This window comes from Strix uralensis, chromosome 10 (assembly GCF_047716275.1).
Source record: "Strix uralensis isolate ZFMK-TIS-50842 chromosome 10, bStrUra1, whole genome shotgun sequence".
NCBI classification, from domain to species: Eukaryota; Metazoa; Chordata; class Aves; order Strigiformes; family Strigidae; genus Strix; species Strix uralensis.
Window position 1 is genome coordinate 12,079,367 of NC_133981.1, and position 72,089 is coordinate 12,151,455.

The window sequence follows — 72,089 nt, forward strand, 5'->3', positions numbered from 1 at the left end:
TCTTGGCTTACCTTCTCCAAGGAAGATGGCGTCCTCAAGAACACTAGCAAAGCACGCCACCACACACATAGTCCAAAGGAGAGGATGGCAAGAGTGGCAAACTTTCTATTAAAAGTGTGGGTCCTCTTACTTAACTTTTCTCTAAGTATACTACACCTGCTGAACCTTCATTGGAATTCTCCATTTTCTCTAGACCAGTCATTTTTCAACCCGCACTCTAAAGTGACTTAGAGCTACAGCACGCAGTACGCTTTCACATTTTCCTTCAAACACTAGAAAATTACCTTTTCTTTCCTTCTGAAAGGCTTTGAGTTCAGCAAACCTCCTACTGCGAGAGGCCGGCGCTTCCTGGCCGTCCGAGGGAATTACCACAGGCAAGCATGAAGCATTCCTCGCATGCTAAGTGCTGGCCCATAAAACAAGGGCTGTGCCATGGCTAACGAGCACTCGCAATCAAAGCAAGGTTAATGCTTTCATTAAGATCCAGACTTGTTAATTTCAACAATATACTTTTATTGTCTTTAGGCAGGGGTTTTTAAAATGAGATTCTGCAGTCATGGTTTCTAAATATTGATGCATTTCCTAACTATCTTTCCTAATAGCCTGTGTTAGCCACGCTTCATAGAGCATCCTTGAAGAAACTGTTTGCTGCTGTTAAACCAACTGCAGGTTTAAAGTTCCTGGCTTCCTCATATATCAGAATGAGTTTTTCTCTATTTTTCAAAAAACTGAATTTAATTAAATATTGAGTAAAGTGCCACAGCAATCCATTCTGCTCTTTGGAAGGAGAAATTCAGTGATGCACAATTATTTTGTTCACTGAGACAAGGAAGAGTCAATATTTAATGTGCCATAAAGGATTTATAAAGAATGTATCTTGCAGGAGAAATAAATACAAGTAGACATCTTTATCTCTCTGGGTTGATTTGATGTCCATCTTTGCAGATTTCAACTCCTTTAATTATGTAGATAGAACAGAAAGAGCAGAGAAAGAGCTAAAAGTATTTTAAAGCTCTGTATGACTATGTCATACCAGGATGAACATAAGTGCCTCCAGTAACTCCAACTAACACAAAGATGCACAAACTGTCTCTGAGACCAAGACAGAACTGAAGGAGTTAAGGCAGAAGAATGGTGATGAATTTGTTGTGAACCCTATGCGTGTGGTTAAATGGTAATATTATACAAGAATCAGGAAAGGGAAAGGAAGGGTTGGTTTTCTCAACATAAGTGAAATTAGACCCACCCAGAACCACTACCAGAATTGAAGTTAATTAGCACCGTTTAATTCCCTCTCTCTCTATATATATATTGAAGCGTTTTTATAATAAAACAGAGTGAATAACAACTGTGTGCTTATATAGGAAATTAGAGGGAATTAATGCAAATCTGTAATTTGCTCAAGGGGCTCTAAATACATCATAAGCTTGGAGAGTACAATTCAAAAGATTTACGGACGCTGCAAAGCCTCGTGAGGGAGTTTAGCTGCAGGTTCCCCCGTCATCTCTCATGCTGGTAATTTACACAATAAACTGTAATATTAAAGAGTATTTCTGTGGGTGGTAAGAAAACATGCTAACTTTCAAGTTTCTGATGATTTTCTCTCCCTTTGAACACACAGAAATAAATGCGGGAAAATACCCTTTGCATTTTTAGCGCGTTTCCCAGTGGTTTGGCAGGCCTGGTAAAGCTCTCTGGAAGTCAGTTCCTGACCAGAAATAGCCTTTGTCCATCAAAAACTTCCCTACCTCCTGATGAGTAAATCTGCTCTGGACAGAGAACAAACAGGCTTCCTCTAGACTAGAGCTGAATCAGCATCATCAAATTGTCAGGAGAAATCCTCTATGCTAATAAAGATACAGCAATTGGAAAGATGCAGTTGTAAGCTGCAAGTTAAGCGGTACCCAGTGCCCGAGGTGACACGCTATAGCCTGCAGTGGAGCAGAGCGCCGTGTCTTACGGGACCGACACACGGGCAGATGCTTGTCACCCGGCAGTGCTGAGGAAGGACGGTATCACCAGCAGGACGTATGCCCCAACCCCAGCAGAGGTGGGAACCTCTGTTCTGCAACCTGCAGCTGATGCTCATTTATTGCTGCCTTCACACACTGCTGTCATGATTCCTCCCCCTCCCTTTCGGTGCTCAGGCTGCCCCCTCCAGCCCACCATTACCTTCCCGCCATCCCTCCACCGCTCTGTGGCGTACAGCATTCACAAGTGCTGCCACACAGACATTTCAATGACACTATGAACTTGGCAATGACAGAAAGCCATTTCTAACCACATTAGGTGTGTGGGTACGCACAAGCACATACACAATTAACAGCCACTTTATCACCCCAAACTGCCATTCCTGCCTCTCCAGACCATCCTGGCCCTTGGAGGGGACCCAGTTTACAGACAGAAGAGCTGGAGGTGAAGTGTTTGCCGAAGTCACAACCCAAACAAGACTCCTGTGCCACATTCACCTCCAGCACACCTCAGACTTGAGCCCCTTGGCTATTAAGGCCTGTGTCAAAGTCCTGCAGAAATGCTACCAGCAGTTCCCATTTCAGACTCTTATGATCAAAAAGCTGCTTTCCAGATGACCATATGCTGGTATAAATCTGCACTCTCCTCAAGGAGCAGGCAGAATGCACTACATATGGAAAATTGCTCTATAAAGTCAGGAGGTTTTGAACCATTAGTAGCTTTCAGCTGGTGTTGGCAGGACATGATTATCAATGATGTTTACTACAGACTTGCAGTTTAATAAATTGGGTCTTATAGCTCTAACCAGAATGGAGAAATAGGAGAGATGGGTAAGGAAGACAGCTCAGAGCTGACAGATGAACAATAATGGCAGAATTTTAACAGCTACTATTTTTCTTTTTATTAGTCTTTCATCATCAAATCACAGAATGATTTGGGTCAGAAGGGACCTTAAAGATCATCCAGTCCCACCCCCCTGCCATGGGCAGGGACATCTTCCACTAGACCAGGTTGCCCAAAGCCCCGTCCAACCTGGCCTTGAACCCTTCCAGGGAGGGGGCAGCCACAGCTTCTCTGGGCAATGTGTGTCAGGGCCTCACCACTCTCACAGGGAAGAATTTCCTCCTTATATCTAATCTAAATCTGCCCTCTGTCAGTTTAAAACTGTTACCCCTCATCCTATCCCTACACCCCTGATAAAGAGTCCCTCCCCACCTTTCCTGTAGCCCCTTTAAGTACTGGGAGGCCGCTCTAAGGTCTCCCCGGAGCCTTCTCTTCTCCAGGCTGAACACCCCCAACTCTCTCAGCCTGTCCTCACAGGGGAGGTGCTCCAGACCCCCCCATCATCTTCATGGCCTCCTCTGGACCCACTCGAGCAGGTCAATGTCCTTCTGATGTTGGTGGCCCCAGAGCTGGACACAGCACTGCGGGGGGGGGGGTGGGGGTGGGGGGTGGGGTGGGTCTCACAAAAGTGGAGTAGAGGGGGAGAATCCCCTCCCTCGACCTGCTGGCCACACTTCTCTTGATGCAGCCCAGGACACAGTTGGCTGTAGCAGACCCCCACTACAACATCTCCTTTCCCTGCCCTGCCTTTAATCCTGACCCACAAGCTCTTGGTTGGCTCCTCACCCATCCCCAGGCAGAGCTCCACACTCTCCAGCTGGTCACTGACATAGAGGACAATTCCCCACCTGTCCCTCCCTAAAGAGCCTGTGTCCTTTCATCCCAACACTCCAGTCACAGAAGCCATCCTACCACATCTCCATGATGCCAGTAAGATTGCAGCCCTGCAGGTGTGCGCAGGTCTCCCACACTACGTGCATTTGCACAGAGACATTTAAGTTGGGCCCTGATGAAGCTGACTTACTAGCTGAAATTCCTTTCTGCTGCTCTTCAGATGCTCTCCTGCTGCCCTGTGATCCCTTGCCAGGCTCTGGGCATCTATTGCTGGCACCAGCATCAAACTTTTAAAAAAATTATTATTATTTTTGCCATGATAAAAATTAGCCCAGCTCTTACAATTATTGTGGCATGGAACCTCATTAGCAGGGCATTACTGAGAGGAGCTGATCCACATCCTCACAGAACAAGGAAGGCTGATGGGGCTGGATTCTGCTCTCCATGTTCATACAAGTCTGATATTAAAAACTGGATTATTTTTTTTCTGAATAAGCCCAGAAACGCAGAACCTCCAGCATGTAACAATGATAGCTTTGACACTGACTTTATATAGGTCATGTTATAAAGGAAGGCATGTACCACTCCGTATGCTATGAAAAAATAGTGCTTTTTTTGACACACTGCAATAACTTCTGAAGAAATGAATGGCATCCCCCTCTTTGCTCCTATCAGCCTGCAAGGTGCTGATTCCAGATCAGCTGTCAGAAGGAAACCCACTTTCTTAAAACTAACGATGCTTTCTTGTACTGTCTATGTAGGTAAGCACCTCTGAAATGTAGGTTTGTAAAACCATAACCAAAAATTACCAGCCTAAGCACAAAAACTATTTATCAGACTACAGAATACCATTTAGTTGCATTTTATTTCTACTCCCTTCTCTCAACAATTAAAACTAACAAAAAGTATCTGTTGATTACAGTAAGAGGGTCAGGAGAGGTTTGCAGGGGCTGTGTAACAGGGGGCCCTGGACTGTTCTGTGCATGAAAAACCTGCTTTTGCCCAAGATGAAATGCGCAGTATCCTGAGCATTTCCATTAATGAGAAGGTAGGTCACCACAAGGGACTGTAGGTATTAACACACCTACAGTGCCCTACAAAATTAGGGAACCCAGTTACATTGATCACTGACTTTTTAAATTTCCATTTTTCTGCCGAGTAGTTTTAACTACCTGTAAAGGCAGCTTCTCAAAACAGCAGAAATCAAGTGTGATCTGAGCAGCTTACAGTCACACCACACGAAAGCTATTTCAGGTAATTCTAGCCTTAAGCATGCCTTGCGTTTAAATGAATGTGTAACCTTACCCACCACTAGTTAAAGCCTAGCTAAGATACTAAAACCAAAAATCAGAACTAAACAAACACCCCAAAACCTGACCCAAACCCCAGCACAGCAGCCACATGCTTCACAATATAATGCTCAGTACAAAACTGCAGTCTCTGAAATTAGATATATATGTATTATTAAATAAATATATCACCTACAGACCAGTCCAGGCTCTGTTGTCTCACACTTCAAATAATTTCACGGCACTCTGCAGACAGCTACATGGCTTTCTGAAGTGAAAAACAGAAAAATAGCCAAGTATAAATTTTAAAAAAAAAGAAACAACCAACACTGGAAGCTTGCCTTGGTACAGCTCTGTTGAAACCCAACCTAAAACCCACCCATGCCCCCGAGGAGACGGTTCCTGTTGCTGCTCATGCTTGTTGAGGGCAACCACGAGGCCCTTGGGCAATCGCTGGCAAGCTCAGTGGTCTCATCCGAGAGAGTCAACAGGGGCCTCACTGTAAATGTTTGGGACCAGCAGAAAAATGCCTGTAGAAAAGTAACCACCAGATCATCTGCAAAGTAGGATTTGAACCTCGCAAAGCGCCGCAGGATGCAGCTTTAATAGGGCAAGCTTAAAATCAGACCCATGCGTAAGGGTTGTACTGGATCAGGATGTGAATCTCGGTGTTAAATGCCACACCCTGCAATCCTCTGCGCTTCTCCTGGTGCTTCAACCATGTGTTTCAGGGAAGTTTTAAGAGCAATACAGCACCATGGTGATTTATTGCCCAAGAGTTCACTGATAGTTAAACTTTTATAAGCCATAATATGGCAGGTCCCAAGCTCCAGTGAAATTATCAGCTACAAAAGTAATGACTAAGCTTGCAAATAATTTAGACAAGGAAATCAATCAGTTCTGCCCTACATAATAATACTCAGACCTCAGTTGGCAGCACCAAGACCGTGTGTTCATTGCTACTCCAAATCACCCATCACTGGAAACCCACCAGCAAAAAGCAGTTCATTAATTTTACTGGCGCTTACTAGATACTTCCTTAAGCAAAGCTGGGATGCTACCAGAAGAAAGTGTTCTTGGACTTCTCAAAAACCATACAGGCTATGATATCTTGCCTTGCATTTTCTATTAGCCTGGGATACAGGCTTCAGGAGACTGTCACCTAGGGCATGTCCGGCTCCGAAGCGGTGCGGCTGGAAGCCCTGCTCGCAGCCTGGGAGAAGCTGTCAGACCAGAAGGTTTTCACATTTCATATGCAATTTCAGCCACGGCTGAGCAGGAACAGTGTTTCAGTCTGTATTTTCATTGGCATCTGTGTGGTTTGGGAAGGCCTGGGAGGCTGGCAGCAGACTGCAGGATGGCACCGCTGCCATGCTGCAGCCGAGACCTCAACGACAGCAAAGCGCCTGCTGCATTACCCAGGTAAGAAAATCCTAAAAAGTATTTCTGTCCCACTGCATTCCTCATTAGCACATGAGAGAACTGCACATGAAAAGAGAGATGCTATTTTGTGCATTTTAGCCATGAAAAATAGAGGCACAAGTCTCAGCAACTTGCTCAAAGTCTCACTGGGACCTGGAGAAGAGCTGTGAGTTAAGCCCAGCTCTGCAGCCCAGGAGCAGCTCTTGTCCTGGTCCTCCTCACCCCACCAGCAATGCCTTGGGCTACTCAGAAACATCTGTCCTTGTCTCCAATTAGCATTCAAGCGATTTCAAAGCATGAGAGCTTGCATTACCCAGACCAAAACACGTATCCTGCTAGACACAGGGAATGAGGAACACAAAACTCAACAAAATTCCAGCTTTATAGGCTGAAGATGTAACATCCGAGCATTCCAATGACTGCTCTATGGGAAAGTGGACGCCTCTGATGCTACCTCTCAGTGGGGCCTCTCAGTCATACGGTATTGCTTCTGCACACAGCCTGTATGCTAGGCAGTGCTGATAAGGGGACCTATTTTCAAATCTTGGGAGAATATCAATATCTGTCCTTCATGAAAAAAAAGTGAATGATAACTCAATGCCTGTATGATGAATTTGCAATGGAAGAGGCCCTCCGAGTAGAAGAATTGGCCTCAAGTGAGCCATTAATATCAGAGCGTTGCAGCTATGTCAGATGTTACAATATTTAAATGAATAGAATATTACTTCCTCTACTTAACCAAAATGATTACATACACACAGACCAAGAACAGCGCAGCACAGCGTACGCTGTGATTTTACACTCAGGGACAGCTTGCCGAGACATCTCCAGAAGGATTGCTGCAGACTGTGAAAGCGCAGCCTGGCAGGGCACAACCCCACCTTTCCCAACGGCAGTTTGTTGGCTTGGGGTGCAAACACAGCCCAAAGAAGAACAGGCACCTGTAACACACAGCTTTCACCCAAAATTTATCTTGGGATTTTAAAGCCCCCTTAAGGAGTTATTAAACCAGAAAATTGTAATGATCTGACAGTGTTACAGCAGAATAACCCTTCATTTGCATGGTAGAAACATACTTATCTGTTGTCATATAAATATGCAGGTCCCTATTAAGGCTTTGCAGGGCAGCACAGGTTTGCTAACACTGGGTTATCTATTGGTTCTTGGCACCTGCTAGAGCAGGGAGTGGAAGCTCTATGGATGTCTGAAGCACATTATTAATAGCATAACAATACAGAAGCTGCAAGGAGCACAGCAGATTCCCTGTAGCTATTTTTAATACTATGCTCTTGTTTTTCTAGGCAGCCCTTTCGGTGTCAAAAAAAAAACCCAAACTTGTTTTGCTTATTATCAGCAAGATCACACAGTGAAAATACAGTAACCTTCAGCTGCTTTAAGTCTTACCTAAGCTGCAATATCAGCTGGCTGCTTTTGAAGAGACAGCACCTCAGCATGCAAGAAGAAGGACAAAGGGGCTCCACAACATCTCTCGACTGCATCATCACTTGGCCAGACAGCAGAAGATATTGAAGTCAAGCACCCTCCAACATCCAGCAGAAGCTGAAGATAAAGCTGCAGGGGTTATAACTCACACCAGCTGAGGGTCTGCTCTGCCGGGTCTCAGAGCTGTCCTGCAAGCTGTAAGGGTGCAGGCACCCTTAATTGCTTAAGGGTTTGCTTAATATGCACCAGGTGTTAGAGGTGAAGAATTCAGCCCAGGCCGCAGATCATTTGGGGTTTCAGGATAAAGCATCCACCATCAGGTCTGCAGCATGAGCACGTGGGAGGAAACTTCACAGGTGTCATACATGTAGATGCTAGCAGGACCATTTTTACAAATAGCATTTAAACACACCTAGGCTTCCCATCATCTAAAAATCACTTGGGAACAGTCAGAAAAAAAGTTACTTTTCACAAGAAATGTGGCTATTGAAAAACCCCTGAGAATCCTGTGTGTCTGACTTCTCAGGGATGCTGTCAGCATCGCTCCCATGCTCTTGCCACACACGAGTTGTTTCCATGGGCAGCCAAAGGAGAGGCAGAGTTACAGGCAGAAGAGGATGCCAGCGGTTCAGCTGAGGGACACTCACCCTGCGAAGTTGTGTCATGGAGAATCAGATACGTCTCAGAAACAAATGCAAATGCATAATCCTTTTAACTATGTGACTGGCTGCAATGCCAGCTGCCAGGTGTGATGTTGCCCATGTAGTCTTCAGGTAGAAAAATAGAAAATATGCAAGTGTGACTGGCCACCAGCCTCCCCACCAGACGCAGGCATGTCACCTACCCAGTACAGAGGGAAAGCCCTGGGGACTCTCAGACTGACAGGGACTTTGGGGGCAGGAGGTGGGTCTGGTTCTGCAGGAACATGGACGCTGCCTGGGTTGAAGAAGTGCGTGAGCTGTGTCAGACTTACAACAAACAGCTGGGATTTAATGCCACACTAAAAAGGACACTCTAGCACACACACTGCATCGAAGTGCTGAATCAATACCTTTAGGACTCGGCACGGCATCGGGGTTTCTGCAGGTATGGCAGTCTGTCCCTGGGGATTACAGGGTAATCCTGGGTAACACTCACGTTGGTGATACTCTTACTCGTGATGGAAAAGTACTTAATGACATGTTACAGTAGAATTTCTTGAAAAACTTTGAAGCATCAAATACCCCATTCTGAACTGTACAGCAAAAGGTATGAGCCTTTATTTACTTTCTAAAAGAGAGGATGATTTTTAACGGGCTGGTAATCTTTAAATCTTTTTATTTAAAGGACAGAATATAAGAGATGTTTTGCTGCTCTATAATAATCACTGGTATTAACCATTACATAAAGAACAGTGATACAAACTACATGATTTCCCATGATGATTTCCTTTGAAGCAGAACTCAGGATATGAACTCAGCTCTGCTCGAACACTGGCACTGGAGTGTATACTTTTAATTAAGTGAGATGCTATGTTACGCTTGATGAAAGGCAGTATGCAAAGCAGGCCTTGAGCAAGCCCGGCCAAAATGAACATCATAGTCCTTGGGCAAGCTGGAACAAGCTGTTGTGGAGGAAGCCATAGTACTTCATGAAGTTATTAGAATGCAAGTTTCAGATCCTAGAATGAGAATACAAGAAAAGTTCTTCTGGATTGGACCAGTAGCCCATCCAGCACACTATTCTGCCTTTGATGGTGGCAACAGAAGAGGCTAGTTAAGGACAGCATGTAAGCCAGGCCTTTTTTTATCATCTATACCTGACACACAAACCAACTGTCAAGATTATTAAAACATCAACCCCCTCAAAAAAAAATTTGGTGAGAGTATTTGGCTTTGAACCAAACCAAACTGGCATGGGATAAACCAAATGAATGACAGTTAGTGCTTTCTGGGTAAAAAATCCTGTTTACTTTAAAAGATGCTTTAAAAGAGTGACTGCCTCCCGGTCATCCTGCCTGTGTCCCAGCACGTACCCCCAAAGCACTGGCCTGCAGGCAGTGATCCCCCTCCGGCTGCAGCGCCGGCACACTCTCCACGGTTCTCCTATCCGTGTGTTTCAAAACAAATGAGAAAACTGGGGAAAGTGTGGAAATACAGCACAAGGTGGCCACCGTGGCTGGAGAGAACATCTTCCAGGTGAGGAGAGAAAAGCCTGGGTGTGGGTAGTCTGGCTCGGCGTGGAGAGAAGGAGAGGTCTCCATTACTGAAGTTAGTGTTTTCCTGGAGAAAACACCAAATGAAGGAGTAACAGGAAACAGTATCTGAAATGCCAGAAGATGGATAAACTCAAACCACAAATAAAGCATAAATACTTGTCAATGCTAGTAATTAGCAAATCACTTTGGAAAGTAGAGCATTGTCCATCCTTTGCAGACTCCAAATGGAAGCCAGATGCCTTCACTTAAGATTTGTTTTAGCCAAATTCAAGCTATGGCAGTCAATACAAGGGCAGAAGGCAGAAATGTACAACCTGTGACAGAGGTGAGCTCAGAACAGACCATCAGATGGTCCTGTCTAGACTTAAGCTCTACGACTGCATATGTAAACCCAGTTCTCATGTTTGGTTATGAGTGAAAGAAAATGGATATGCCATTCAGTTATTTGTTATTCCTGAAGACATAGATACTCAAGGAAAATGTGTAAAAACCTATTATAACTTGGTGAAGAGACACAGGGTCAAGGAAGCAACACAAGAATGCAATAAGATAGAGTAAGAATTAAATTACTGAAAGTAATTTCTACTTCTCAAGAACTGATGTAATGACAAAATCATAGGCATGCACCAATACTACACAGAAGCTAAAGACTCTGATAATACATCTTCATCTTTAATTTCTGTTACATTTACTAATCTAAATTAGTAAACGCTTGGAATTTGGCCCAGATCAGAATTTCAAGCCAAGAAAACCTCAGACTGCGAAGATCAGTGGCTCTCAGCTGTGAAGTCTGCATCTTCAAGGAGATGTGGAGCACCACAGGAGGTTGGGAAACATGAGAAATCCCCCAGAAATTCCTTCCAGCCTTTGTTCTCACACTTCTCCTGTTTCCTTCCTCTTTCTTCTTCTCTCCCCCATTTCCTGCACCCAACTGCCTCTCCTCGAACAAATGCAAAGCGTGTCATTACTGTGAGGCACCAAGGATGAGCAGGAGCAAAGCTGCAGCACAGGAGAATGTGGGGAGTGGGCAGAAGGACATTCCTGGTGGGGAGCTTGGCAGGCTTGAACTGCAGGGACTTTGGGCTTGGCTTAGGGCTCCACTTCAGAAAGGGGCAATACGGGCAGGATTATCATCCAGCCAGACAAGGCTCCTGGGGCTAGGATGTCTTCCAGAAGGAGAAAAGGTATAGGGTGAACTCTAAGGAGAAAGCAGACTTAAAATTGGGTTTGGGGTTTCCACTTCAAAGAGTGGACTAGCTTGTTTTATTGGGTAATATCTGAAAGCCTGCAGGGCTGTAGGGCTAAAATATGTGCTGCTACTTTCCTTGACAAATGGTTCATATTTCCTTCCGAGTTGAGTTTATGCCAACAGTTCACATACCATAGGGTTAGGCTTCAAAACAGAGAGCAGGAAAAAATGGTTTTCTGGTGGTTCCTTGAAGACCTATAAAATGTGGGCCAAGATCCACTCATGAATCAAGTTCTTGAGCACTTTGTTCCTCTGAAAATTCACCTAACATCTGCACCAAACCTGGGCTTAAAAACAGCTGAGGGAGCCAGCACTATCATTTGATAACTAACTATAAGCCTTTTATCCCCAGCAGGGATTTAGAGGATCAAGAGTAAAATGGGTTCCTGTGAATGCTCGTCTGAACCCTAACCCGAAACCTAACCTTAGCCCTAACGATAGCCCAGTGATTTACAGCTCACATAAAATTCAGTATAAGCTTTTGGCTCTAGGGACACAAGATTTAATCTTAACTGAAGGCTTCCCATGGTCAGCCAAGAAACTGGTTTCTAAGCCTGGAGCTGTGATGATCGTATAGTCCCTAACACAGCCTCCCCCCTGCCCCGAACTGAGCATAACCCCCTCGCCCACATGGGTACCAACCCTCGACCTACATCGCTGAATCCCCACCCAAAACCCTCTGTCTCCAGTTGTCCGATTTCATAAGCAGAATCTCGGTCCCCACTGAACTGCAGGATTCCCTTACAGCAGAGGATTGTCCGTCAGTAGTCGGGGGGTGCCGTCTCGCCATGCCCCCCAGCCCTGCCAGGGCTCACTGGGAGCTGAAGTCATCCACCTCCTCTGGTAGCTCACACCGACTCCCTCCACTGCTGCCACCGCTGCCCAGCGAGCCCTGAAGGACTTAGAACTGACTTAAGACCTTCCTCCTTTGGACAGCCCAAGCTTATTTAGCCCAGCTCTGTGGTCCCTGGGGAATCAAGGTTTCCTGCTCCCCATTTTCTGAACCCAGACCCCACTGATCAAAGCTGTAATGCTCTGACCCACAACCATGCCAGAACCAGCTACCAGCAACCGCTGGCCTCGTGGCCATTCCCCAGTTAATTCCTGTGGCCCTGGAAAGAAGCAATAATAAATATTACCCGTCTATATGTGATCTTGTCTAAAAGAAATGCAGACGAATTCACAGAGCACTCTTCCAACAAATGTTTTCTGTGCCTTTGTGGTATTTTTATAACCTGTATCTCAAGTGCCTTTCTAGTGCACCATCCCATATATAATGAAGAAATACCAGACGAGGATAAAATACTGAAACAGATGCTTCTACTAACCAAATGAGTAATTTCAGCATTAATTCAAAAATCTGTAAAGCAGTCATGAGACTAACATGCAGAGTCAGTCAAGGGAAGAGAAATTTAATGTATGCAGAAAAAAGCAATTTTTTTTTGCATGAACACTACATACTAAACTGAGTTTCTATAGGTCTAATACATATAGAAGGTATTTCATATTACAGGCATGGTGGAGATCATATGTCATACTTAGATTTTGATATCTAAAGCTAGTTCATGTAAATGTCATTAGTTTTGGTGCCCCAACTAAATTAATCTGAGTTCAAATTCAGTAATCAAACCTTTTTCATCAGATGCTGAAACCTAAATCAGTAATCAAGTGTTATAACTAACTTAAGTCATAGAGACTGCAAAACATGAAAGATCAAGCCCTTGCAGCCAGCCCTGTGGCTTACTGAGGAGCTCCGTTGGTTTCTCCTGAAATCTCTCAGCCAAGGTGTCCGGGAAGCCCAGGACTGATCTCCTTCCAGCAGTCTGCTTCCACCCCACTCAGATTTTCAAGATTATCACGCTCAAATTTCACTGAAGTCATCGCTTTTTCATTCCCCAGGTCTGATAAAAAGCTTAAACAGAGATCCTGGATACCTGTGTGCTGCTTCTCCAAAGGATGGTTTTTTCCCCTCTCCTTATCACCTTTCCCCAGCCAAGTACAAAACGATCATTAAGGGCCTATTATCCCAATAAAACTCAGGGGAAGAATTACTGCCAGGTGCTTCACTGGGCTCCTGTTCACTTCTAGGCAGAAAGGATTTCATTAAAACCAAAGGGATAGTTTTATCAGCAGAGAAGGAGTCTTGGACAAAGGCAATGCTCTACCACAGCAGAGCCCTTCCATCGCCACCCCAGCTGCATCCCCACTCAATGCCAAGCAAGTTTCTTCATCAACAGCTCTGAGGAATCATCTAAGCGCCAGAGCAGAGCATTAGGCACAAGGACACTCCCTGCCCTCTGTATTTTGATGAGGGATCAGAATGACAAAAATGCTTTTGATTATTGGCTGCTGTCAATCAACCACAGACACAATGATAATGATACCAAAGATAGCATGTGGTCACCAATAAAAATTGCAAGGATTGATTTTTACATACCAGCACAGCAATAAATATAATACGGACCTCCTATTCAAGGATACCTTATTAACTAGCTGGTCTATGCAGCAGTAAAACATGAAATTGCACTGAAATAGAAATGTAATCTCCACAGATCTTCTCCTTCCCCACAAAATTCTCGTTCAACATTGATTTTTTCATGTTGAACAAACATATCATGAAGCTGAAATGAGATAGATGGATTCATTTTGAGCCTTTTTCTGATTAAAAAAAAATCCAGAAATAAGGTGGGGGAGCCCTACAATTACAGACCCAAGATCAAGCCAGACCTTTTGCAGGAGTTTCATCCGTTGCAGCGCAGCTCCCTCCTGCCCTAGGCGGTCAGAGGCACACTACAGTAAGGGGTTTAGTTCCTCTGTCTCTGATGGGGCAGCAACTTTCAACACAGGCATGAACTGGAACTTGAGAACCTGCTTTTTTTTGTTTTTTCTCATGTTACCTGTAAGCCATCACATGAGCATGAGGACATGGTTTTGCTCAGAACCTCTTGCTTGCCCTCCTGTCCTCACCATCATGCCATCATCATGGTGCAGGGAACAGCCCTTGGTACAGCGGGAGAGGGAGTTGGATGAAGCAAAGGGCCCTGGTTTCCTCCCACAAAATCCTGCGCAAAAGATCTAATACCACATTTATGTGGTACGTAACCTATGATGTAACCTCACGGCTACTGCTGACACAGGAAGGACAATGCACCAACGTATGCTTGCACAAAGCTAGTTCTCAGTGACTAGAAGATACATGCAGTTACAGCTTACTGCTCGGTTCCCCTTTGGCTTTTGCACTGCCCAAATATCAGCGGTTACTGAAGGAAGGAGGCAGGGGAGAACGAGGCCCAAAGAGTCACGAATAGTATCCCCAACACTGCAGCTCCAGCTGCTGTAAATCTTCCACCAGCCAGAAGCAATCACAGACTAATTTCAGTGAGATAGGTCCCGAGGCTTTTTGTATTATTTTTTATACTCCAGTGAGTAAATTCATCAGGAAAAAAAAAAAAAAACAAACCAGCAGCAAACCCTAGAAGGCACCACACATTTCTAACCTGAAGAATGAAAAAGGTTGAGTGCTGTGAAGACTGGAACACAACCAGTGAGAAAAGGGAGTGAGGACAAAACGCAGACGAGCTGGTGGCCTGGGAGCAGCCTTAATGTCACTGACGGGTCTTCTTGCTAGATCAAAACTGGCCAGATTTCCAACAATATTTACCTAATATTGCAGTTTCAATTACTGCAAATTCTAGAGCAGGCAAAGCCCTTATTATTCATCCACAAACATACATCCAGCTCTCTGATATACTGTACTTACAGTTGAACCAACAAAACCAGCTGGGAAGGAAACCCCGCCAGGCGTTTGCTCTCGGTCTCCCAGCCAGGTTTCAACCACTGACCAAGACTCGATGAGCCCATCCTGCCACAAAGCCCCCGCACCATCACATCATCCTGCCTGTTTTAATCGTAAAGGCTCCAGCAGAGGCACTTTCCACAGGCTCTGGGGGTGCACAACAGCCTGCTTGGGGGGGCAGGTGGGAATTGTTCCCCCTCTCAAGAAAATGACCTGCAAAATGCAGCCAGGCCACATACCCTTCAGAACATAGCTGTGTGGCATCCCTCAGGTTTTATTTTAAGTAGAGCAGTCCTCTCTTTTGTCATTGGAACTTTGACGCATCTCTCTTGTAAATGTGCCAAAAATAAGAGCATAATTTATTAATTTCTTCTATGTGCATTTTGTTCCCAGTTATCTTTCCAACTATTTGACTGCTGTGAAAAGTTAAAAAGGCAAAAAAAGGAAAAAGCATTTCTAAAGGTTAAAACTTTGAGTCAATTTCAGCCTCAACATACATTAGAGTAGTGTATTTTTCATTCATTCCTCCTGGTGACATTTCAAGCTTTGTTACAAATCAATCAGCATTTCCAAAAGCATTTGGCGAAGCAGGAAACTATACTGGATACAAATCCTACAACATCTATTATTCTTGCTATTTCTCTCATTTTGATGAAAAACTTTTCAAAGGTTATTTTAAAAGAAGAAAAGATTTATTTGAAGTTTCAGGACAGTTAAAGGATTTCTGTTCAATGGTTCACCAGCAGAATAAACTTCAGCAATACACATGGAATTTATTTCAAAATGAATTTGGTCAAGCATTTAAAAGGACAGAGCTTGTAGTAAGCCGGTAAGAGACACACTTAATGCTGTCTGACACTATTCAGTATATGTAGAAATACTGGAAAATATGTGAAGTACGTAAAAGTCATAAAAGACAGATTTAAGGTGGTGGTTCCCAGAAGCTTCCTCCAGTATCATATTTATCACACAAGGCCATGATGTTCTGTCGAGGTGAGTTAAAAACCTAAATGGGCTACTGTTTTGATGGGAGGCAGGTGCTTTGATTTGAGTGCCAGGAGAATCACAGCTGCCTCTGGACCCACGCGAACATACAGCCCGTACATCTCAGGCATTGTAACCTCAAGGTGATGGATCAAACTGGGAGAACAACTAACTGGGGCTCACTGGTGCCTGGCCAACCTGGCCAACACTGTGGCCTTCTCAGCTGCTGTGGCACAGAGCATAGTCCTCTACAAGATCTCAGAAGGTGTGAAGAAGTGGAGGAGTCCGTCAGACATTCAATCTGTCCTGCCCAGAGGCTCAGCAGCTGCACCACTTCTCCAGCCACAGGGAAGATGAAAGCAGCAAGCACAACCCTGCCCTCCGCCACACAGATGAGCACTGCACTGCCCTCAGGACCAGGTATCGGCAGCACATTCCCTGCTGGGTTCCTGCTGCAAGCCCCAACGCACACCTCCAAGAGCCTCACTTGAGAACAGATGGGTTTCGTATTCTGATCCATTCAGTCTTGCACTTTATGCTAATCAAGGACATCCTTCCCAAGGCATGTTAAGTATATATATATGAAGTATATAGGCGAGTTACACAATACACACTACCTTCCAAACAGCCTCGCAGGGCCAGAGGAGAGCAGCATTTTTTAAGGGTGACACTGAAGATATTTTTCTTCTAGCCAAGTGCACTTGCTAATTTATTTTAGTGCCCAAGGAAGGATAGCAGTGTTGATAGCCCCAGCAGTATTGTGTTGAGAGCGCTCCCCTTGAAATAAACCACATCTATCTGGTTTACCTTGCCAGGGTGATCTGGAGCCGTGGCAGGTGCCCTGTGGGGTGGGACATAGGGAAGGGCAGCCTCCCACCTGGGCTGCCCTCAGCCTGAAGCCTCAGAGAGCAATGGTCACTCTGGCTGTCACTGTCAACCTATGCCCTGCAAAAACACATCATGTGCAAGGGATGGGCCAGCGCCGCAGCTCTCCCTCCCCAGCCTCAAGCCCTTATCACGCCTGGCAGACCCACAGCCATCCCCTGCCCCTGCCACCCCCTCGCCCCCTCTCGCCATCCCACGCTGCAATTGCAGCAAAAGCAAATATTTCTGCAACCTGAATGGAGGCTGAGTCTAAGCCCCCGTGGGCAGAGAGGGAAGAGTGCAGATAAATGGTTATCTTGATTTGCACACACCATGCTGCCCAGGCTTTTTAATCAGAGACTGTAATTGCTCTTCTTTGTTTGGGAAACTCACAGGAATCAAGTACCAGTCAAACTCGGAGAGGAAACCATGCCAGGGAGATGACAGGAAGGAGAAAGAAACCCTCAAACCTGTGCACCACCAGCCTGGCAAAGTGGCACTTGCTGCCATGTAGCCATCACGTAGCCACCACGTAGCCACCACGTAGCCACCACGTACCACCACGCAACCACCACATGGCCACCACGTAGACACCACGTACCCCCCACTGCCGCACAGGCACTGAGAGCTGCTCCGCAGCCAGGCTGACACTGGGTGGGCAGAGCAAACCCAACAGTCCCAGAGAATGGGCGAGCCCCTCCAAAATGACATATCTCCTGATTTTCCTTGTTTCAGTGCAAGCAGAAACCAGCACTGCAGCAACTGGAATCACTTTGGGCCCAGACTAACCAGCGGTGCACTGGGAAGAGGACGGAGATGCCATATGATGGATAATTTCCACCTCGCAGCATGTCACTCCTGGTTACCATTATTCCAAATGACGAGGAAAATATGCACCTCTGAGTAATATTATTCTCTCTCTAAGCTAACGCACAGAGTCTGGAGAGCACAGCAGAGGTTTCAAAGGAGAGCATTTCCCACGAAGGATAAGCAACCGTTTCTCATTTTCCATTTACTGCCATTCTTCACAACCTAGGCTGCAGATAAAGCTTTCCTCAGGCCTCACATGATGATTGATAATGAAGCATAAAGTGACACGAGGTCATACATAATGATGCTTTAAGTTGGAAAATGGGAAAGCTAAAGCTATGTTCGTATTATTTTACAGGGCCTTCCTAGCCCTGTGGCAGCTCCTTCAACCACTGCCCTGTGAATGGTTTTTAAAAATGGCATCAGAAGGGAATGCAGATAGATATTACTGTGGGAATTGAAAAGATCCAGTTCTGCTGTAAGCTTTCTTTAACCTGTCTAAATCCACGCTCTCATTTCCTAAGCTGCCTTTTCCCCTTACTCAAACTCAAATGAGAAAGAATTTCAGAGTTCAGGCAGGGAAGCTCCCATTAATCTTCTTGGCAATGCCAGACCACTTAGAATTGGTATGATGTTAATATGGAATGAATTGGATATTTAAATTGTTTTGTAAATATATCTTTCAGAAGGAATGTAAAACTATAGTCTTTAAAGAACCTATATGGTCCTTAAGGAATCCATAAATGCCTTTCAGCAGGGTAGGTACATTAAAGCTACTACCCGAGCCTCATTTGCCTAATTACATACCTCCCTAAAATTCTCTTTATAGTTTCAACTGCCTATGATAATTTCTTCCTATCCGCTCCTAAAAATGCTGTTAATTGTCCTTATATGATGTTAATCAGCTGCGGCATCGAAGCCCAGACCTAATTTCTAGCAATCGTTTACTTATCTGAGAGAGGTGTTAACACTGCTAGATTGAGAATTTAAGATGAAATCCAAATTTTTAATGTAAATTAAGTACATAGCAGAGATGAAAACGCTCAATAATTATTAAAAGCTCATTTTAGAAAAACCCAATACCTGAATTCAGCAATTTGAAATTTAGATTCAGTGACATCATACATTTGGTTAAACGAGATGTAGAACAAATCTCACATATTGTATTTTGAACACTTTGTCTGGTTCCACTTTCAATAAATATGGAAAGGAAGCGAGACTCTCTGCTCCCATAAGGAGGCTGCTCTTCAGTCAGCAACGAGAAGGGCAGGGATGGGGCTCCAGCTTTCAAAGGCTGCATCTCAGAATAACCCAGCACTCTTCTGGCAGGGCAGGCTCAAGGTACGGGCGCATGTGCGAGCAGCTCCACCACCAGCAACAGGTAATTTATATTTTGGGGTTAAGCAGATTTCTGGGCTCTTTGCTAGGAGTGAACCCAAATGTAAAAACTCTGCACAGATGCCTCTAGCAAGTTCCTGTTTGTCTTTATGGTTTCATCAGAGCTATTTTTGTTCCAGGATGTTATGCACATAATAATTTTTTTATTATGTAGGAAACAGCTTATTTGATCAATTTGCCCTATTTTTCTGTTCATGAATTTAGTGAGAGGTTTATCATTTTCCTGAGTTTACTAGAAATTACCTGCCAGATATAATTGCAGTAAATAAAACTTGCTCTGGAGCTCAGGCTTGTATGGTTCAAAACAAATGCTTGCAATTACGGCATTTGTGGAGCATGAACTCAAAAGAGCAAGAACACAGTGAAGGAAATTAGTCTGGGGTCGTAAAAGGCACCTAAGGGCTGTAAGTGCCTCTGTTTTCTGGGAGCTGGCCACCAAATTCCCTAAGGGCGTTTTGATAAATGCTGCCTTCCTTTACCCTGTTCTGCCCCGGAGAGAAAGCGGTGGCTGGTGGCTGCGATGTGCAAAGGGGTATCTCAGCTGGCCTGGGCCTTCCCCCTGCAGAGCCCAGGCTGCTGCAGGGAGCCGGGATGTCAGGCCCCAGAGCTGCGTAAAGTGCTCGACACTTGGTTCCTTGCTTAATGCCCTTTGATGCTTTCCCCATACAGCAAAGCTCTGATATTTATGTTAAATTTACTATTTTCTGTAGTAGCTTGAACTGTCTTTGGCATGTTGTTAAACGGGTACCTTCTCCTGAAAGCCTAATGCCTTTTCTACCTGGTGACAGTTCTGTCTCAGATAGATAGGCCTGAAAATTATTCAAGCTGTGCACAAAACTTGTGTGCGACCTGACCCGTGGGGCTGCGTGGCAGAGGCCAGGCTCACAGCACGGCCAGCATCAGCAAAGCAGCCAGGAGTGAGAGGAGAGAGGCAAATTTGTGTTTGAAGAACACCTGGGCAGAGGCTACAGGGGATAAGTGGAGAAAGACAGAATTTGTGAGAGTCCCCGTTGCCCAGGTGGGTGCCAATGGGCGGGCAGGCGATCCCAGAGCACACCCTGGCTCTCTGCCTGACCCAGAGCTAGCCAGGAGCCAACATGTCGAGCTGGGCACACCTGGAAGGCAGAAGTAAACCCAGGAAGCTCATGTGCTATTTCTCCAGTTATCCTGTGAACTGCTGCGAGAACATTAACTACTAACAAGGTATTTTAAATAAGGACCATATGAGCATGCAAAACCAAGGTATAGTTTCTGTATAGTAATAAGCAGCAGTGAAAATCCAGCTTTTCCGGTTAATAACCATGTCCAAACTGTCTTCCCTCTTCAACCTCCTCACTTCTGCCCATTTCTGTATTTGTTTTGCAGCACTATTTTAATGTAGCAGATGGAAATACTGAAGGGGACTACACAGAGGGGGCACAGAGGAGCGTGGACACTTAGGGGTGTATTTGAGCTGCCCTCCACCAACAATTCTCTGTACAACTCCATGTGTTGACCCTGCTTCGAAGTAACCTACGCAGTGACCCCAAGAATTGGAGAGGATCCCATCTGCAGGATGTAACGACAACGGCACTGGCAGTATAAATGTCCCATGGGGAGGAGGAGCAGGCAGGCACAGGACAGGCACTGGTCCCGCCATCACTAGAGGGAGCAACCCACAGCTTTGGTGCCAGGCAAACACCAAAGGCACAGCCAACAGGTTTCCTTCTGGCATTGCTTATTGTAACTGTGTGAGCAGTAAGCAGATTTAATGTCTTTTTTGCAGCTCTCTCACTGCTTGGTTTTCCTCCTGAGATATTGTGCCCCATGTCCCCGATCAGAGACTCCCAGGCACCAGACACACACACAATGACCTTCATCGGCAGAACCACCAAAGTGCCTGTCACTGTTAGAGCAGGCCCACGGCTTGATACCCAATAACATGATCCTATAAAGTAAATCCTAATTTACTGGGGGAAAAATTAACAAGGGATTACTTGATTATCAGACTTTGCTCTCCCTTAGGACCAGGAGACCAACTCTTGTGCCTGGAGACAGGAGTGGGTAATAATGAATCTTCTCTTATTAAGGAGAAGCTTTATTTTGAAAACATGCCTCTGCATTTATCTCAACGTTGTAAAGTAAAATGCACACAAAGAGGAGGGCAAGTCCCTACAAGTCATGGTCTGCAATTAAAAAAAAAATCCCCTTTAGTGTTATTTCTAATAAATACTGCTTCTCTATGCTGAACAGAATGACTAGAAAATACTGTGTGTACTTTACCGGCTTCCTAAAGCAAAAGCCTCAATATATATCCCACAGCAAGACACATATCTGAGGTTACATATCCCTGCACTAAGATCGCAATAATCCTTTTTGCATTAAAAAATAATGAGCTTCATCTCATTTGCAGATTCTTAAGAGCACAGAATCCTATGGTCACTTGGCAATATGAATGCACATCTCATAAATAGTAAATGAAAACAGAGCTCTCTTACCTTCCCACAGAAGCAGGACTGAAAGCTGGGTAGTCCCACAGGGAAATATATTTCTTTCAGGAAGCTTTCATTTCAGAACAGCTAAAAATCCTGCCCCCATATAGGCTTGTCTGGGGGAAGAGAGAGGATTAAACTGGACATTTAAAATGTTTGTTTCACTACTCCCATCTTGATAAATCTCTCTAAAAATGTAATCCTTTCTTATAATGGAGAAGTGCCAGATATCTTGGTAAAACCCAAATCAGTCATTTTTATGGGGAACCTGCACAAACGCCTGTTTCACCGAAGAGCAAATTTGGGAAGCGTCTACAGTTAAGCATAATATAGCAGCTCACTGAAATAGGTGCCTAAAGGCAGCTGCAACCAGAGAAATGAGATCTGTAATATAAAGCTTTGCCAAAAAAGCAGTCTCCTCTATTTTCCCCCTTTCTTCCTAACATACTTGTTCATTTTCTTTTGTAATAAAAACTCCACAGAACACGTAGTCCCTCATTATGGATGTATGTGTTCTGCCAAAGTTGTGGTCCAAGGATGAGGTTACTGCAATAATGTGCCCAAGACATCAAGAATAAATCTATTATTTGATTTTTTAAAAACCCCCACAATTTTAAAGAAAGGCCTTTAGAATTTAATAGATATGAAACCAATTAGATTTTATAGGAGCAGGGTCTACAGAAGCCGCTCTTACAGACATCTTATCATTTCTTAGCGAAAGAGATAATGCTCTATTAAGTTCTATTAAATGCTTAAAAAATCCACAGGAAAGTCAGCCTTTTCACTCATATTTTACTATTCTATTGGATTTCACCTTGGCCTGTGCTCCAGCACTCCTCATGGGCAAACAGGTCTCCAGGAGGCTGTCAGGGTCCTTGTGTGGATTTTCAAAGCAAAGGTATGGGGTTTTGGTACAGCAGTTGGCTAGATTTTGTCAAGTCACAGGTACCTGATGTGGGGGTACCTGCTGACTCTCCCAGGGACAACAGGCAGTCCCACCCCCGCAGCACCGCACACAAATCCAGCCGTTGGCTTTGGTCAGCAGCCGTCTCTCCTGGGCTTGTAAGAGCTCTGTGTGGAAGCCACGGACAGGTCAGTCTAGAGGGAGGAAGGTCTGTTCATCTGTCACCACCAGCATTAGCAGCACGTTTCCACAGTACCATCTTAGAACTAAAAAAACTTTAAACATATCTTGAAGACTAGCAGGGCTGTGTGATTAACCAGTCCTGACTGGCAACTCAAAAACTTTGGGTCCATCTCTCAGCCCTGCCACAAACTCTTATCTGAGGTTGGCCAAAGGCAGGCTCTGCTCTGGAGGTGTTTGTTCTCCATAAGCAAAACAGAGGTAATATCAGATCCTCTGCCTCTAACACGCATGGTGGGATGCTAAAATGCAAACATCAAAGTCACTGATGGAGTGTAAACTGTCTCCCTTTAAAGAAAAAAATAAAAATAAAACTTTAAGGACTGCAGCAGCTGGAGGGGCCACAGGATGCTGCTGGAGCCACGACTGGCCAGGGGGCAGGGTGAGAGCCAGGGCCCATCACCACACGCTGAGGGGTCCTCCTGCTCCGGGTTGCAGCATTGCAGCTCTTCAGCTCTGCTCTTTGTGTGTATTCCTGGAATATTTACCTAAAAGCAACACATTCTCTTTGAGTGTACCTTATGGAAAAATATCTTCTAAGAGTAGCAGCTGTTTTTACAGAATACTTGTATTTATTTAGTAAAATAATTGGAAAACTGCTCATAGGTTAGGTACAAAGTCATTTCCTAAGGCAGATGTTTTTAAATTTGGATGAGAACAGCCCGAGAACCTGTCACTCTCCCGCAATTTCTACTGAATGTCAGAAACAGCAGAAAAATGAACCATTGTTTTAAATTATTATGGCTGAAAGAACCCATATTTTTGTTGTCAGAATCTTAAATTGACTCTGCTTTGATGGTCCATATGTTCTCTTGGCCTAGATTAAAAGATCAGATATATTCTAATTTATCCATCTGGGGTTATGTCCCTGCAGCCGGCATTTTGGAAGACCTGTGCTCCAGCCTGTGCTCCAGCCTGTGAGCTGCTCTGGCAAAGCTGCCATGAGAATCATACAGCATTTTAACAGGGCAAGAAAGGAAGAATAAGGTTCAGAAGGCTTTGTTCCTCCATGGTTAATAACACGGGGAAGAGGTTGTGCATGCATTTATTAGCTAAAATTTGCAGCCCTCAACTGCATAAATAAATAGCAACAACCTCATTGTAAGAAAGCAGAGTGGGGGGAGCAGGAGGGCCGGGCGTGCTGGTGTCCTGCAGCGGAGAAGGGGATGGACCAGGGGGATGTGGGGCCAGTGGGCAAGGACCAGGCTGTGCCGCTGCAAATGTCATGGGCCATCAGGTACCACGGCGATCAGAGCTCCGGCCCCGTGGTACTTGTATTGAGTATACCATAAAACTTGTGATTCCAACAGGAATCGAATTACACTCAGCATGTTGGAAAACCCCATCAGCCCAATGTCCTCCCTTGTGAGAGGGCAGGAGAGAAACACACGAATTTTGATCTTTATAATTCAAAGGATTGGGGGCATTCTCATCAGTGTGCTCTACATATGTCCTAAAGCAACGAGAAGGTGGTTGGGTGTTCCACAGAGGTTCTGTCCTTGCTGGGTACCAGCCAGAAGAGATGTCCTGAAATCAGTATGATTTACTTTGAGAGAAAACTGCTGCTGTTACTACTCACACAAATCTTTCACAGACAGCACTGCACCTACTGCCAAGTTCATCTTTAAATGTTCCTTTTCAAAATTCTTATAAAGTATTCCCCCTTTCCCAACCTCTAGGCACACTGCAACACTGCAAGCCTTTCTCCTGCACTTTAACTAAATCCATTCTCACCCTTGTAGTACAAACAGTCTCAAACGGTGCTATGACCAGCCAACTTCCAGGGGTCCTGGACCTCGCAGCGTTAGAGGACGGAGCTCAGCTGATTAAATCTGTACTACAGACAGGAGGATGCTTTAATAGGAAGATCAAGGAAGCAATCATGCACCTGAATATTTCTGGATGCCCTCTGGACATTTGAGCTCAATTCCACTGTCTAAGCATGTTTTCAGTATTTATGCAGGGAATAAATATTGCAAAAAATAAAACAAAATTAAAGGCTTGGGATGAGGTGCTCTATAGCAGGCAGTACACAACTCACTTTTATACCCAAGTAGCCACTTGGGTGGTACCTGCTTTTCATAAACTAGTCCCGTTCAAGTCTTTTGGCTAACTCTAATTAGAAGATTTGCCATTGATACCAAGACAGCACATATAATGAGGTCATCCCTAAGATGTATAATACTTGGTTGAATATTGATAAGTTATTTTTATTTATGTGGGACATATAGCACTAACATTGACATTTATAATGTGTTTGGAGTCTTATACAAACAGAAGGATTTTTGCCTGCTTAGCATTACATATTATGCATCTGTCCTACACTGTGCCAGCTTCCCCTGCCACTGGATTTTCACAGTGGTAAGAAATAACAGGGATAAAGGGATTAAAAAGCAATGATTTTCTGTAAAGCCTTATAGGACATGTCTGCTATGATCTCAGCTTACTTGCCTCATCTACACCAGTAAAACACTATTGTAGTAGACAGATTTATGGATTAAATGCAGACAAGTGTGTAAAATAAATATTTTGCTTATTGCTTCTACACACTTTAAAATATTCTCTGTGATTATAATAGCTTCTGAAGTCTCTTTCCAAAGGAGTGATTTGCAGTTCAGAAGTTAAAATCAGGGACCTCCTCTGGCTCCGGTGCAATCCGAAGGTCATGATTGAAGTATGGTGTTTAGCAATTCCAAATAATTGCATCCAGACCTCAGACATGCCATGCTTTGTCACAGCTGCCACTTAAGGTCAAACTGAATTTAAATTATATTTATCTCAGTATTAATAGAGCTACAGTTCAGCTAAGGCATGCAAAATACAGTTAGACTGCTCTCGGTGCCTCCTCCCTGTCTGTGGGGACTACAACCACAACAGGCAAGAGAGGGAAATTCAGAGCCTGCGAATCCCCGTTGCACAGAGAGGAATAGTTTAACGGCTTGGCCGAGGCCATGCCCATGTCTGTAATAGACTCAGCAACTGAACTGACACCTTCTGAATCATAACTCTAGAGGAAAAGTGCAAGGTCACTTCTCTGTCATCTTCCTCTGTGTTCACCCTTTGCCCAGTTACCAAACCCAGGAGCCCGAGACACTGGGTACTGCTTTGTCTGCACCCGAGGCGGGCGTGTGTGACCCGTGGTGCAGCATCCATCGCCGCTCTCCCGTGAGGCGCTGTCACCCAGCCGTACTCACAAAGGAGAAACTCTCCGCCGCAGAGATGAAGCAGCACAGACACAGCAAGAGGTATCTATCACCTACACAGAGACAGCAGGTTTTCTATGAAATGCTGTTACTGGCCTTTGTTATATCTTATATGCTTTGTACTTCATCCCTATAGGCCTTTCAGAGTAGTGATGCAACCACAGCACCTTTGCCAGCACCATCTCAGGAGCACTCTTTTCCTTTTGACATGCAAGGTTGAAACATAAGAGATCTTCTCTGCAGACACCTCAGAATCACAGTCTGGCTCTGGGGGAAGCTGAATCTCCAGGATTTAGTTAGTTTAGTCAACATATGCTCAACCAAAAATGATGCAGCATCTTTATTTCTACCTATCTTTCTCCTCTTCTTTTGTCATAAAGAACATATCATCTTACACCACAGTTGTATGAAGTCTTTTAACACTAAAACTAGACATTTGAATTTAAAATTAAGATTATTTCATTTAAAAATAGTGATATCACTGTACCTGCTATAAAAGAATGCTGCCCAGCCCCCCAACACACACACACAAGATCGTAATTCATTAATACAGTGTATAGGTCCCAAAATTGGCATTTGTATTGGGTGACGAGTACAAGATTTTTGTTGTGGATCACGGATTCATTGAGTAAAATGCAGCCTGTAATTTACAGCAGCCTCAGCTCCTTCCCCACACGTGGGAAGGATAAAGCGACCTGCTTTACCTTCACGCTTTCCAAGCAGACTGAGTGCTCAGTCTTACTAACAAGCGCCAGACAGACACGCACAACTTCTCCCCGCAGGATGCGAAGGCGGCACCGGGTTCAGTCTTCTCCACACAACCTGCACAGACCCAGCTCCTCCCACGGGCACCAGCCCTCACACCAGCGCAAACCTCTGCCCAGGGCTCCAGCCTGGGCACCAACCCCAAATACCTGCTTCCTGCTGAGCAGAAACCTTTGTCTCCGAGCTAGACGGAAAGCAATAAAGGATGCATTTGGTCTTTGAGTTTTTTTAAACATGCTGTTATACAGCAAACATACAGTCAAGATTTTGTATCGCTACCCATTTGAAAGTTAAAGGGTTCCCCTACAGTTTACATACTGCAGAGTATTTTCATTTATTTCACACTAATCGGGAAAAAGAGCCCAAACAGCAATAATTAAGATGCTATATTCAGATGTTAATACACAGAAATATTGAGCAAAAAAATGATCTTAGTTTTGGCCAAGTAACATCCCATTGGGGATTTCTCTCTAATAGAGAGAGAATCTACAGATCTCTTCAGATCTACAGATGTCAGCTCAATATCTCATCAGGTCCATGAATTTCAAAGTTAATTTCACTAAGAAGGTTTTTAACAAACAAGCCACAGGAATAAAATACACTTACAAAGAAATATTGAATTCTTTGACATGGCCAAAATATTCTCAGTAGAGAACTAAGGGGGAGAAGAGGGGGTAGAAGGATGGTTTTAAGCTGGGCATACCAAAAGCAGCAGCTGAACTAGGTGGGATGGAATACTTAATTACGTTATTTGGAATGCAGGCGACTCTGAAATGAGCCCAAGAGCTATTTCTGTTGGGGGAGGGGGCTGCAGACAGACCTGGCAAACCCAAGTCAGTGGCATTAACAGGAGCGAGAAGGAGCGCAGGGGCCGCATTCCTTCTCATGCCTGGAAACCAGAAGGAACTCAGACTCCATTGCAGTAACAGGAGTCAATGAATAACACCAGTCCTTGTGTGTATTTACAGCATGGGTTGTGTTACCAGTCCTTTAACGCCTCAGCTACTAGTCTGGGATTCCAACGTAGTGTCCCTCCACCCAGAGCCTGGTCACTGCCACATTCAGAGAGGATGGTCACCTGCCCCGGTAGCAGCAGAGTTGCGCAGGACACATCCCCAGGGCACTCCTCTGTCACACCACTCCTCTGCTGCGTGTAAAATCTAAGGCAGCCCTTCATTTTGGTATTTCTGCTGAGTGTTGTAACAGGTTTTTCTATGCAAATCACTTTATTATCCTGGTAAAGGAGAAGCATATCTCAAACATGTTTGAGACAGCATAAAATGAAATGTCGGCTGATTCAGCTCCTTGAATTAGACGAGACTCCAACCTTTCTTCCAGAGACAGAAACAATTAGTTCACATCCTGTTCATACGGAAATGTAAACTCGACTCTTCAAACCTGAGTCAGGCCTACCTCCGTGAGACCTGCACACTCAGCCCTGTCTATGTATGACCTCTACACCGGGAGAGCTGAGAGCAGCAGGTCTTTGACTGACTGAATACAGTGTGTCACTTTGCGTATCAGAAGATGCAAAGAAGTGTTTTCACGGATGTTCATCCATTAACACTTGACAGGGATCCAGTGGACAGGGCTTTCGTGTTCTGCATGTTATCACTTTTACTCTTGGAGCAAATACAAATTATATGCTTGCAATGAAACTCTTCAATTGTTTTTAAGGTGCTCTGGCTTTCTAAGAAGCTTCGGAGGGTTCCTAGTAAAATAATGAAATGAGATTAGAGTCCCTCTTCATGAAACATTCACACGACAGATCATTTGGGAAAAGATACATTAACCAAAAGGAAAAGCTTCACAATTAATAATACATAAGAGAAGTGAGATGGAATAGCGTGTGAAATGACTGACCTGCTTTAAAACCATTGCCTGGTGTCATTTTAGCTCCTTATTACAGAATTCCCAACATAAAGACATCCAGATGTTCTCATTTGTCAACATATAGACAATTCTCAATAAAAGGAAGGGTGAACCACAACAATCCTTCCTACTGAAGAGATGGTTTATTTCTTGTGAAAAAAAAATGCAATTCCAATTAGCAGGTAGAAGGATCCTTCTAGGCCAAAACAAAGACTTAAATTCTCAGGTTTTGTATAGCAGCACCATGGTGACTGGTGCGATTGCTGTTCCCACCGAGTTGCTTTTTGTAGTCCGTATACACATGATCGCATCCACACTTTTGCACCTGCAATCACTTACACCATTTGTGCATGCAATTATTATATCTGCATGCATAATTGGGGATGCATTATGCAAATAACCAGTTATTGATGTAATTGGTCATTGGCTTACACAGTTACTCACTGGTAATTTGCATGTGCAGTGCTGGTACCTTTCTGAATAAATCCAGCACACTCATGCAATTTTGAAAATAAATGCACAGCATCTGAAATGCTGGGTGAAAAGAAAGCCTAGCAGTGTTTCATCTTGCTAACAAAAAGTGTCATCTAAGCTAAGAAACCTGTTGGCACAAAATGCAAACTATAATACCTCTTTTTCCACTTAACTCACAAATAAGTCTTCAGCAATAATCATACTTCTCTCCCCAAAATGCCAACTAATATTTATGGTCTTATTTCAGTCTCATATCGATTAGGAGCTATTACTGTCAGGACATAGGGCAACAGATTTTTCACGTGCCCCGTAGCAATTCTCTTTTCTTTTTGGTGGTGTCCCTTCTACCTGCCATTCCCACTTGATCCCACTTCCCAGCCTGTACCTCTTTAGAGAACACATTAGCGTCCTACAGCATAGTTCAGGGCAATGGATTATGCCTGCGCTCAGGATGTTAAGCAGCTTAATGGTAGGATGTCTGCTTCAGAGAAAAAAGGCAGTGACGTGTGTGACAGGTCACCAAGGGCTGTGGGGTTTTATTATTATTATGCAAGGTAAGTTATTTAGATCCTTTTAAAGGTTTAAAGGTCTGGTCCCTGAAATGCCCAGCCCTATCCAGATACTAATCAGCAGACGGGTCTCTGTCCCAGAGCTGCTGGCGCAAACAGGCGTGGGGCAGTAAACAGGGGGAATGAACACGGTGATGGCAGCAAACGCCACACTCGTTTCACAACACTTTTGGAGATGGAGATGAACCAGGAAAGCAGCTGAATGCAAAGAGAACAGAGGAATAAGGGGCTGAAGCCAGAGGGCACGGAAGTAGAGAAGATGAGAACAAAGAGGCAATCAAGGACCGTGTTCAGCCCAAATGGTGGGAAATCTCATTTTTTTCCTGGGAGCTTCTTTCTAAGGCCACTTGAGCAGGAGTGTTTGAGAGAGTACTCAGTTCTGCCTGACTATTGCTGATGGGAAAGCATTTGCAGAGATTGTACCTCGAGTAGTTCATGGGAGATGATGCAAAGGGGAAAATCTGCTTCCCTTCTCCTTCAGCATAAACCTTCCCCTTAGTCCAAGAGGTCCTGCAGCAGCTACTCCTGGAGCTGTTGCTACCTGACATATACCAGGCTGGGAAAAAAAACCAACTTCTGCTATCTTTACAGCACAAAAATATTCATTTGTAGTCTGTAGGAGTGAAAGATTTTTTAATTTCCATCTCAACATTATTCTCATTCCTAACGTTTTAATGTTGTGAAAACTGCTTAGAAACAAAGACAGCTTAAGATTGTAAAATTTTAATGCTTACTATCTTTTGCCTCCTTTTTGTCTGCACATAGGTTTTAGGTCCATCAGGTTTATGCCGTAGCTTTTCTACGTGATCAGAAGGAATGAAACTTTTTTCTTTTTTTAAATGAAGCTGACGTTTTCTTACTATCATTTTAGAAGCTTGAATTTTAAGACAGGAACTACCAATCAGTATCCCTACAAAATGATGAAGTTTTGCAGCACTCCCAAAATCCTGACCCTGTCAGGCAGCCTGATGAGGTGGGAGTTAATTATATGGATGTGCAGGGCCTCCTGTAACCTCACCACCCCAAAGCAGCCTCACGGCCAGATGAGCGCACTGCAGGAGACAAACTGTGTGCACTTCGGGACCACACAGTCCCCCACAGCCTCCACAAATCCTGCCTTGCTTCTCTATGCACGGCAAGCGTCCCAGCTGCACTGCAAGAAAAACCTTCGAGGTCAAAGATGGGTAATGGGATTTATCTACTAATGAACAACTTCTGTAACAAAACAAACTTCACAGGACCCAGTATCTGAGCTCAGCATACAGCTTGTGTGTCGATCGGATAATTGTACCTGCTAGTCCTCAGGCCAGGTGCTCTTCCAACCCAGGTAATTTTGTGGATATTTGGCTTTGACTAATGTCCAGGTGCAACTGTACATCCCTGGTTGCTGTGGGGTTGCACCTCTGCTCCCTGGCTGCATCTGACACCCCGCAGCAAAGTACCAGGAGTTAAAGAGGTGACAGTGGGGAACAGGGCCCTGATACTCGGCCCAGTTCCATGCAGGATGGATGCTCCACACCGAGCCAGGGGGACTGTTTGCCACCGCACAGCAGTAACAACTTTTCAGCGCTTTAAATCTACCTACAGAACTTGTCTCACTTATTAAAAAATGAGTATTTCGAGAGCATAACTCTCTTAAGAGAGAATTTCCCCTCAACTGCTCATCACACCTTCTCTCCCTCATACATTACAGCCACCATCAGCCACGCCAGGGCTCAATCCTGCCCCTGCCCCCAAACCCCATCTCCTTGACTCTGCGCTTCACCAGACAGGTCAGCAACTCCAGCCCCCCCGATTTCCCCAGCAGGAACACCCCAAATCCCCTGCCCAAGGTTTCCCTTCCATGGCCGCGATGAGTTTCAAGAGCTTGGCCAGCAGCGCTGGAGCCGCTGCAGCTGCCGGAGTGATGCGTGCATGGCCACGCAGGCAGAGAGGGCTGGCAGCTCAGCAGCCTGGCAACTATGGCTCCACACGCGCCAGCCAGCGGCTGTGGCGAGGGCTGAGCTCTCCGCATGGCGCCCACCTCTCCCCTTTGCTCCCCAGCCGCAGCAGCCCCATCCCTGCCCCACAGAGGGGAGGTGGCGCGGGGTGACGCTTGTCCCTGTAGCCCTGGAGAAGAGGGCCCACAAGGGCTCCGCAACCAGCGAGCGCAAGCCCATGGCAACCACTCTGGCTTGTTTTGGGGTTCAAAGGTGTGGGCTCTGGTTTAAAAGCTTATTTGTGATCGTTCCACCAGTTCCTTATGAATCTTGGCAGAGAGAGGGGCCTGTTTGTGTGTGTAATTTAAAATAGTGAAAGCCTGGAACGGAGACAGCATCATTTAAATGACATGAAAATTAAATATGAAAACACTTTTCCCCTAACAAACTTCTTCTTACTACAGCTCTCTTCTGCGGCTGTACGCATACAGGACGAGTTCAGCACCCCTCCCAAAAACCTAGACAAGCCTCACAATCCACAACATTGTCAGCGCGTGTGAAAAATAAAGCACAGACCACTCCCTCAAAACACTAACACCCGTTAAAAGGCCACGAGAGACACGGCTGTGTAGGGGCTGCCGATCCTTTCTCCCTCGGTGTGGCAAAAGAAATATTTGCAGAGAGGAGCATGATGATTGCATGTAACTAATACTATGTGAAAGGACGGATCTGCTCCACTGAGAAGGTGAAAATAAATTTCCTGCCCTGGAACAGCAAAGAACTGAAGCCATTCACAGCACAGCAGATTTTCCAAGAAGCATCCGCTATTACATTACTTCCACATCAGGAATAAGAGATAGATGGAAAAGTAACATCCGGACTGATGAGAACAGACTCTGTGGAAGAAAAGTGGCTTTTGGATGACATTCATGAGTTCCTTCTGAAAATTCAATTTCCTTAAATATGAAAGACTCCACTTTTAATGTTATCCAAATGACCTTTTGGACTTTCAGAAAAAAATTCATTGCCTCAAGAGGAAATCTGAAGCCTTAACTAAAGAGCATATTTGTAACGTATTTAACTTATTGTTAACTCATCTTAAGGGTCTTCCTCACTAAAAATTGTTAAACCCATTTTTAAAACCATTTCCTGAGAAGGTATCACTTTGCTATATGCAGGAGGAGGTGCTGCGCTCAGCCTGCCTCGGACACCAGCACCTTTCCACCCAGACTGTGCTCAGCAAACTCTGCCTACGTGACTGCGACGGCTTCGTGCAGGGCACAAGGGTGAAAATGATCCTGTGTCCTCGTAGGCTGCTTGATTTGTTGGGGTGATTGTCGATAGAAGCATGAGGGCTGCCTGTGGAGGTGTGGGAATTCCCGTTATGGTAATGAAGGGCACAAGGGAGGAGGCAGTACAGCATCCTCCTGCGACAGCTTTCCCTTCCGTTGGTTAAACAAATTAAAAAAATAGGGAATAAAGATTTAAAGGTATGACGAAAATACCACTGACTTTTACACCGCTGCCAAAACTTCAGCTGGCCTTTGGCGTCGAGTCCAGCCAGGAACTCCTTGTCTAACACAGACTAATTGTTCTTAACATCTGACGCGAGGCGTCAGGCAGAGGACACATACTCAGAGCGCCTGTACTTCCGTGGGCAGTGCGCCCTTCCCTGTCGGTGTGTGCTGGGCTGTGGTTCCCCGGGGGAAGCCCCTGATGACAGCCCCCCTTGAGGGCTTCACCGTAGAGAGACCCTCCGACAGCTGGCTCAGAAACACCCCAGGGCCCGCGGGGAACTCCCCCAGCTGAGTGAGTAGGGACTGAGGTTAGGATGGGAAAACATAGGGCAGGGTGCAAGTCAGCAACTCCAGATAACTGGGAAAAGAGATAAGATGGAAAACCGGTAGTGAACGGGAAGCTGAACACACCTGAGAGCTTACACAGACACCTTTAAATCCTTGAATTTCAGGCTCAAATGACTCTTCGGATTGAAGTTGTAGCCTCTCTTAGGGTTGAAGTTGTAGCCTGTTCTCCTCCGAGCTAATTCATCAATCTCTTATTCAAGCAGCCATAGAGGATATGCGAATGTAATCTCAGCAAATAATTCTGATTTATGTACCAATAATTTCCCTGGGTTGGCCATGCCCCACACTCAGCTGTGGGCACAGCACGCAGCCACAGGCCAGCAGTTGCCCTTGCGAGCAGCACTGCACTGCCCCATCTCTGCAGCCGGAGGTTTGCCTCTCTACAGAGGACAGAAAATCAAACATTTGAGTCCCGGGAGGCCCATAAAACACCACAGTGCTTTGGAGTTACACCTTGATCCTTCATGTCAGTTTTACTGAAACATGGAAAAAATTTAGAAACAGGATTCAAAGAGTAGGGGGAATGTTACCTGGCAGCGTTCCCCGTCAGGTCCACGCTCTGCCTTAGGATACGGTGGTACGTGTCACGACGGTGACATTTTTCTTTGTTAGGTTAGCCAAATGGTGGCAGTGATGACCCCCCCCCCCCCGCCCTTTTTAGTGCGCATAACTTTCAATAGCTTCTTTTCCAGGAGCTGTTAACTCTGAAACCTAATGATGAAGAAATTAGCAACACGGGAGCCTACACTGAGGCGAGGAAACAGGACTCCCCCCCAAACCGGCACCGCGGGACCTGCGCTGTCTTCCGCGGGGCGGGGCGGGGGGGCGGGGCGCGGGAGGGCGGGGCCCCGCCCCCCCGCCCCGCCCCGCGCAGATGGTGCCGAACCGACCAATGGGAGCGCAGCCCGTCAGCTGACCGCCGGCGCCTACCCAGGTGCGCGCCGGCGGCGGCACAGAGCGGGCGGCGGGCACCGGCACCGCATCCCCCCCCACCCCCTCCCTTTCCCCCCCCTTTTTCAAGCCGCCTCACTCCGCACCTCGGCGCGGTAGAACCGCGGTAGCAGCAGCAGCGAATGTGCTGCTTCCCGCATAGCGGCCGCCGCGGGCGAGAGCTTCCCGGTTGCCGGTAAGTGCCTCCGCCGGGGGGGGTGGTCCCTGGGGGTCCGGTGCGGTCTTCACGGGGCTGGAAAGAAGGAAAGTTTACGGTAGCAGCCGTGCCACCCTCCCCTCGCTCCGCGGGACAGTCCCAACGCGCAGCGAGGTTTTGGGGGGCGGGCGGCGGTTTCGTACCGCACCGTGGGGTGCGGGGGGGGGAGGGGGGCGGCTTTCGGCTCGCACCTCCGGGCGAGACGCGGTGTTTGCGCGGAGCAGTGGGGGCTGCAGCATCACACATTTCCCCCCCCTTTTCTGTTTCTCTCTGCTCCTCCCCGGTTTAGTTCTACCGTTAATCGCCGCTTTTTTGCGGAGCGCCCGGTGCGGGTACCCGGCCGCGTACCTGCGCGGGGGGGCGCGGAGCCGGTGCCGGCTGCGCGGCGGAGCTGCCAGCGGCCCGAGCCGGGGATTTGCATGCGAATGGGGAGCGATTCCCGGCAGCTGTCTCGCCTCCCCCATTCACCCGGAGGGATTGGAAAAGACAAGGAGGCTTCAGGGTAACAATAGCCCTTCAGAAAGCGGCATAAAGGCGCAGTGTGCGCGGGGCTGCGCGGGGCCGGCGGCTCCGCCACCCTCTGCTGGGGGCCAAACGCCCCTCGGGGGCGGCCCGGCCACTGCCCACCTGTGTCACCGCGGCTCGGGGACATTTAGCACCCGGCGGGGCCGCGGAGCCCCCGCGGAGCCCTCGCGTTCCTTCCTGGGGTTGGTGAGATTTTTTTTTTTTTTTTTTTTTTGAGGGGGGGGAACCCGTTGCTTAAAAGATACGCGGAGGGGGTCCTGCGTAAAAGATACGCAGCCTGGCGCCCTCCCTGCGCGGCCGCGGAGCGGGACAAAGGGCCCCGCGGGGGCTCCCCGCCCCTCCCCCCAAGCCCTGCGCGGCCCGTCGGGGCGGGGGCGCGGCCGGGCCGGCAGGAGCCCTGCAGATGCTGACCCGCTATTTTACAGCTTTCCCCGAGTTATTTAGTGCCGGTTCGGTGCGTTTTTCCCACCAGGCGGTGGAAGGAAAAGTAGCGGAATCCAACTCAAAGTAGAAAATAACGTTGGCCAGAGGCGAGAGATCACGCACTGGGTGATTATATTTTTGTCCTGGAGCTGTGCGACGGTTCCCAAGTAATGAATCTCTTCGCTAAAAACTAGTTTGTGAGCCTTTAAGCCTTTTCCTAACGTACTTAAAGGATCCCTAGAAAACGAACTAGACATTTCTAGACTATAAACCCTTCACGGAGCCGCATGTACGTGTGGTGATCCCAGAGACGCTTTAAGTGCCCGAAGCCACGGAGACTGTTGGTTGAGGGCTCCTACCAAAGTACACCCCAAAGTCTTGCAAGCTGGCATTTAAATGAATTGAAAGGACAGACTCATGGAGAGAAAGGAAGAACCATCACACGAAGCTTCCCAGATGACACACAGTTACGAGTAGGGGTTTGTGATGTTGGGCTCCTGCCCCTGGTGCGCCCCGAGGCCGGGCAAGCTTCCCCCCTGCCCTGCTCTGTCGTGCCATGGCCCCGAAAGATGAAGCCCAGGCTTCATAAGAGCTACAGCTTAACTTGTGCCTTGATAGGTGAAAAGTTACCTGAATAAAATTTTATGTGGTCCCTATAAAATTAAATATCCTAGTAGGCATTTGGGACTTTAACAGACCAGTTACTGTGGTGATTATTGAGTATTTTCTGTTTACCTAGAACAGACATACTGATTATTAAAGGAGTGTTTTTGTATGAAGTTGTAGAGATTATAAAAGGATAAAAACTTTTCAACGTTAACTGTGAAACTGTGGGGGTTTTATTGCCATGAATAATGCCGAGCGCACCCAAACTTACGCTGCGAAAAGAAACTTCTGTTCAGTCTCATTTACCAGGGCTCAGACAACTGTGTAGGCGCGGATCCAGCCTGCAGGCTAGGAAGCCCTGGTTTAAAACCACTCATCTGTGCGTTTGATTCCAACTCGTGGAAGGAGTGCTATCACTTAAATAAGCATTAGGTAAAGTTTTCATCGCGGTATCGTGAACAGACACGAAGTCCCCCTCGGTGTTGGAAGAAGGGCTGGCTGCTGCCGGGATGGGACGCTCGGTGGCGGAGGCGGCAGCCCCCGCGGAGGTAATGCTGCAGCCTTTTGTTATACTCCGATACAGTATCGTGGCACTGCAGAAGCCAGGGAAAACTTTTGCTAATCGGTGTGCTGTATTCCTGCTGCATCCGTCTGTCAGCAGGCTGCTGCTGCTGCCAAGGCAGGCGGCAGCTACCAGCTCTTGATTGTTGGTGTGTGGTTTTTTTTTTTTTTTGTAGGGACACTTAGAGCACCTTGGATGAATCATAACCCCAGTCAAGTATTACTGGTACTGCAGCTTGCATAGTTTAATATTTACTGAAAAGGTAATTTATTTGCATTATCAAGTCTATAGAGGAGTTGTTGTTGTTGCGAGAGATGATATAAACTCCAAGTTCATTTAAGCAATAGTTTTTGATTATTTTTTAAAATTTCTTGTGTGAATTGTTTTGAAGCTTTTATTTCTGTTAATGATATCAACGAGTATAAGAAGGTTTTTTCACTTTGGTACATGGGTTAGAGCTCTATGCCACGTTATTTCTGTCTCTCTTGCAACTGCTGCTTCCCCAGGCGAATGGCTTGGAGCATGCCTGGTCCCAGGTCGGGCTTTTGTGTCAGTCTCGGACTAGGCTCAGGCATCAGAAAAAAACAAAATCAAAGAAAAAAAAAAAAGTTAAGTGACGTTCATAGAAGAGCACTGGTTGTTAATGGCATTTATTTTATTTTTTTTTCAACCAGCAAAGTAGCAAGATGCTGAAGATGTTTACTGAAGAGCCAAACATTTTCAGAAATAAAAATCACTTTCTTTTACTGCACACTTTGTAACTATGGAGGTGACTGTTCTTTGAAGCCCTGATTAATATAAATGAGTTGTAATTTTCTGACCAAGCCATCCTAGTTCACATATATTATTCCATTGGCAGACATGTGGTCTCCACAGCTGTCCCCTCATTTGTGTATGAAATGGAAACACTGGTGGCATTTGTAGGTTACCATAGTTACACGAACAATACACGTGTGAGGCTTCATCCTGCCAAGCTCCAGATTTTTTTCCTGGCAGACATTTTGTAGACAGAGAACTGAAGAAAATCTATGTAAAGTTTTTGGAAGCGCATAAATCCATTTCTCCTCCTATCTGTTTATATAATGCTAATTGAGGGGGAACCTGCATTTCAGCCTCATGACAGCTGATTTTTGCATCTTCTCCCTGTTAGAAGGGCCGTTGTGGGAGATGGCATGATGCTCCCAGGAATCGTAAATTCCAGGCTCCAGTCAGGAGCAGTTAAGTGATTAGCAGGATCAGGCCTTAACTGCTATGGCAAATACAAAACATGTCTGTCTTAAAAAAAACTTGCAGCACAGCAAGGTCTATGCAAAACACAACTTCTGAGTTGAAACAGTTTTTTATGCTGGTCGGCAATGCCTTTTGGTCCCTGGGGGAGCAGAGAGGCAGGCAGGAGCCAGCCCCCACCATGCCTGCTTGTCAGGAGCATCTGCAGAAATCCAAGAAAGTGCACTGAAAAATATCCCCTTACTCAGTTTTGTCTCTACAACTAACATGTACCTACAACAGGAAGAAAGATGGGCAAGAGTTAAAGAAAATCATGGAGCTGGCTCAGAAACAGATTTGTTGGTATGTCATAAAACTAGGAAATAATGGTGTTTCTCTAAGACTCAGAGTGCTTAAATTCTGCAAAGAGAAATCAAAGGACTACTTTGATAAGAAACAGTCTACTGAGGATGTACTTGAGTTAGTTGATGATTTTTCCAGTCTCATTCTTTTCCTGTAGCTGAGTAATTAAGTCCTCCACTAATGGACTTTATAAGGTCAGGAACAGAACATGCCTCCATGCAGGTTCAAGATTAAAGTTCTTCTAAACCACGTTCTCTTATTCACTGCTGCTTAAAGCCCTGCTACTTTATTTGAATTTTGTTTTGCTATTTAGAGGTTGTCTTTCATTTTTCTACATATCGCACTGAAGGCAAACAGTGGGTTGGCCTATTTTGTATTGGCCTAATTTTCCTCCTGTTGAAGACAGCAGAAGTCTTTGGCATCAGTGGGAAGAGAATTAGTCTATGCTCTTAAATTCTACTGCAAAATGTTTTTCTAACTTCACTTCTAATTCATAAGATCTTAATTTGGTGATACAAGCCAGCATCTTCTTGACTTTCCAGCTGGCTGAATTACCAAAAGAATGGGACCCGGAGCACAGTTTCTGAAGATCAAGTGTTTGAGATGGAGTAGATACCTATTGCTTTTTTCTTTTCTTTTTAACTTAAAGAATGACAGGGCAAAGCAATTGTAAGTAATGGTCTTGAAATATTTAACAGGATGCTGTATTGAGAATGCACAGAAGTTATAAAAGTGCCATAGCGAAACAGCTCTTTTCCTTACTTTATTGGGTACTGTGGTCTTGCTACATAAGTCTCTCTCCTAAGGTGTTGCCCTTTAGTCCTCTCTGGTAGCACAGGACAGTATTTTCCTTGGCTGCTTCACAAACTGAAGTGGTCCATTTAACACTGGAGGCAAAGATTACTTACAGGGTTTATTTAGAAATTTTAGAGATTGTCAGCATCTCATTTCCAGGTATTTAATTTAACAAACTCTGGTGATTCCAGCACTTTATGCATCTGTCAGCTTTGATTAGAGCAGGAGTCCCAACTGCTTTTTGAAGCCAAGCCTCCCTCGAGGTAATCTGGCAGAGTTTGTCTCTCGCTGGTTACTCCAGCGGTGGCAAATGCCTCAGTGGGGGCCCACATGGCTGCTCCATCAATGCTTGGTGAGTGCTGGGGAGGTGCAGCCCCTCATCTGCATCCAGTGACGTCCCGGGAGGCAGGGAGGGAACAGGGATGGGTAATGGCGAGCGGCTTGTGTGGACAGGGCTCTTCTTGCATTGGAGGGGAGCAAAACCCCAGGCAGGTGTCAGGGTGTGTGCTGCTCTTCATGCCACGATGCTCCAGGAGCAGGACTAGAGCAGGACCTACCCACCAGCTTGTTTCTCTACCACTGTGGGTGGGAGCCATCGCTGGCTGTCCTGCTGGCAGCTGGAGTCCCAGCCTGGCTGGTGCAGCCCCATTTCCCTGGGGACCACCAGTGGGGAGGTCCCAAAGGGCCCCCAGGCCTGACTGGGCATGTCCCACTTCTGAGACCAGCATGGTCAGCTTGGAGTCACTGGCTCCATCTTAAAAGAGTTGCTTTTATAGACAAGCAGGAGGTCTGAAAGTCAAGTGCAGGACTGAAAAATGGCATAAGTGACACTGGGACAGAGGAGACCTGTGAGGATGTCTGGTGTGTCCATTTGACACTCCTTGTGTGCGTGTTGAGCATTATCTTCCAGAAATACCAAGTTCTGGTTTCATATACACATAATCAATACCGAAGATGTTGTAAGATCAAAACAGGATTCCCCTGTGTTCCATAAATTCCTTTCAAAACTGGAGAAAGCCCACCACTGACAATGCAGTTGACCCAGATCTCCATCTCTAACTGCCATCTTTGTCCCCTTCATTGGAGAATTTCACTAGAGGTCACCAGGCCTTATTTTACCAGAGTCAGGTTTTAAAGCCTTATTTTATCAGAGTCAGTCAAGGGTTTGGAGAAGACTAGGTGCTGCTTCAGTTCATGGGAAATGTTCCCTGGGTTTCTCTTCCATACTGGAGTTTGATATATCATATACTCCTCAATGCTTATTTTTATTTGACTTATAACTACTTTTGTACAGTCAATATGACTTGAGTCATCAAGCAAAATGCAGTCTTTGGAGTTTGGCTTTATGTAAAAATTGGATTCACACTAAGCTCCTCGCTAACCCCCAACTGCAGCAGCATGACGAGCCATGCGCAGGGTACCTCTGCTTCCAGGATGGGCGGTGCAATGCCAGCTCAGCTCCCTGGGCACTCACAACTCTCATGTTTGCATGTGGGCCAAAAGACTTGGGCCACTTGGACCAAGCCCAGGTTTTCTGTAGTTTTCAGGAGTTGGTCAGCAAGATGGTGAATAATCAGACCAAGTAACTTCTACAAAACACATAAAAGTTACTCGGAGAGAATTATTGAGCATTTTACTTTTTTTTATAAAGTATCAATCAAAGCTTGGATTGCCTTTTTGTAATTTGAAAGTGTTTATCATTGATATAATGAATCCTACATTTTGTGTTATTTCATGCATCATATGATTTATTTGATTAAACAAGTCCAAAAATACCTAGTAAATGCATACCTTGCTACTGTGCTGCATATAATTACCAGGATGCAGATGAGCTACTGATTGGCCTTGCTAAATTTCTAAATTACAAATGATCCATCACTCTAGCAGAAGTAGAGTAAATATTGATAGTTACAGAGATCCACCATTCATAATAGGCATCTCAGTGACTTGTAAATGCATTGCAAAAATAACTTATTTTACTCATAGATGAACAGTCAGTTAAGTGAACCAGTTGCAAAAGTACGGTTTTAAATAGCTGCTTGAAAACAGGTCTTTAAAATGGCTTCATCATAGTATAAGGCACCGAATAAAACCAGGTAAGTGTTCTTCATAAATTCATTGGCAAATATGTTTTATCTTTCTGCCCCCTTTAAGTAAAACAAGTCTAGTATATACAAATTAAGGATTACTGTGCCTGAATGAATCACCTTAATTAGGTAAAGACCTTATCTATAAAGCATCAATAACTTAAAATTTTGAGGGAAATAACTTCTCCTGTGTTTTCTGCAATAGGCAGCAATTTTAGTACCTCTGTATTTTGCAAGCACTTATGAAAAACCCATCTGTGGAAAAAGTGCTGACTTTGCCATGACAAGACTGAGGACTAAAGCTAAAGGAACAATTTATAGGTCTATTCTTAAAAATACAAATACATTAAATACGAGGTATTTTTTCTCTCTTTCTCTCTCCATCTCATGAACTTCTCAAAGCAAGATTGTGATCTGTTTTCTGCATGAAACAAAGTTAGTCTCAAAATTTAAGTCATACTTGAGATAGAGAACTAGCTAAATACAGGCTATTAATATTTTCACCATTCTCAGCTGAATGAATCTTCCATTCCTGATGACACAGAGAAGCTCACCTGCTCTATGTTCCAAGTAATACTACTTAAACAATTTAGGAATGAAATAATGATGGGAAACATACTCTATAAACCATGTATTTTCTAAGTACAGTGTAATGGTACGTTGGGTTTTCAGTTGTGAATGGAAGAAGGAAGTCTTCAGAAAAACAAAGAAATTTCACATAGAAGCCCATTTAAAAGTACGGAAAGACTTGAGAAAAGGTGTAGAGGAGGGTCCTGTAATACAGCTATCTAACTGGAGAGAAAATCACTGTTTTCTTAGATCAGAGTAAAGCCTTAGTTCAAAGTAGTACCAAAACCAATCTGTGGCCACTTAATGGAATTACTTCTATCCCAACTTGACTTGGTTGAGTTCCAAATCTTTGTCTTGGTGCTAACAGCCTTCATATTAGATCTCAGCACCTGCCATGATAAATCCATTTATTTTGTTACTGGTATGTTCAGAGTCTTGAGTGAACAGTAAGGTGTCTCCATATCAGTCAATTCAATATATGGTTTTATTAAATATGTAAATGTAGTTCAGAAACAGAGAATCTGATCTTGCAAGCATATAACTCCAAGGAAAAAAAATCAGTAAAAGTCTGTCTTATTCTAAGGGCTGAAACCTGTGTAAGCATGTATAAACTGCATATAGATGTAGGCTAACAGTAAAATACAGTTTAATACTTAATCACTAATAATTGAAAACTAAACACATAGTACAGCCACAGGAAACAGAATTATCACAGTAGAGTGTAACAAGGCCCAGAAGAACTCTCTTTTTTTCTTGCTTGAAGATAAAACAATTGAGGCTGGCTTATTACATATACATATGCACACATGTGTACATATAATTTTTTATAGCAGCAAGTCCGATGCATTTCCTACAGGCAGTGCTATTATGTTGATTTTTCTAAACGCATACTGAGATCCTGACTCATTTCAGTTTTTATTTATTGGATACCATTTCTAGCACAGGATTTTTTGGCATCCTTTATGGTAGTAACAACTACTTACACACCGGGGTCTTTCCCAACTGTGGGGGATCCTGACTGACTCATAAAACTGGAGTTTGATCTAGAACTGCGTAGGAAGCAAAATAATCATACTGCCAGAAAGCCAGTCAGCAAAAAGAAGAGGAGGATATTCTGTTGCTTCATGAAAATCCTGTGGCGTTCTGGCATCCATATTTCTTGTGGTTAAAAATATTTCTCATGTGATTCTTATTTCATTATTATTAACACTTTGCTTCCACTAGCCAAGCTGCCTTGGTTGTCAGAGTAGTCAAAAACCAAAAAGGAAGTTCTACTCCAAAATCCAACCCAATCTCTTAATGCCCTTGTTCTTCTTTTAGAGCTATTTTTCTCTTTTTTTTTTTTAATTTTTATTTGAACTTTACTGATAGATAGTGAGAAGCAGAGATTATCTGAGTTGTTCTAGTATGAAATCCTTGTGAGGTAGGTGCCCCCATGGGTAATAAGATGTTCAGATCCTTCCACGTGGTTCTGAGATCCCAAGTATGCCAAGACTGAAGTCCACTTCTGTTCTTTAAATATGATTAGAAGATGCAGCAGTATTTCTCTAGTCTTGGTCCTATTTCATTCTTCAGCCAGCAGATACACTAAATGCAAAAAATACTTGGAACAGGTCTTCCAAAATTAGTTATGCTCTGTAAATTTTAGACACTGTACAAGCTAAAACCAATTAAGTTTAAATTCTCCCTTGCATCTAAAGTGTACAGAAGGCTGTGAATGCATTACAGCATGTACAGGTGGAAATTAAAGGATTTCCCTGGTGGTTTGTCCTCCACCAACTGCAGGCAGCTGTCCTGCATTTCGGTGCAGAAGCGAAGAGCTGCAAGGAAGGTCTTTTAACCTGAAAGTGGAAGTTATTTGGTGGCTTTCAGAAAAGCTGATCTAGTCAAATAATTTTATCTGGCAATTATGTGGAATGAGGATAATAATCACAGACATGATTCTTCTCCATTGAATGAAATAAAAGCTTTACTACTGCCTTCATAGTGAACAGGGGCAGACCCTGTATAGCAGGATGTGAGAACAAGAGTCATGGGCAATAAAAGAACTGCCCATATTGTTCCAAGATTAATCTATTTTATGAAAATAAACATAGTAAGAAAGTAAATAAATTGGGTTTCTAATATAAGAATATTACTACTGTACAAACATATCTTGCCTTTTAGATTTTCATAGAAGCATTGAATTACAGAATGGTTGGGGTTGGAAGGGACCTTAAAGACTTTCTAGTTCCCACCCCCCGCCATGTTCCACTAACTCTTCTCCAGGCTGAACACCCCCAACTCTCTCAGCCTGTCCTCACAGGGGAGGTGCTCCAGCCCCCCCATCATCTTCATGGCCTCTTCTGGTCCCACTCGAGCAGGTCCGTGTCCTTCTGATGTTGGTGCCCCCAGAGCTGGATACAGCACTGCAGGGGGGGTCTCATGAGAGTGGAGTAGAGGGGGAGAATCCCCTCCCTCGACCTGCTGGCCACACTTCTCTTGATGCAGCCCAGGACACGGTTGGCTTTCTGGGCTGTGAGCACGTTGCTGGCTCACAGTCAGTTTTCCATCCACTAACACCCCCAAGTTCTCTGCAGGGCTGCTCTCAATCCACTCCTCGCCCAGCCTGGATTTGTGCTTGGGATTGCCCTGACCCATGGGCAGGACCTTCTCAAGGCTTTAAATGGTTTTATGAGATTTTTTTCTTTCCTAAAGAAAAGACAGACTATATAATTTGACCACCTACTGTTTGGAAAGCAGTTATTATTCCTGATGTTTCTAATATGACTTGTTAATGGTAATTTTCAAAAGAGATTTTCAAACAGATGACAGAAGCTGGGTTGCAATTCCATGGTCGATTTGATGGGCCATCAATATACAGTAGCTGTACTCTGCATGGTATCTAGCCCCTTGTACTCAAGATCAGTGGATGAATGAAAATACTTTTTCTCTCTCCTTCAAATTTATTTCAATATTTTAATGAAAAACATTGTATCAGATGCAAGTCTTAAGAATAAACCCCAATAAATTAGAAATTGCAGCGATTTAGTATGCTCTTTCTGCAGTGCAGGCATTATGAATAGGATGCTCTTTGCATTTCTTCTGTGGAGATAAGACTAGTATTTTTCAAAGGAACACAGATAAAGCATGCTAACGTTGTCTTGAAATACAGCAAATTGCATTCTCACCACAGCTTTCCCTAAAATTAAAGACTGACTTTATTTTGATGGAATGTGTGTACAGACAAGAAGAAGTAGACATCATTTGCAGGGAAGAAAACCCCAAACCTTAAATATTATAAATCCCTGAGGATGTGTTTTGAAGCTTTATACCATTATTACATGTCCTATAAGGCCCTTGCTTTTGTCTTTGCTTTTAATAACAAGCTCCCATTTTCAGATTTTGGTATGCTCCTTCAACTGACTTGCATCATTTTCAGCTTGACTTTTCTGTATTTTACATAATTCAGGCTTGTAAATAGCTTATTTCCTGATGACATTGGAGACTTTAAAAACCTCCATATAAAAGGCTTAGTATCAGGCATGATTCCTCAATATTTTTCTAAATAGATAGGATTGCACTTGTAAATTTGATTCCTGGGGAAGGAGCCCATTCTGTAGGTTAGCTGTAAATATCCTGGTTATTAAACCCAAAGTCCAAGTCCAGCTTCTTCCTCTAGGATGTACAAGGTCACTGATGCTCTTGACTGGAGTAAGCCCTGATTTTCACTAACACAATGTTTTAGACCAGGTTTTGTGTTGTGCTTGCTTCTGTGATTTAGCGGGTGCACGTACATATTCCTGTGGCAGTACTTAGATGCCTCTCTCTCCTAAAGCGCTGTCAAAGGTTATTGTTCACCTGTGGTGTGGCACCAATAGCTCAGTTTTCTCTATAGAAAATGGGTGGATATAGAACTGCAAAGGCCCTACTGAAGCTCAAAGCAAGGCAACTTCTTACCTCCATCATACACACAATACCCTTTTCTTAAACTTGTCAAATTGTCTTAACCTGACTGTAATGAATGCAACCTGAGCGCATTCTGGGCCAGTTCATCCCCAGGCTTGCTTCTAGCATAAGTAGCTCTTCGGGCCTGATCTTTGCCAGACCAACCAAGCCGAGCTCTCTGTGTCCCCTGTCTAAACAGGCTCTTCCTTCCAGTCCATACTCCATAGTCAGAGTAACACTTTGTAGTGATCCCGGTCTGAATTTGGTTTTCTTGATCCCTGTGTTCTAGCTGAAGTTTCACCAGTTCTTATGTCTTGGCACTAATACTCGGTCACTGCAGTGCGCTCCCAATCCCTGGGCACGGGCGCTGGGCTGTCTAACGTGCACTTTCCTAATGACCCACCTGAATCCAGGATGCAGCAGCCCAGACAAGTCTTCCCGAACTGACTGATGATGGAGGGTGTTTATATGGCAGTAGTTTCACAAACAAGGATGATGGGGAAACAAGAAAGCTGCATGAGTCATTAGCAGAACATTAGCACAACAGACAATTTTCCGAAAGACTAGCTACATTACTTAGGCTCAGTATATGAAAATGTTTCTGTGGAGAGATGGGTAGGTACTGTGGATCAGTATGTGCTTCTGGCTCACAGCAAGTGCAAAATAAATTGCTTGTCTTAGCCCGAGGTAATTTTCTTCATGTATCTGATCCCTCAAACTTTCACCTAGGCGCATTTAGTACATATGGCTGCCAACCAAAATCTGTGCTGATGCTACTTGCAATATAAAAGAAAATCCACAAGAATGAACTACTTAACTGTGGAGAGAGAAGATTTTCTGTGGTAGTATTGCTGTTTCAAAACAGACATCCAAACAACCATGTACAAACTATATTGTTTCTTTTTTCAGCAATTTTTAATAGTGACCATTAATACAGCTGTCAAGGAAGTGACAACATTTTGTCTTCCTCTTACCAAGAAGAAGTGTTTAGTATCTATTTTTTTCTAGTTGGCAAGTTAACTATGAACACTTTTAATGAACAGTTTATTTCACGATTGTCCCTCCATATTCTCCTCTACTGCATTGTGGACTTAAACACACTTTTTCTTCGGATTGCCTGAACAACTAGATAAACCCTTGACAGCCATCAGCAAGGCCACAGCTGCCAGCACACACCTCTTTCTCCAGGGAAGCTGAAATAAGTGAAGGATCTTCTGCTCCATAACCAAATAGCCACCATTACGATTTCTTGGGCCAAACAAACTCTCAGTATTAAACAGTTTTCACAACCTAGCTAGAAAGGGAAGCCTTATACAAACCTCCCCAGTGCATTTCCAGATGGGAGACACAGGAATGATGGTTATGTTTTCTACCCACAAGAAACATGAACAAGTTAATATCCCAGAGAGCCATTGTGGGTTTGCTTGCTGACAGACATGTGGTTTCTTAATGCACTGGGTATCGAGAGGTGCTATGGAAAATGCATTTATTTAGCCCTTAGTAAAATAATTCCCTCCATATCTCTCGCATAAAATTAACCATTATTTCTATTGATATCAAATTAATAGCTGTTATGACTGTTGTAGTGGTTCGGTACACTAGAAAATATGAATTTAATAAATGAGAGGCCAGGCAGAGAATGTGAAAAGCTATCCTTTACAAGCTCAGTATCTCCCAAAAGAAGGTATAATACCCTCTTACTGTTTAGGGGAAGTTTCCTTACCCAGTATTTTTAAAAGACATTTTTAACACAGAATTAAAAGAAGTGCCATCAATCATATGATCCATATTAAAAACCATTTTCAGAAAAAAAAGATTTTGTGATATGACTCTGTCCTAACAGAGGTTTTGAGGACTCATATTCTCCCTTAATCCAGAAAGTCTGGAGCCACTGCTCTGCCCCTGTTCTGGATCTGGGGTTTCTTTAAGAAACATTCCCCGACCTTCAAAAGCCACAATCTTTTGAAGTGATCCTCTGACTTGTCTTTCGCTTGGACTGCACTTGGCTACCAGGGACATACTGTATTAGTTTTATATTTAAAAAAAATAACAATACAGAAAGGATCTCACTGGGCAAAATGCCGAGTTGCCTAGCAGGAAAGGGGCCCACACTAACACTCAAATTTTTTTCAATTCAGTCTCACTGATTCCAGTGAGAGCTGGGAACTTTCCCATGAGCCATCCCCAGTTTATCCATGTGAGTTTGGTGATTATTCTGGAACATACTGTTACAGATTTTGTTTCCAAAACCTGGTTGTCCTCCAGCTTATACACAAAAAAAAAAAAAAAAAAAAAAAAAAAAATTCCTATGTACGTATCTTGTCTAGTTTTTATTTAGAAAGATGTGATTATAATTCTAGATAGGACTTCAGAACTGGAGAAGAGTCTAACATTCGAGAAACATAGTCTTCCAGCAATAAATTTGGTGTTATTTTATTCCTTTGGACACTAAATGTCACAGAGGTGTCTGGGACCGGTCCTGCCAATACTGTGAAGATTAGAAAGCTGAGACATCCAGGGGCAAAGGGACGGCTGTCGGTGACCGTTCAGAGCCAGCAGCTTCTTACAAACACAAGAAACATCTCACAAACATAAACAGCAGAACAGAAGCAGCAGTAGCTCTTTAGTGATACGAAAAGCTGCAGTGCACTTCCGCACTGGTAACGGCTGCCTCTTTATTTTTTATCAGAGCAATAGATGGCATTTTATAGCATAAGCAGCAGCTAAAGCGGAAGTCCATGGCTTGGCTTTTCCCTCATGCTGTGGCCTCTGGGCTGCCCTTCACATAAACACAGCACTAAAGTGGACTGGGGCCTGTGGAGCCGATCAGAATTTACTTTTTGATTACACTGGATTTTCATTTATAGCTTCATCCAAGCTGTCCTGGGCTGGGGGAGATTGGAGACAGTAATGTGCAGGTCATTTCTAAAGAACATTTTCCAGTTAAAGAAAATTAAATCCATTTGCAGTAGAAAATAGCTAGAGAAGAGAAAGTGTCACTAGTAACTTGTAAAATCGTATGTCTACAGTGATCATAAACCCAGAACTCAATAAAACCAGAAATGCCTTCTTACCAAGGATGAAATAAATGTAATGTGCAAGTAAGAGGATATAAATATTCAACAAAGGAAGGATCGAATTCGAATTTTTTTCAAAATCTAGATGTGCTCCAACATATTTTAAAAGAAGCTTTGAAGTCTTTTTTGGGCAGTTTCATTTTTAAAGTATTACATGATTCATATAACTACATCAGAGCTAAATGAGTACTAAAACATCATTAGGGCCCACAGCTTTATAAGGCACGGACTTCTTCGTCTTCATTTACTTAGGAAAAAGTTACAGGAGAGACTCTGAAGGCCTGAACGTTTGGAGCAATACTGCCTCTTGTAGCGCCATCTGGTTTGGTGCAGGCTGTTGCCCCAGACGTGCCGCTCCCTTTCGTGCCTCACTGAGCCGAGGCTGCAAAGCTGAACCAGAGACCTCTCCCTGCGCGAGGGAGCAGCCCCGTGTAATGGCAGCTCAAAGAACCTCCAGGACCTGTCTGAAATGGTTACCGGATTAAATCACTGCCTGCATTATTACCTGGCAAATACCGTAATTTGAAAAATCTGGAATTAAATCAATTAAACTTTGGATGTCATCAATATTCCTAGAACTGTCTAGTTTGGGTCAGCTACAAATGGGTTGTTATTGAGAGAAGCATCCATTAAAGTCAGCATAACTCAGTTTATGCCAGCCTCCTCATCACTCTATGTTAATATATTTCTTACTATTACGGTGCCGTTAAGATTTATTTTTGTTAATGCAGTTAATGTCTTATTCAATTCTTCCATCAGTTGAAAGTTATTTGAGAAGGAATGTTTGCTCTACATCTGGCTTTTCCCCCTTCAGCACAGTCTTCTCATCTCTCATTCAAGTCTCAGCTACCAGAGAGAAAAATCTAACTCAACAGGCTCAAATGCTTTCTGGCTAACATTCCTGTTTCCCTTCCTCCAGAATACAACCACAAAGCAAATAACAGCATGCCAAAATAAAAATGCTATTTGGTGTGTTCTACTTATAGCATTATATCAAAATCTGAAATAAAATACTGTCATTTCATTATTTAATATGTTGACAAGATTTTGAAGTAAAAGTGTTATATAAATGGCATTTCTGTCACCACCATCTAGATTACTATTTTAGAACTATTTTTAAAAGCTGTATTTAGTTTTATTATTTCATATGGTAATATCTTTTGTGGGCTTTGACTAGGTTGAGGCTTTACTATGTTCTAATGGAAAAAGATGCTATTTCCTGTTTTCTCCTATTACATTTTATCATTGTTATGTGCTCTGTCGCAGATATAGTGCAACTTGATTATTTTAGTTATATTTAGTAAAAAGACAAAACGTTTGTCTGAGAAGTCTCAACTGCAATCATTAGAGCATGACATTTAACAGTGTCGCCTTGAATTTCAAGAGGTCTGCTCTTTAAATCCTTAACTCAGATTTGTCACATGCCTTGCTCGTGTACGCTTTGTATTTAATTCAAAGCTTGTTGAACACATGCTCTAACCTGTTTAACCTTCACTGTGAAATACTGTAAAGGTGTACTTTACCTGCTAGTATCAATGTGCATAACAAGCCCAGAGAAACACAGCTAGGCATGTGAAATCACCACAAGCTGGAGAAAATCAGTTCATGCAGCATCACCAAAGCACACACTTCTGAACTTGAAGACTGGCTGTTGTATGTAACAGCACAGGCCCCAAATTGTACATTTTTACACATACAGAAACTCTCAAAACTGTATCCATGCTTTTTCCAGCAGCAGTAATAGATAGGTTTGCAGATAACAGTTTCCCACAGCTTACTTTTTCAATAAAGTGAGAATGAGGAAGATTTTGCTGAGAGCTTAGATTTTCCTTGAATATGTGTTTAAAGACCCATGACACAACAGATTTTTCTGAAGTACACTGGACACTGTCAGGTTAATTAAAACATACTCTTGCATGAATAACTTCAGGCTAAAAAGATACAAATTGTGTTGTTTTCACAGTAATTTGGAATTGTGATAAACACTTCACATATGATGCACAATGCAGTACAGACAGCTAAAATAAGGACAGTACGTTCGCTTAATCAAATTTACTGTAATTGTTTGGTGCTTAGCTGGATTAAATCTAAGCTGTTATCTGGAACCAATTTGATTAACTCGGATGAATTTGGGCAGAGTTCATATGCGTTTAGCTTGAAACTTATAAACCAACATCTTCCTGAGCCTCAGTTCCACACACCTGAAATCCAAGCCCGGGGGACAGCTCTGGCACCCTGACTCCCATCGGGATTATGCTCTGAACACTCCATGGAGACCCAGCTGCACTCGCAAGCATACCCTTCATCTTTAGCATTTCTCAAGCCATTCAAACAAATATTGCAGAGTAAAATTGAAAGGTTTCTGAAGTTTTATTTTCAGATTATTCCATACACTGTTACAGCTACTCACTTGGGAACTATCCGAGAATCTTCTCAGGTAGAAGAGAGTTCCAAACCCTACATAACTTAACTATACCAGACCAGGATTTTTATAAGAGAGATGAATGTTCAAATAATGATTGTTTTCAGATATTTTTCTTTAAAGGATGGAGAAATTAAATAATATATGAACTGTACATGAGCATAACATATACCCTAATCTGTTTTCAGGAACATCTTCAGACACTGATTTGCAGAAGATTCTGGAACACAGAGAAGCAGCCAAGAGTCTTCAGACCATTTCTTGTCTTCTCTAAACTCAGAAAATCATCTTTCACCTTCTGGATGTCCAAGCCTTTCACCTTAAACTTTAAGCTTTACATTTCCTGCCTGATAAAAAATTACCTTCTCAATCTGTTGTCATTTTGAGGGGCTGGGGCGCTGAACTCACTAGCTGGCCAGCATGGCAAAGGTCAGAGTTGTTTTAACTGTTTGCCAGTTGGTGCTAGAATTGTTAATGAATTCATTAACTGAGTCTTCCATACAGAGTAACGAATGTCCACAGCTTTGTGTATGTGAAATCAGGCCATGGTTTACACCACAGTCAACGTACAGGGAAGCCACAACAGTTGACTGCAATGACCTTCGATTAACAAAAATCCCCAGCAACCTTTCCAGTGACACTCAAGTCCTTCTGTTACAAAGCAACAACATTGCAAAGACCACAGATGAACTCCAACAGCTGTTTAATTTAACAGAATTGGATTTTTCACAAAATAACTTCACAAGTATCAAAGATGTGGGGCTCTCAAATCTCACTCAACTTACTACTTTGCACCTGGAGGAAAACCAGATAACGGAGATGACTGACTACTGCTTGCAAGACCTTTGCAATCTTCAGGAGCTATATATAAATCACAACCAGATCAGCAGCATTTCTGCAAACGCATTCTCTGGCCTGAAGAACCTTCTGAGATTACATCTCAACTCCAACAAATTAAAGGTTATTGACAGCCGTTGGTTTGATTCTACTCCTAACTTAGAGATCCTCATGATTGGAGAAAATCCAGTGATTGGAATACTAGATATGAATTTCAAACCGCTCTCAAATTTAAGGAGTCTAGTTTTGGCAGGTATGTATCTCACAGACATTCCTGGCAATGCCTTGGTAGGCTTGGATAGTCTTGAAAGTCTTTCCTTCTATGACAACAAATTGGTAAAAGTTCCTCAGCTTGCACTTGAGAAAGTTCCAAATTTAAAATTCCTGGATCTCAACAAAAATCCGATTCATAAAATTCAAGAAGGTGATTTTAAAAACATGCTCAGATTGAAAGAGCTTGGAATCAATAATATGGGAGAACTCGTTTCTGTTGATAGGTATGCGCTGGACAACCTGCCTGAACTTACAAAGCTCGAAGCCACCAACAACCCAAAGCTGTCTTACATACATCGTTTGGCATTTCGCAATGTTCCTGCCCTGGAGAGCTTGATGCTCAACAACAATGCCTTGAATGCAGTCTACCAAAAGACAGTGGAATCCCTTCCAAACCTGCGTGAGATCAGTATCCACAGTAACCCACTCAGGTGCGACTGTGTCATTCACTGGATCAACTCAAACAAAACCAATATCCGTTTCATGGAACCTCTCTCCATGTTTTGCGCTATGCCTCCAGAATACAGAGGACAGCAGGTGAAGGAAGTGTTAATACAGGATTCAAATGAACAATGTCTTCCAATGATCTCTCATGAGACCTTTCCAAATCACTTAAACTTGGACATTGGCATGACAGTGTTTTTAGATTGTCGGGCCATGGCAGAACCTGAGCCAGAAATTTACTGGGTTACTCCTCTCGGCAATAAAGTAACTGTCGAAAGTCTCTCTGACAAATACAAGCTGAGTAGTGAAGGCACCTTGGAAATCTCTAACATCCAGGTTGAAGACTCTGGGAGATACACCTGCGTTGCTCAAAACATCGAAGGGGCTGACACGAGGGTCGCTACTATCCGGGTGAACGGAACCCTTTTGGATGGTACCCAGGTTCTGAAAATCTACGTTAAGCAAGCTGAATCACATTCAATCTTAGTTTCCTGGAAAGTTAATTCCAATGTCATGACTTCCAATTTAAAATGGTCGTCGGCCACTATGAAGATTGACAACCCTCACATTACGTACACTGCTAGGGTCCCGGTTGATGTACATGAATATAACCTCACGCATTTACAACCATCCACAGATTATGAAGTGTGTCTAACGGTGTCAAGTATCCATCAGCAAACACAGAAGTCCTGTGTTAACGTTACAACAAAAAATGCAGCTTTTGCACTAGATATTTCAGACCAAGAAACCAGCACTGCCCTCGCAGCAGTAATGGGATCCATGTTTGCTGTCATTAGCCTCGCCTCCATTTCTGTTTATATTGCAAAAAGATTTAAGAGAAAGAACTACCACCACTCCTTGAAAAAATATATGCAAAAGACCTCTTCAATCCCACTGAATGAGCTCTACCCACCACTTATTAATCTCTGGGAAGGTGACAGTGAAAAAGACAAGGATGGTTCTGCAGAGACCAAGCCAACCCAAGTCGACACATCCAGAAGCTATTACATGTGGTAACTCAGAGGATATTTTGCTTCTGGTAGTAAGGAGCACAAAGACTTTTTTGCTTTATTCTGCAAAAACGAGAAGTTGAAGACTTTTGTATTTTTGACTTTGCTAGTTTGTGGCAGAGCGGTGAGGACAGGTGGATATTTCAGAATTTTTTAGTATAGCGTATCGCAATTGTTTGACACAAATGGCAGCTTCACCTAGCTTCCAATTCTTTTTTTTTTTTTTTTTTTTTTTTCCTTTTTTTAGTTATTGTGCTAAACTTAATGCTGTTCTAACTACAGTGCTGAATAAAATTAATGAGAGGCTGGGGTTACCCTGTGATTCAAAAGTAGCACAACCCCATTCTTCTGAAGCCATCAGTAGAGTACAGTATCTTGCAAAGCTAACATACAGTTTTGAAACTGCATTGAACTGGGTTTGTAACACTGGTCTAAGGACTCATACACGGAGAAAAGGAGACCTTGAATGATGTTAGTTGACTGTACTGTAACGTTGTATCAACTGATCTGAATGTTTTTGACTTTGAACAATGAGTTTTCTTTTTTTCTTTTTATTTTTGTAGTAGTTGAAAAGACTTAGGTAAAGCTAACAGGCAATAGAAATATGTACATCCAATTTTTTAATGTAACAGACTAAATGTTAATTGTTCTCTTATTCTTTTTATTATATTTAGTAGACACTTTTGAAGAATACTAGAGTTTTGTTGTGTTTAAACCACCAACACATGGTGTTTAATGAAGGCAAAGCTATAATAAATTTAGTTTTGTTCTGATTTTTTATTTTAGAAGTCACAATAATGTATTGGGTTTAGATGTCACTAGTTTGACTGGTGATCATGTTTTGACATAAAATATATCCAAAATGTTATATAAAAATATTGTGTTTTTTTTCTTGATGGATTTACGTTTCAACAAAGTTCCACTTTTTTTGGTATGCATTTATTTTAATAGTGTTTTTTCTGCACTAGATGCAAAATATTGAAAATAATTTAATCAGAAAAATGTATCGTTATGGCTTTTGGACTGTAAGTCACATGCAGAATCAAAACTGTTTGGCATAAGGTACACAGCAAAAATAATTCACAGAGTGTATAACAAAACATCTTCCTTTTTGTATACTTTTCTGTTTGTATTCTGAGCTAAGATATAAATGAAGCTGACATTTAGCTGTCATTACAATCAGTTAGGACAAAAACAACTCGGTGCTACCAAACTGAAATAAAACAGTTGAATCCTGGCATATACTGGGGAAAAAAAAAAAAAAAAAAAGTGAATTGGATTAATGTTCCTTCTAAAGCAGAAATTAAGATAGCTAAAAATAACTAGAGAGTAATGTTTGGGTCCAATACTGAACTGTATTCTTTACAATTAACCAGTACTCTAAGGATTTTACTGAATTAATATGGTAAAAGTGCAAACTCTCAGAAAGCAGTGGTGTTTCTATGTGTGCACTGGGTATAATATAAATGCATAATTTACAGTCAAACCTACAGAAGCTTTGTACCTTGTCTTTTCTGAATCCATGGAAGTTCTCTGCAGGGACTGCACACGAGTCACAAGCAGGGTGGGTTTCTGGTGAGGTACACGGTTACACTTACACTAGATACCTAATCAGCAAGCACAGGATTTTCTACACTTTATGACCACTATCAATGTGCAACTTTTAAAATGTTTTTGCATACCAAATACATTCTTGGTAAGTAAAAGTTAATTATTGAAATAATGGATGTGCCTGTGTTTTGGGGTTGTTTGAAGTTTTTTAACTCGGTAGCGTCTCAAATATATCGAAGACCACTCCCCAGATTTACAGATACCTTCTTTTTGCCCTTCAGCCAGCTGTCTAAAAGTGGAAAAGTTATCAGCATAGTTTCACTAATAAGCTGCTTTGGTGCAAAAACTTCAGTACGTCTCTTAGATGCCTGCCTTGTTGATCTTGCATTTCAACATAAAGCTGAGTGAAGCAATTAATTATGCATTTAAATCAAGTACTTATGCTGCTGTACACAATCTTTTATATGTTCATGAAATCTCATACATTTTTAATCATGTGACAATTAGATGTTGGGATTAGGCAAGTGTCTTTTGATCATGGAGAAGTAACATGGTGGAAGCATTTATTTGTCACCTTCTCCTGTATTTGTTTCTGATGTTAATGGAAAATTTCCTCTTGCCTTCTTCTCCAGAAGAACTTCAGAGCAATAATTATCATCTTGTCTATATGCTATTCTAACCTTAAAACCGCCTCTATTATTATAGCAGGCGTGGTGTATTAAAACTGAGATCTCTTTTGCTGTGAAGATTCACTCTATTTTTTCCAGAGGAAAGGACACTGAGGACAAGGCTGACAGCAAAATTATGGCTTCCAACTTGCATGACATCATAAAATCGTCTTTAGAAAATAATTAATTGAACAGGTGTCAGATGGTGCAGCGTGAGCCCCCTTCATCATCTCCTCAGCTTCCTGCAGCACTTGTAGAGCTATAGCATAAATACTCAGTAACAAAGATCCCGTGAAGCCCACGGTGCTCTACCTGAGCCTCCCATCAGACCTGTGGAAAAACGCATCACTTTGGGTCCAAGGTGCTGGTTCATTGTTCGCTGTGAGCTAACCTAAGCATGGGGCTGCCCTCCAGAACAGCGATCCTGCTCTTCCTCCACCCTGTCCCCATCTCCCATCCTCAATTACACACAACTCTGAGATCTGTTTGCCTTCTGAACATGCTCATACCGACCAGTGTCTGCTGGTGCAGACAGACCACACCGAGACCTTTGCTCTGTATGTGTGTGTGGCTGGATGTGTTTTCACCTGGCTATCTCCTGCAGTTCGGGCAGTTTCAGAAGCACTGGCAAAAAGGAAGGTGGCAGCGACCTGTGGCCACGGAGGAGGACAAAGCAGCACTCAACAGCAGTGGGGGGGCACAGGAAGGAAAGCAATGTTTAACATGTTCCTTTCCACTGGGGAAATAACAAGCCTTTTGTTCCCTGCAGATCTGTTTGGCAGTTTGATGTCATTCATTATCTTATTAGAGCAATGCTGGTGAAGAACAGCAGGAGAAAGTGGCCATATGACAGCCATACATTTCTCCAGGATGCGCTGATCCACAGTATTTCAGGGTGGCTGATGTTGCTGGGATGCTGGGAGAGAGATGCACATTACCTGAGAACAGCTGAGCAGCAAGAACCACCTAGTTACTGCAATATATTCTGCACACCAGTCATAACTATTTTCAGCCTTGTAATCTGATCCCTTAGAAATCCATACAGATCCCCTAGAAATTTAAAATTTTGCTAATAAGAGAAAAAAAGTGGGTAAGAGATTAATCATATGTGACATATAATCTTAGTAAATAACCTTCAAACTTGTGCTAGCAATTTTGTGCTTGCAGTTTATTGTGAGCAAAAATAAAAATACTCTGCCTAATTGCCTTCAAAATGTATTTGCATCTACTATTCACTGACGATGAAAACACAGCCCCTGTTTGCTCAGAATCACAGATTGAGACTGGCCACTTTGAAACAGTATGTGAAAAAATGTTATCTTTCATTTGGCTAACAGTTTAGAAATGCTATGTAAGAGTAGATATTTCATACCCAACTAAACTTCTGCAGTGTTACTTCCAGTTGGTGGCCTAATAATAAAATATTTCAGTCCCCTGAAGAGTAAATAGCTCACTCAAGTGTGGTATGCAGTATTCCAGCTAAATCCACTTTTCATTTCCTCACCTAAATCATAACATCCTATTGGATCAAGAGAGGATATTTTCACCCATGGACCAAGACTCATACTGGACATGGTCTTGGAATAAAGTGCACAAATACATGGATACTCTCACAGACCTACGATCTGCCTTCCAGCTCTGCCTAATGAATATGTACTCATTTAGTTACTAAAAGAAGGTTATGAAGAGAAAAGGCCAACAGTTTGGAGCACTGGTTTCATAAATGGGTTAAAAGTGGAAATAGGTCAGCAAACCTGAGATCCAGTGGCCCTACTGCCACTGACAAGCTGAGACGTAGGTGATAAAAGGAGCATCTTTTTGAGTTCCAATTAGGCAACTCCTTTTGCTTTGTGCTGGCAACCTTGAAAACGAGACTGAGGACAAACCACTGCAATGAAATTCCCAAAATTAAGTGGGATAAGCAGCTGGGGGCTACTTCTGCAACATCTCCACCTCAGCTGATGCACCCTGTATGGGAACAGGACGGTTCAGTCGGGACATATCTCTAATCGTCTCAGCACCCTGCAAAGCCTCGCGATGGACACGTGCACGATGGGCAAGCCCTGGTGGAAAAGTACACAGGGACGTGGGATTGGTGCCGGAGGAGCTGTTTCATAACCCATCCAACGCACTGGGAGTAGCTGTTTGTTACACTGTGATCCTGCACCACGACCCACCGCCCAAATGAACATCACAAATTTCTGCTGCAACTGGAATTTGCCTTCTCACGCTCACCGTGCCAACAGCACAACCACTGCAGCCCCCATGCCCACAGCTATGGAAACCCCAAGACCAAAGGGCAAGGTGAACGTGCTACCATTGAGCTTCTTTCTTCAGGAAAACCCTGAGTGCCTGAGCTGGAGATAGCAAATGCTGTTACACATGGCCCTTGTTAAAATACCGGCACTGTGCCCCTACAAAAAAGACACTACCGCGACCAACTCCTCTAGATAACATTTCTGTGCAGTGTCATGTTTTGTGTTTCCCCTGAACTGTCAACCGTTTAATCTCCTTTCTGCTCTTTCCAACTATTGTGATTTTTTACATTCGAGAGCATTTATCCACCCACCCCTTGGTACGTTTGCTCTGTAGTCAGCCCTTCCCCGGTCTCATCCTGCCCCATGCCCTTCTGCCATTCAAGGGCAGATCCTTTACAGCCTTGGTCATCATGACATCAGAAAAGATTACACTAAAGGACTTCTAATTTGTATTTAACTTCGCAGCTACCTGCCTCCCCACCAGTCATTCTCCCTTCACCCAATTCTTACCCTGTTTTTCTTTCAGCCGGTTCCCTTCAGAGCCCTCAATTGCTGTTGACTGTCAGGAAGAGTCAGATCAAGGATGCGATTGCAGCAGACAGTGCTTCCGTGCTACCCAGCCGCCTCCCCATTCACTGCTAATGCACAGAACTTTCACTTCCACTTAGCAAAACCCTAAATGTCTTCCCATGTCTCTCTGCTCCAGTTCTCTATCAGCCCTTATTTGTGAGCACATTATGACCTCTGTTATTTTTTTCTACTGGTATGAAAGCAACAGACGACTGATTTTTCTTTCTAGTAAGGTAAAGGAGATTTACCATAAAATTTGTACTGTTGTATATTTATGTAAAGTAGACCAAAGGAATGCTGAATCATAATAAAAGAGTCATAACAACAGTTTTTGAAATACCTGAAAATAAATACTTTGGAAAATCTGGAATTGATCATTAAGTAAAATTTTCAAAAGCAACTAAATGACTTAAGAGCTTACATCTCATTAACTTTAGTGGTACATTAGCTGCAAAATCAGGTAAATGAGATTTTTCTCGAGTGCACCTGGAAGTATTAACTTTCCTTAAATTCTGAGCAGCTGTGAAACATTTTCTGTGGAATTTTATAACATGGGTTTTTTTCAAAAATCACTTGAAACCACAATTTTTATCTCCGTTATAAGGGTGGGGAGGATGGGATTTAAATTCTGTCATCCTCAGTGGAGTTACTGATTTGCAGTGATCTAAAGAAGGTCTACATCTTTAAAAACTGCAGTTCCAGGTTTCTGCTCAGAACTGGAGTAAAAGTTCTTGGCAGGATTTTTAAACAGCTTTTCCTACTGCAGCCTATTCTGCTGGACTTGATTACAAGCAAGAATTAACGTATCAGAAAAGATCAGGGTGGGGAACAAAGAAGAAAGATCACTGGTGTATTGACTACTTTCAGTTTTGAACAAGATAATTTAATGTGAACAACCCCAAAGACTCTGCAGTGTGTCTAACAACTAAGTGCAACCTAATAATTCAGATCATTTATAAACCCATACCTCTAAAACATGAACACGAAAAAGTGTTCATAGCTAATTTTTTTGGTTTCAGGTGTGAAATTACCCTTTTATCCTTCATACTCCATTTGAAGAGTTCTCTATAATAATAATAAAAAAAAAGGATTCTACATCCTATACTCAATTACATGTTTGTCTTTCACTGCAAACGCAAGCACACCCAGAGAATACAGATGTACAGCCAGCTGCTGCAGCCTGGAATAAATGCTTTAGAAAGAAACAACCCCAATCCACGCGTTCGAGGTTTAAACGGCGACACATCATTCACATGGCTACATACCGAGGCTGCCATGCCACGCACCTCTGGAAGTCACAGCCCGTAACCAGTAACAGATTATGGATGCATGTTTACCTTTTGCTAAAAAATAAACACGTCGTCACCTATTTCTGTCAAAAGGTACAGCAGGTTGTTGGGGTGGCTCTTAAGAGATTTGTGCTGTGCCTAGATGCCAAATGAAAGATGCAGTGCCTCAACTCTGAGCCTTCCCACGGGAGGAAAGAGACCCTGCTCCTCACAGAGCAACACGAACATCCTCAGCCCTTGCCTTTGTTGTCATATCACCAAAACAGAAGAATTACCCAATTTCCTCTGAATTTGATCAGGAGCACACTAACAGAGCCAGACAGCCCCCTGTGACTAGGGCTGGATGCAGCCCTAACAGCAAAGGCTGCAGAGCATCTCTCCCCACGCAGGACATGATGTCGAGTGGATGGGGGGGCTCTGGTCACCTGTGTCCTTGAGGTGGCATCCCCTGGGCCTTCAGTAAACCCAGATGTACCTGCTGCATCCCTGCACCGTCACAGTCCTTAGCTGACATTTTCCAGAGAAGAAGTGTGCCCTCTCCACTTCAGGAGTCAACTGCTCAATATTTTGTTCTCTCCTTGCTGCTCCACAGAGCTCTCCAGTGCCTCATTTGCAGCAAACCATCCCTCGGGGGCTGGTGCTCTTCAGTGTACACTATTAAAACACTCTGCAAACACGCAACTGAGTTCAGCTTCAAAACATTACTGCAGGAAAAGGAGAACTGTATAAGTAGATTAAAGCCAAGAGGTTTGGGTGCCTAATTTCATTTCTCTGGACCCTGAGTTTTCCAGAGTATTTTATGTTCAAACACAGCTGCCATGACACCTCTATGTAGGCAACAAGGAAGATATAATTTATATTGTTTATAGAGACCAAGTTTTTCTGACTTGTCTCACATCCCAGAGGAGCTCTTGTCAGTGAGAGGCCAGGATCCATTTCTAGACAGCAGCATTCACCTGCCTGAAACTTCACAGCATCCTTGTCCCACGCTTTCCAGCCTCACTCCCTGTGCATCTTTCAGCTTTGAGGTAAGAAGCGGAGGCCCAGCTGGCACGAGAGCAGTCCCCTTTTCCATACAGACTTGATTTATACCACAGGCAGGTCTGTTGGGAACGAACCCACTTAGAAAAGTTGTGATGCAATGCTGCAATGGGAGGATCACATACAACACACATGCATTAGCGAACCATGGAGAAACCACGCTAACCCAGAACACCACTGGCATCCTCTTCCAGTGCGACTTTGATCACTGGGTAATTCCTTTTTGCTTGATTTCTGTGTACTACATGGTTTATAGATAATATACACGCAATGGCTTATAAAAAACTGCAGAACAGACTTTCTATCTGTATCAGTACTGACAGGAATCACAGCAGAACTGAGACATCCATGCTCATATGAAAGTCGATGCAGTACCTGCTAACACCAGATGAGCACTGGAGAGAGATGGGGCATTGGTCAGCAGGTTCCACAGCCAAAAAAAGGCAGAAAACCAGCAAGATGCAGCAAAGCTAGGTTCTGGACTTGACAAGCATGCTTAAGGGACCACTTTTACATACCCTCCCACCCTGGCCACAGTCCACTCCTGTGCTTGCTGAGCCTTTCCTGTTCTTCTCTCCTAACTCTCCAAGTCCCAGCCCGCCACACCCAGCAAGCAGCCAGGTCCAGTCTCCTTACCCAGCCCACTGCTTCTCAGACCACCATTCGCAGTTTCCCCTCCCCTGTCCTCCCTCCTGTACGCTAGGCACACTCTCTCTCGGGTGATCCATGGCAACAGAAATACTTCTTTTGTTTAAATGAGGGTGGGATGGGAATACTGCTAACATTACCCTGTTGGTGAGCTAGCCAGGAGGATGTACCTCCTGCACCACAATTAATAAACTACCAAGCCTGGGAATAAGCTGAAGATTAAGGTCACAAAACGTGGACATAATATTTAACGTTCCATAAATGGAATAACAAAATGCTCCTGATTTCTAGGAAGAAAATATCTCTAGAAGAAATCTTCCCCAATTTCTGGAAAGATACTCTAGATATTCCCCAGAGGTTTATTAAGGGAAATAATGAACTTCTGTTCAAGGAGCTGGTCCTACACCAAACCAGTATCTACAGCAATGCTTTAGTACATCACAGCCATTTGTGACACACAGATGTAACACTCGGTTGTAACTACTTTATAAAGCCCCTTATGGTTTATGAGGATATCTCTGCATGTGTAGGCAAGAATTCATTCTGACGGAAATCAGCAGAAACAAAAAAAATGTACAAAAGTGGCAGCAGAGATGTCTTCCACCATGTAGTCGCTGGCAGGAAAAACAAAACGCAAGTGGGAGTACATCTCTACTTCCGCTCTGCCTTACCGGTTTCTATCTCCCCAGAATGGTTTACATACATACAGCAGATCAACATCAATTTTACTGCTTCTCTCTCCTTTGCTGAACAAAACCATGGTTGTTTTGACATGGCTTTGTAGAAAAAGGCATTAATAAATTTATTACTGACAGTATCATCTCACTGGTTTGACTCCTATCATCAGTTTTGCAAACTTCTGTCAGTTTTTGTAGGAAACAAAGTTGAACCCCAGTACTATATTCTAGGAGACCGTGTCATAATCTATACAAACTGCAGACTAAACCACAGCCTAACGTTCTGCTGATCAAAATACACAAGAAAGGAGGAAAATCACAGTATGAGCATCTGCACAGCCTCGTATTTGTACAATTACTGAACAACGCTTAGTCTGAGAGTGAAGCCTGGGAGAGCACACAGCTGTTCCCCCCTCTACTCCTCCTCTACTACTGAAGGGGGGAGCAGAAACATTAGACACAGCAACTTTTGAAGATTGACCTAAACATATCTTGGAGAACAATTAAACGAAGGTGCAGATGTTTAAGTGCGTTGCTGAACAGCACTTCCAATGAGCTTCTTTAGCGGCAAGAGCTATTTAAGGCCATTTGCAAGTCCCTAAACAGCAGATTAAAATTGGTTTTGTGGAAAATGATGTCGTTAGCAGTTATTGTACTGCTCCCTATCCTCCCCTTGTGTGAAGTTTTGCTGTCACACGTCCCATGGGACTAATGCTAGAGAAGTGGTTTCCGTGGCTTCCAAGTTCTTTCATGTCAAGGCTGAAGCTGATAGTGGAACTATGAATGTTCAAGGCTATCAGCCACAATGAACTTTTTCCGAACTAAGTTTATCAGAAAAGACTGGGAGAGTTATGTTCCAGCTTCGGTTGTATTTTAATGGAGTCTGGATACCTACTTTCCTTTGGAACAATTTGAAAATCCCATCTCAAAAGAGTTTTCAGTTAGTTTGCTTTCCCCAGTGATTCATTCTCCTTCACGTAACTGTATGAATTGAACTTACACAGGGTCTCAGATCCTTATCTTCGTAAAGTCAGTAAGAACTGTACTTCTTCTATAGGTTACAGTTCTTTTCCACAGCCTTCTTGAACTGTCTGAGAATTTATATGAGGAGACTGTGTTGATAGACAGAGACTAGGAAAAAAGCAGCAGAAAATGTACCAAAAAAAGATATTACAAACCATGTGCAGGTGCACATTATTTCTTTCTAGTCCTTTCCTGTTCTCGTCTCCTGTTTTTTTTTCACCTTTTCAAAATTTTAACAAAACTGTATTTATTTTATTTTTCCTTGCATGAACCACTGCCTATTTTTTGTTTTGTCAAGATCTAAGCTAATCTTTGGCTGTCAAGTAGAAACAAAAAGCTAAATGAAAACATTATCCGTAAGTCACTCATGCCGATAGCCAATTTTATTAATGTAATTACAATAAATTCATACTCTGAGCAAAGAAATTCTAGAAAAAACATTCTGAATATAAGTCTCAGACAAAGGTTGTGTGAACGAATTTTTTATATCATTCTCTACTTCTGTTCATTGCCCCATTCCCTGTGTTTGATCAAAATACATTTTGACTACTGGGCAGCTACTGCATGTTGACTGATTCCCTATAAAAGACAGCCCATAATTCTACTTCAACTCAGCACTGGTGGGCGTCAGGCTAAAGGCACCACTCTGTCGTGGTAAAAAGGACTGTCTCTATTAGAGATGTGCAGCAAGACAAACACTCTAGTTATCCCGGCATAAAGAACATGACCTTATGTCAATAAAGGCAAGGAGCCTTTTTCTCCTCTGACACACTGAAAACAGAGCAGCTTTGCAAATTTTTCACTTGATTCTACACTCACATTTATCCAGTAAGCAAACAAAAGCCTAATAGCAGAGGTCAAATGAGCATCACAGATAAAATACATACTTTGACTATTTTGCCTACAGCAAATCATCAACAAGCTATTTAATAATTCAAGTCATATGCAAAACAAGAGTACTCCAGTATTTAATAACAAGTTTTCTTATCTATATAGTGAAGTCTGCATAGAAACTATCAGCATTTGGTGGCAGAAGCCACTGAATAAATGTTATTAAAGGGTTAATAATATTTCAGGTTTCCTCATCTAAAGAGCCCTAATATTCTCCAACACCTTTATCCCAAGTGTTTCTTTACTTTCTTCTGCTGCACATATTGACCTCAGAGGCAGGCATGCAAACTTCTTGTCCTTCTGAAGCTCCTAAAGCACAACCATTACAGAGCACAAGTTGATTCAGAAGCTCAGTTTTTCTGGAAACCACCTCCATTCTTCTTTTGAAGAGAGACAGGCAAGACCTCTGAGGTCTCATTGCCTCAAAGAGAAGAGCTTCTTCATTTTCTTATCCCTTAATGTTCAGAGTGGGGAAAAGGAGTTTACACATAAAATCATTAATTTTAACATTTTTCAAATAGTTCTGTGCAATTGTTCTAACCTCTGCCATGAATAAAAGCAATAGCTGTCAAGAAATAAAAGGGCAAATAAATCCTCAACAATTCATCCAGAAGATGAAGTCTGGAAAACCTCCAGCCTCTCAATCTTCAGCAAGTGTATAGATGTCCCTGATTTACTCCAACTACATTGAGCTAAACAGATTTCTTATAATTTTATTTGAAAAGCTAACTGATTGATAGATGGGGGGCATGAGCTTATATTATTAATGATCTAAAGTTCTGCCAGTGATGAACCACAGCTGTCTCGTAACTACGACTACCTCTCCATTTAGCAGAAATAGAGTCTTCCAAGCACACAACGCAAATAGGCTCACTGGGGATGAAAAGGAGTCAAGCGGCTATTAGGGAGCAAAGTTGCATCTTCTTATGAAAAATTAGTGACAAGTTCCAAATTGACTAAATACAGGATAGAGCCAATAACACAGTGACATGGAAAAATGACAGTGCTTTTGTTTAAGCATCTTGGCCAATGGGCTTTATCCCTGCCCCTGTGGATGTGAAGTGATTGCATCATTGCTCTGCTGTGCTTGAAATCCCAAAGCCAGCTCTGCTGGACCCTTTCCTTCCATCTCATACCTCAAGTGTAAAACACCAGGGTGTGTGACAAGCACTTCAGGGTCTTCCCTCCCCCTCTGCAGGTGGCCCCGGCTCAGGCTGAGGATGCCGGGCAAGACACACTTGGCTGTTTGGGCAACGCTTGCCGAATGAAGAGCGTGTCATCTGGGAGGAGGCCTCCCAACCTGAGGAGCACCATACTTAACCTGTGCTGACAGTTCTAACTCGTTTTTGTTTGAACCACACGTTGAAAGTATCCAGGCTTGACCAGAAGATATCAAGAAATGGAGAATTTCCCACGTTGCTTGGTAATTTGTTTCAGTTATTAATCATTCCACCATTAAAACTTGTTGGTTCAATCATAGTGGCTTTACCTGCAGCCACTCTGTATGCTGATTTATGCTTTTGTCCCCTAGATTAAAGAGCACTTTAGTATCCAATACTTTCTCCTATGCAGACAGTCACATACTGAAATCGAATCACATCTTGATCTTTTTGTTTAATTAGACAGATTGTGTTCTTCAACGGTTTTGCTTCCCCAGTGCTCACCTCTTTCATTCCTTTAATCTCTCCAGATAAGCAGTTGGCACACAAACAACAAGACAAAGCTGATTTCAGTTGTTTTCTGCTGAGGATTTGCCACATCTATGCAGACAGAGTTTCGGGAGAAAACATTGTCTTTTCATGGCAAGGCTTATACAATGTGACATGCTCTACAGCAAAACCAATTAATACTGACCCGGGGTTTGGTAATGCTACCCAAACTGGTCAATACACAAGGAAAACAATCTCCTTGCTTATCTACCAATGAATGTATAAACAGGAGGGTATTTCCATCTGAACCATCTACCATTCAAGAATAATGTGACTATGATGAGAGAACAGCGTTTCCTGTAGCTAGATTCTGAATGAGCAGAAACTGCATCTCCAAGCAGTGTAATTCTTCGAAGATTCAGTACGTGCCACAGCTATTAGAGATGGGATCACAAAGAAAATTAAATACGGATACTGGCCCAAGTCCTGACACTTGCCTATAGACACCTGTCTATACAGGGCACAAGGCAGGGAATACACATTTCTGTGACTAAGGTACATGATGAAGAGCACTTGCACCAGTGGCTTGGCACGGCACAGCAAGGGCTATGAAGACAAATGAAACAACAGAAAGCTCAGGAGTTATCAAAACTGTGGTTACTCATCCTGTGATCCTGGAATTTACCACATGCAAGGATTACGAGGTGTCTCACAAGAATAGACTCAGGAACAAACCACTGGCGTAATTCCTGTCCCATTGCATTCACAGTCAACCGAATTAAGACATCTAAAAGCTTCCCAAATCCCACTCTTACATTAGTACTATTTAATACAAAACGTAGTGTTATGTAATTCCCAGACACCCTCACATATCTTGAAAATACTACAGCATTTGGGAAAGACTGCTACAAAATGCTGTGTATTTGACACAAGGAACTTCAGAGACAAAGACAGACATGGAAAAAGAACCACGGGTGACAGCAAATAGAAAAAAGCCAGCATGAGCGCTCAGGGGGATGTTACATTTCAGCAACCCGTATCTATCCCTGCATATGTACCTGGAGTCCTCTGCAGTTTTGATCCCCCAAGCAAAAAATATAATTTGAACCTCTTCCTGCTAAGGAAAAGAAATCAAAACAAGCAAAGGAGTAGAGAATGCAATCAGAAAGAAAGGCTAAGGAAAGGAAACGTACTCATGCCAAAGACATTCAAGTGGGGTTGTGTTACCTATAGTTCAGTACTAAGAGTAATAACATAAGGGAGGAATAGGTATCATTTATTCTGGACATCAACAGCATACTGAAGAACAGATTAATGTATATTGATGGAAGTTAGGGCCAGAAGGGCTAGGACCTTCTTGTCTGTCTTCCTGCACAGCAGCAGACATAAATTTCAGCACTCATTTCTGTATTAGGTTCAAGTAAGTGCAACTAAGCAAGGCTTGAAGAAACTTTTGAAAGACATAAAACCTGAATTAGAAAGTACGTGTGATGGACAAATGCTGGTGTCCTTGGCGAAGCAGATCCAGTCGTGTATTTTTTTTTAATGTCCATGAGTAATAAATCTCATTTGTAATTTCAATTTTCCTAAGTTTTACTACTGTTCAGACTTTTATTAATATAAATGCACTGTGACAAACTCATGGTGGAGTGGGCTGCACACCTGTATGTGCAGAATACCAACATGTTTGTCACCACTTAAACAAACACCCACCAAAATGTAAAATCATGCTGATGTCGGTCCTACTGTGACAGCTTCTTCCTTAATATGGCACCTCATTAGAATTAGCAACTGTGCAATTAACTCCTTACTCATACACAATTTGCACTGTGACAAAGGACAATTTTGCTTAAATAAAGATTTCAGTGTTTGACTTGCAAGCTGTACATGTCATGAAAACATGGCTGGATGACTGATGAGATTCTGCCTGCTTTAATTGCAATTCTGCACGAGAAGATGGTGTTCATCCATGCAAAATAGCAATAAACCACATATACGTATTCCTGGCATGTGAGGTAGGAGGAAAAGTGCTCTAGTACAATAATACTGGCTTGACTTCGCATATTTTTCTTCCTCTCCTCTCTTGTATGTGCCACTTACACTATGACAGAACGGAAGAGAGGAATGGAGAAAGTTAGCATGTTTCCTTATTAAACAGCACTTGCAGAAATGCAATGACAGCGTTAGTCACCAGCTGATATACAGAAATTAATAAGCATTCATTCCTTCACATTTGTAGATTTATTTACCCTTCCTTTCTATTCACATCATGACTGAAACCTAAGTGAGGAGATCCAGCCCTGTATCTGCCATGTGTGAAGCAAGGCACAAGCAGGGCGCTGGATGGATCATGAGCCAATTCTCCCATAGCAAAGTCATTTGTTCCTATAATCTATAAAGTGTTTTAGAAATGCTGAGAGCCACATTTTTCTGTGAAGCCCTGACAGAACTATTTACAGGGGCTCCATAACATTTTGTAAAGACATCCACTGACATTATCCACACATCTTCCATAAAATTTCTTTCCTTTTAAATCTCTCCCCAGAGGAAAAAAAATAACCTTTGTCACAGCCTTTTTATCAGCTACAAAGGTCTCTACTTTCAGCTACATCTATGCAGAAGGAAAGTGTCTCCACACCCCATGATACACTCCTGGTCGTTGTCTTTAGTCCATTACCTCATTTTATTTCACGGGATTGTACCATCCGCAGTCCCAGAGCTACGAGGTTTTGAAGAGGCTCAGGCAGATTTCCTACTCACTGCACTATTATTTGTATGTGTACAGAGTGACAGGACATTACTGAAGTTTATGGTATACGCACTGCAGAATATAGTAATATAGATGCTATACCATGTGTATTTTTTTATATAATATATATAGCTTAGCACTATATACATACATTATATATAGCACTCTATACTTATACTACAGATAGACTATAGTGCTACAGAATATATAATCATAATATACATCACTAAAGTCTAATTTAATAGATAGCTTGGGCAAAGACAAAGCAGTCACTAAAGGAGAGAGACATACCAGGAGAAAAGCAGATGTAGTGGGACCTTCAAATGTTTAATGATCAACGTGTAAGAACATCCACCATCTGAGAAGACAAACAACTCTTCATATATGTGTGTATATATATCTGTGTGTACATACATTATCACACACACAAAAAACATATTGCTGCTTCTGTACAAGGTTTCTGTGCAGTATTTTTATCAGATTTTCTATTAAGTAACATCTAAAAATCACAAAAAGAACTAAACATTATATATTGAGTTGGCATTTTAAAAGAAGAGCTGGCATGTATAAATATCATTAAGGTTCAGTGCCCTAGGTACAAAATGACTTTTTATGAAAAAAATCCATTACAATTACACAAGAAAATATGGAACAAACATGAGCCTGCACTGGAACTGAGACACATAATAGACAGGATCTCACCTAACTGAAAATCGCATCAGCAATTAACATCTCCTGGAGACAAATGATCAATAAACCACCCAGCTGAAGGGAGTTATAAAGTTTCACTATACTATTTACAAGAGATTTAATTACACCATAAATTTAAAACATTTTCATCTCCATAAAGTGTAAGTAAAAAAAAAAAAACCACCTAAATAAAAAAATGTACAAAAATTCCTGCCGGACACCCGTATTAGGAATCCCACACTTACACAAAGGCATTAGCAGAGCTGCACAGTTCTAGAAACAGCCTAAATTGGCATTTATACACACTCACTCCAACAGCAAGATTTTTCAACTGACTGAGGTACAAAATCAGTACCTTTTGATTGTGATGGATCTTCAAGGAAAATTTCCCAAACAGGTTTGCAATCTGGTGGATTTCTTGTCTTTACAGAAGTCAGACAGTAACTCAACCTGCCATCAGGCACAAGCGCTACGGTGTCTGGCTACCAAAATAACAGGCGTAATTCAAGGGCACCCTCTGCCTAATGAGCCTGAATTTTGATTTGCAAAGCTGTCCGCTATCTCAGCCACAGTCTTGCACAAATCAGCTCTTGCCATTTCCAACAAAATGTCATTTTAGAGATACAGAAAAAATATTCACTAGCAGTTAGGTTAATGCCAGAGAACCAGTGGCTGCCTGAAACGGCATTTGTCCACAGATCGGCAGACAAAGCAAAGCAAATAACTATATCAAATGTGTTGGAGCAGATCCACCCAGATCTCCTCATATCACACTTTCACAGCATCCCCATCTTCAGCAGCACATTCTTCTTCTTACCTTTCACTTCTCATTGACAAAAGAAAAATCATTCTGATTTTGGCTGCTAAAAATATTAACACTACAATGAAGTGAATTAAGTATGTGCCAGATGGCAAATAACTCCTAATTCAATAACTGCAACCACGAAGGAGGAGACAAAGCTAAAATTACCATAACTGGGAGAAAGGGGGTGACTGAATGTTCGATGCGGTCCCATGACAGAGTCAGGATATTCAACACTGTCCGGTATCAGAGGTCCACGTGCCCAGGGAGAGTGGGTCTTGCCAGTGACTGAGGCTCTGGCTTGCTCTTGAGCCACTCCAGATCTCAACTATTTTGAATTTCTTCTTAAAAAATTCCACTTTTTGTAAAATGCAATGCTCTTGTTCAGAATATAAAGGCATTAATACACACAATTAGTATGCAACTAGGCATACACGTAAGTTTATACCAAATTTATACTGAACCCTCTGACAAACATCTACCAGCTCACACAGGAGGCAGACAGGACTCAACTTTAACATACTTCTGCATATAGTCTTTCTACTGTTTTTAGGTCACTTCAAGACAGAAACAGTCATTATCTTTTCAATGAATATAAAACGATATAAAAATTTCTAAGTGGTTCCAGTATGTCCAATTATCTATCCTCTGGCATCCCCTCCTGGGGAGAGTCTCAGTGAAAAAGCATCTGCTGTCATTAGAAACATTACCGCACCACAACAGTCACCCTGTCAGGAACGATTCAACAAAACACTTCTTGCTTTTTCATGAGAAATCACCCCCGTTTTCTTTACACGTTCTTCCACGGCGGTGGCCAAGGCTGGGTAGGCAACGGCACATACTGATGCTCCCGGTGCACAGCTGAGCTCCGGGCAGGCAGAGGCTGCTGCCCGCTGAGGTCCCAGCCCGGCCGCCAGCACCTCAGGCCCTTCGATGGCATTTTGGGTAGATCTACTCAATGGACAACAAAATTTACACTCAGTTGTGAGGGAGAAAATGCAAACCCCAGTGTATACTGGTGAAGGGACAGCCCAAAGCCTAACCCAGGAAGCCCATACGATAGGCACCGTAAGCAGACAGGATGTAAAGAAATCATGGCAGGGAACACCAATGCTCACGCCATCTGAGTGCCAGCAGCACTACTCAACATCTGCAGAAATTTTACACGGTGATTGTACTTCGCAGTGTTGACAGAAGAGACTTTGCATTTCAGATAGCAATTAATTATCCTTATGTAGCTGAGGGATGAGCCATGCTGACCTATAAAACCCACAGCTTATGAGGACGCACTACAGGAATTACTTTCAAAAAAGGATAATAAAGGCTTCATAGTGAAATAAGAAGCTCTTGCCCTTCTGTTGATTTTAGTCAAGGTATTACAAAGTACCACTGAAAACACTTTGACTTTTTTGTTGTTTGTTTTTATATTACAGGTGACTGCATCGTAACATTGTAAAAAATTATTTGAACTGCTGTTTTTCTGACATGGTACCACACAAACCAGCAGAACTATTTTTGGAAACTGGTTACAGCATGAACAAAACCACTTGCATCTACTACAATCACCCAGACACTGAGCAATTCTGTGATGAGGAACATGCAGAATTTGAAGGCAACATACCCGCACCAGAAGCCCCATTGTTCTGCTATGAAAGGATGTGGTTTTAAACTAAGTAAGAATTTCCACAAGCCTCCACAGTTATCAAAACTATATCAATTAGATAAAAAAATAAAATATGTTAGGCATTAATTAGAAAAACACACTTGCTGCACATATGCCAACATGCAGGAGGAGGAAAGCTACGGAGAAAACCAAAACCACACTTGCTGTAAAAACTCAGGGGGGTGGATTTATACCCTTTATCTCGTTTTCCCAAGCTAACAGTGGCACTTGGGTCAGCCAGGCTTACAGCAAGTTATTATTACT

General features: G+C 43.2%; 1 protein-coding gene across 2 annotated transcripts; it reads left to right on the plus strand.

Annotated features, from left to right (window-relative positions):
- Positions 1 to 34,381: 34,381 nt before the first annotated feature.
- Positions 34,382 to 55,379, plus strand: LRRN1 (leucine rich repeat neuronal 1). Of its 2 annotated transcripts, none has more exons than XM_074879200.1 (2): positions 34,382 to 34,508; positions 51,281 to 55,379. In XM_074879200.1, the coding sequence occupies exon 2, from the start codon at positions 51,513 to 51,515 to the stop codon at positions 53,661 to 53,663; it is 2,151 nt and encodes a 716-aa protein (XP_074735301.1). In that variant the 5' UTR covers positions 34,382 to 34,508; positions 51,281 to 51,512; the 3' UTR covers positions 53,664 to 55,379. The 2 variants fall into 2 exon arrangements, with proteins under 2 accessions (XP_074735301.1, XP_074735302.1); XM_074879201.1 differs by lacking the exon at positions 34,382 to 34,508 and adding an exon at positions 36,864 to 36,907.
- Positions 55,380 to 72,089: the final 16,710 nt, after the last annotated feature.

Excerpts from the sequence above, each read along its gene's own strand:
- LRRN1 (XM_074879200.1), top strand. The coding sequence starts at position 51,513 with ATGGCAAAGGTCAGAGTTGTTTTAACTGTTTGCCAGTTGGTGCTAGAA.